The sequence below is a fragment of the Physcomitrium patens genome, chromosome 9, assembly GCF_059467195.1.
Source record: "Physcomitrium patens ecotype Gransden chromosome 9, ASM5946719v1, whole genome shotgun sequence".
Lineage (NCBI taxonomy): Eukaryota > Viridiplantae > Streptophyta > Bryopsida > Funariales > Funariaceae > Physcomitrium > Physcomitrium patens.
In genome coordinates this window covers 3,421,712-3,490,784 of record NC_143418.1, presented here as the reverse complement: position 1 = coordinate 3,490,784, position 69,073 = coordinate 3,421,712, and the positions used below count along the sequence as shown (strand labels likewise).

General features: G+C 37.1%; 8 protein-coding genes and 1 pseudogene across 28 annotated transcripts in view; 5 read left to right on the top strand and 4 right to left on the bottom strand.

The window, feature by feature from the left end:
* LOC112286542 (F-box/kelch-repeat protein At5g15710) overlaps positions 1-1,114 on the bottom strand; it is a 2,280-nt gene extending 1,166 nt beyond the window's left edge. The window contains exons 1-2 of one of the 2 annotated variants that reach the window (XM_024528497.3): positions 814-1,114; positions 1-461 (exon numbers count right to left, since the gene is read on the bottom strand). The exon at positions 1-461 is cut by the window's left edge and continues 1,166 nt beyond it. In XM_024528497.3, the coding sequence (XP_024384265.1) occupies positions 1-384 (384 nt within the window). In that variant the 5' untranslated portion in view covers positions 385-461; positions 814-1,114. Of the gene's footprint in view, positions 462-756 lie in introns of both variants that reach the window. The other variant, XM_024528496.3, reaches the window with a different exon arrangement.
* Positions 1,115-2,774: 1,660 nt separating this feature from the next.
* On the top strand, positions 2,775-5,577 carry LOC112286377 (chloroplastic lipocalin). 6 transcript variants are annotated; one of them, XM_024528229.3, is made up of 8 exons: positions 2,775-2,811; positions 3,028-3,118; positions 3,337-3,480; positions 3,612-3,735; positions 4,162-4,410; positions 4,550-4,588; positions 4,695-4,949; positions 5,203-5,577. In XM_024528229.3, the coding sequence occupies exons 3-8, from the start codon at positions 3,410-3,412 to the stop codon at positions 5,488-5,490; spliced, it is 1,026 nt and encodes a 341-aa protein (XP_024383997.1). In that variant the 5' UTR covers positions 2,775-2,811; positions 3,028-3,118; positions 3,337-3,409; the 3' UTR covers positions 5,491-5,577. The 6 variants fall into 6 exon arrangements, with proteins under 6 accessions (XP_024383997.1, XP_024383993.1, XP_024383998.1 ...); XM_024528225.3 differs by having other exon boundaries at positions 3,028-3,158; XM_024528230.3 differs by having other exon boundaries at positions 3,028-3,158; positions 3,330-3,480.
* A 3,145-nt stretch (positions 5,578-8,722) lies between these two features.
* Positions 8,723-11,411, top strand: LOC112286372 (mitochondrial uncoupling protein 3). Of its 8 annotated transcripts, none has more exons than XM_024528204.3 (5): positions 8,739-8,880; positions 9,407-9,513; positions 9,665-9,738; positions 9,923-10,326; positions 10,624-11,411. In XM_024528204.3, exons 4-5 carry the CDS (start codon positions 9,949-9,951, stop codon positions 11,155-11,157), a joined length of 912 nt encoding a protein of 303 aa, XP_024383972.1. In that variant the 5' UTR covers positions 8,739-8,880; positions 9,407-9,513; positions 9,665-9,738; positions 9,923-9,948; the 3' UTR covers positions 11,158-11,411. The 8 variants fall into 8 exon arrangements, with proteins under 8 accessions (XP_024383986.1, XP_024383972.1, XP_024383976.1 ...); XM_024528208.3 differs by having other exon boundaries at positions 9,633-9,738; XM_024528202.3 differs by having other exon boundaries at positions 9,633-9,738; positions 9,864-10,326.
* A 13,626-nt stretch (positions 11,412-25,037) lies between these two features.
* Positions 25,038-29,580, top strand: LOC112286530 (F-box only protein 6). The gene is made up of 5 exons (XM_024528478.3): positions 25,038-25,626; positions 25,956-27,503; positions 27,609-28,275; positions 28,462-28,701; positions 29,365-29,580. The coding sequence occupies exons 1-2, from the start codon at positions 25,450-25,452 to the stop codon at positions 26,964-26,966; spliced, it is 1,188 nt and encodes a 395-aa protein (XP_024384246.1). The 5' UTR covers positions 25,038-25,449; the 3' UTR covers positions 26,967-27,503; positions 27,609-28,275; positions 28,462-28,701; positions 29,365-29,580.
* LOC149988337 (5.8S ribosomal RNA) lies at positions 27,694-27,837 on the bottom strand (annotated as a pseudogene).
* An 11,127-nt stretch (positions 29,581-40,707) lies between the features above and the next one.
* Positions 40,708-43,625, bottom strand: LOC112286716 (uncharacterized). The gene is made up of 4 exons (XM_024528880.3): positions 42,973-43,625; positions 42,091-42,254; positions 41,508-41,904; positions 40,708-41,249 (listed from the first exon to the last, which is right to left on the bottom strand). Exons 1-4 carry the CDS (start codon positions 43,387-43,389, stop codon positions 41,049-41,051), a joined length of 1,179 nt encoding a protein of 392 aa, XP_024384648.1. The 5' UTR covers positions 43,390-43,625; the 3' UTR covers positions 40,708-41,048.
* A 738-nt stretch (positions 43,626-44,363) lies between these two features.
* On the bottom strand, positions 44,364-47,631 carry LOC112286714 (uncharacterized). 7 transcript variants are annotated; one of them, XM_024528879.1, is made up of 4 exons: positions 47,463-47,631; positions 45,321-46,388; positions 44,879-45,223; positions 44,364-44,754 (listed from the first exon to the last, which is right to left on the bottom strand). In XM_024528879.1, the coding sequence occupies exons 2-4, from the start codon at positions 46,138-46,140 to the stop codon at positions 44,501-44,503; spliced, it is 1,419 nt and encodes a 472-aa protein (XP_024384647.1). In that variant the 5' UTR covers positions 46,141-46,388; positions 47,463-47,631; the 3' UTR covers positions 44,364-44,500. The 7 variants fall into 7 exon arrangements, with proteins under 7 accessions (XP_024384647.1, XP_024384642.1, XP_024384645.1 ...); XM_024528874.3 differs by having other exon boundaries at positions 45,321-46,391; positions 46,975-47,621; XM_024528877.2 differs by having other exon boundaries at positions 45,321-46,391; positions 47,463-47,621.
* A 4,382-nt stretch (positions 47,632-52,013) lies between these two features.
* LOC112286753 (uncharacterized) lies at positions 52,014-57,095 on the top strand. Its single transcript, XM_024528990.3, has 16 exons — positions 52,014-52,250; positions 52,368-52,457; positions 52,632-52,743; positions 52,964-52,991; positions 53,174-53,272; positions 53,391-53,460; positions 53,719-53,828; positions 54,006-54,101; positions 54,328-54,391; positions 54,673-54,726; positions 54,846-54,931; positions 55,306-55,366; positions 55,658-55,722; positions 55,913-56,018; positions 56,111-56,199; positions 56,373-57,095. Exons 1-16 carry the CDS (start codon positions 52,185-52,187, stop codon positions 56,533-56,535), a joined length of 1,359 nt encoding a protein of 452 aa, XP_024384758.1. The 5' UTR covers positions 52,014-52,184; the 3' UTR covers positions 56,536-57,095.
* A 3,040-nt stretch (positions 57,096-60,135) lies between these two features.
* On the top strand, positions 60,136-64,842 carry LOC112286752 (uridine/cytidine kinase UKL1, chloroplastic). 2 transcript variants are annotated; one of them, XM_090252948.1, is made up of 13 exons: positions 60,136-60,295; positions 60,888-61,364; positions 61,458-61,619; positions 61,881-61,999; positions 62,117-62,213; positions 62,383-62,462; positions 62,714-62,908; positions 63,081-63,164; positions 63,316-63,356; positions 63,545-63,605; positions 64,039-64,111; positions 64,286-64,368; positions 64,459-64,842. In XM_090252948.1, exons 2-13 carry the CDS (start codon positions 61,223-61,225, stop codon positions 64,696-64,698), a joined length of 1,377 nt encoding a protein of 458 aa, XP_090109074.1. In that variant the 5' UTR covers positions 60,136-60,295; positions 60,888-61,222; the 3' UTR covers positions 64,699-64,842. The 2 variants fall into 2 exon arrangements, with proteins under 2 accessions (XP_090109074.1, XP_024384755.1); XM_024528987.3 differs by lacking the exon at positions 60,888-61,364 and having other exon boundaries at positions 60,155-60,295.
* The last annotated feature ends 4,231 nt before the right edge of the window (positions 64,843-69,073 follow it).

Sequence of the window (69,073 nt, the reverse complement as noted above, 5' to 3'; positions counted from 1 at the left end):
ATTAAACTTGCACCATTCCTGCGCTGGAGTATCAAAGACCCAGACCTCGTGCTGTTCCGAAGCGAGGTCTTGTCCGCCTCTCAAGAGAGCGAAGCGGCCCGTCTTCTTGCTGTTCACTCCATTAGAAAAAAAATCAGTTGACTTCCACAGCTTATTAAGGCTGCGAATGCGAGTGAGGTTCTTGAGAGACAGCTTCGAGAACACGGAGTGCAGGATGCTCTCAGGCAAGTTGCTCCAAATGGCAGGGTGAAGAACCGCGCCGCCGTCAAGCTGAGAGTCCGAGATCCGAGGTGGTTGAGCATCGGGATTGAGCAAAGGCTCTGATCCGCATCCAGAAAAAATGTTATGGAAATTCACACCCTGGTGCGCCAAACTCATCGGCATGACGATCGAGCTTCAAAAAGCCACACGAGCGCTGTCACATAAATCTTCAAACACACACGTCTTCTGAAACAAAACCTCTGCACAACCGAAACAATCAATACAAGCTTGAGCAACCCAAAACCATCCCCCGAAATTAAACACAGCAGCTGGACACAAGCTGTCCTCACCAATGTCGTCCCAAATATCACTCAAACCCGGGTATCGTCGACACAACCAATGCAACGCCCGCTGCACTTTCTCACAACAACTCCAATACTCTACCACGACACTGCAAACGCTCACCACTGATCATTGCCATCAACAGGACCATTCTCACAAACATACACACACACGTAAGGGCTAAAAGTCGGACATGGAGCTGAAAAAACACACCAACGGCAACGATGAGTCGAAAACTGCAGCAGCAGCAGCAGCAGTAGCAGCAATCACCTTGGCCGATCCACCGAAGCCCTTGACAGAGTTCCATCCCACCTCCACGTCGGTGCTTAAAACCAGTTAAGACACAGTCATAATCGTCGATAAATCTCGTCACTGAATCCGAATTTTCACCAGGGACAAGGCGAGGTGCCGCCTGATGAGACGCACCTCACCCGGTGGCATGAATTCCCAAGCAGTTGCCTACTCCAGGGTGCCGCCAATCTTGGCCCTTGGCCCATCTGTGAGGGGAGTTGGTCACACAGGAAGACGACACTCACTCCTCTGTGAGCATGAGTTGGTGTGCGTTTGCTGCCCCTCTCTACTTGAGATGCAAACTCCCAGTTTGCTTCTATGGGGCCCTACCCATCTTGCTGTACCTTCAAATACTCATGTGGGTTTTTACGCCCTTGGTTTTTTATTTTCTCACAGTGGAGTCTGTCCATGTGCTCAAACCCCAGTGTGATTGAACTTTTCATGGGTGCACAGCACTTTTTTGGGTGTGTTTTTTGGCCCCCCCATAGTTTTCATTGTGCATGAATGCATGTTTTGGATGAGCCCTTTTGACAACTACTACTGAAAAGAGTGGGGTCTGCAGATGATGGGTGCTTCCATGGCCGTTTTTGTGCTCTGGTTTCTGGTGAAATTGGCAAAGGAAAGGGCTTTGTGCTTGAAATGAGGAAGTACTATGTGACCATGTTAAATGTATGGTGTATTGTTGCAGGGCTCATGCTCACGTTTTGGTGTTTGATGAGGTGATTTTAGCATACAAAAGTCCATGTAGTTATAGAAGTTAATACTATGTTGTGAGTTCTGGATTCATTTACTGATGGCTATTGTACAAGTATAAACTTTCACTGTGACCACTCACTGGAGTGCAGATGTTGGGAGTAGCCCTGGTAATGGATTCCCAACTTTGGAGTTGGATTTTGTAGATCAAAGAAAATAAAAGAAAATGACATTCATATTTTGCATTTTCTTTCCACACAATAATTGTAGGTTGAAAACATTTTTCCCTTTTAATAATTAGATAGACTGATTTTTATTTTTTTTTATTTTTTTCAAAAGCACATGAATTATATATGTTTTTCATATGAATCAACTAAAAATGAAGTTACAAGTTTGCATAATTTCAAACTTTTTTTTGATCGATTCACCTTTAGCACTTTTTTTCCAAATTGTAATATGCTTGATTAAAAAATGAAAATATTAAATAATATAAAATAAACTCAAAACATGTTAATCAATATTTTGGAGCTATTAACAATATTTATAGTTAAATTATATTAACTAAAAAAAATCATTTAGTAGATGTCATTATCAATTTGAAGCTCAACATAATTTTATTTTATATATATACATACATACATACATAGTTCTTTAATAATCTTATTTTTAAGTTATCCAAACATTTTATTTATACAAGTGTAAATCTGACTAAGTTTATTCATTAATATTAACAATAATCAGATGCCAAGTGAATGGCAATCTTGGTTGGACCTGAGCTAAGGGTTAGATTTTAGTCTTAAGTATAAATATGAAGTAATAATTTTTTTTCTCACATTCAAATTCACTACGTTTACTCCAAACAAACTACGAAATTATTAATCATAGCTTTTATACACATACATATGATTCCTTTTTTTAATTCTAAAAAGATGTGATCATTTTAAATCTCTCATATTGAGGTGTTGAATTCCCCCAATAAATTGCATTATTAAACTCCCATGATATAGAAACACACTTCTTATATTGATTTACACCATTTGTTTTTGCAATTCTAACAGTCCACGTGTTCTTCCCTTCAGTGAGACAATGGTCTCACTTTCAATGGATTTACATACCCATGCGGGAATACGACCACTCGGAGACCCAGTTTCCTCACGGTCACCCGTCACCGTGGATCACGGAGGATGACGGCCACGGTTGGCGACATTTGAAGCTCGTCGTCGAATATTTTTGTCCTTCGATGCTGCCATGGCTAGCTTTGGCGATGCTTAATTTTCTCACTTGGTTGTCCTAGAAATCTGTTTTTGAATTCCCTTCTGCTTCAATTTCAAACGCGTGTTATATCGGTAGAGAACTTTCACAAAATGCAGTAGAATTGAAGCGATTAGTACCTGGAATTGTGCCACAATTTGAGAGGTTGATTGCAGTTTGATTGCAAATGTTGTGTGAGATGGATCGATGGAGTGCTTTATCAGCTGAATGAATTACCTCGTTTCGCAGGGTGAAGATTTGACAGCTGGAGAATCAAATACTGGCGATTCAAGTGCTCGAAATGCTCGAAACTTCACCGATTTCCCTGGTTCTCTTACCGGTATGAGTGGTGTGGTTTAAGCAGCTTCGTCTTTCACTAGGTATGAGACTTGTAAGGATCACGGAGTATCTCAAGTGTTGATTACGATCAGTTTTGGTGGTGTGCACTGTGGTGTTGTTTCTTCTGGCATTGATGAGTTGTTTAAGGACTTAATTCTATCTTTTTTGGCTGTTTAGTAATTGCTGTGGTATTTGATTCGTGTGCAATGGAGTTTGCAGAAGCAAGATCCGCCTCGCAACCAACGGCCTCCGCCTTACGGTCTTACAATCTCTGTAAGATCATTAGGTGGACATGGCTGTGGTATCATCATTAATGCTGGCGCCCTCCTTAACCAATGTACATCGGGCTCCAGCCCCTTTTAGGTATGGTCTTGCTTCTAGTGGTTTGCCAAGCTTAATTGCTGTAGAGATAGTTTCGGCAGCATCGTAGGCTGCCTGTTTGATGTATGGTACCATATAACACCAATTTTTTTGTTTCCTTGTTGAGCTTCTAGTTACGAGTATCATGGAACTAAGAAGGCATCGGTCGTGGTGCGATGCACGCTTCAAAATTCTGTACAATCCGCTGCAGTGGCGACGACGGCTGCTGCTTTGTTAATATTTGTTCCTATGGGCGAGGTGAGTACCGTAGCTTACCATGTTTAGCCTATTTTTTCTTGCTGTTTATCTACATTGCCGAGAACCTTTCCTATGCCAAACATATTAGTACTGAGAGACATTCCAGAAAAGAGATCTTATGACCCGTTTCTAATTTTCACATTTTATCGTATTTGACGAGAATTATAACTATTTAGTGCCCCTTTATCCTCGCCACTGTCCTGCAATTTTATCACATGTGCGTGCTTGCTGCTAAGTAGTGGCTCTTTTAGTTGAGAACTTATTGATGCTTTTACTTCACAAAAGCACAGTTTTTTCCTCGTGCACAATTGCACCCGTGAAACTCTCGCAGGATGAGAGAGTGGATGATGATTTTTTTTTTTTTTTTTTTTTTTTTCTGTTTTACTCTTTGTGTACAATCGTGTTCATTATGATCTCTTGCGACAGGTATCACTTGCACAGCCAAAACCGAACGGTGGAAGCATGTGTGAGATCGCGGCGGATCTCGATGCAAGCGGAATTCTGAATCTGAACGCAGGCTCTGAGGGCGATGATGCAGGCGGTCCTCTAATAATGTCGGCAGGAATGACTATGAAGAACTTCAACCCTGCTCGCTATTCTGGTCGTTGGTATGAAGTTGCGTCTCTGAAACTCGGGTTTGCTGGACAGGGTCAACAAGACTGTCATTGCACACAGGTATGGCGCTGATGCTAGTCTAGTAATCATGGCACAAGAACAGTACAATTGAACAGTGATACGTATGCGTTATTCCTTCTTATTTCTTTGGAAGTCGGACATTTATATTCTTAACCTCTTTTATTCGTATTACTGGCAGGGCATCTACAGCTATAATGACGCCAAACAGTCAATTGAGGTTAGTTTCTACTTCATCGAAATGTGAGTTGAACTGATTGCGACACTCTATACTACTGATCTTTAGTGTGAAACATTTTCCCTGATCCTGTTCTGGAGTATTGTAGGTGGAGACGTTCTGCGTTCATGGGAGTCCAACGGGCTACATCACGGGAATTCGTGGCAGAGTTCAGTGCGTGACAGATAGAGAGCTTGCCAAACTCAAGCTTAGTGAGTTTGAAAGAATGCAGATGCTGCAACAAAAGTGCTACTTGCGCTTCCCCAATCTTCCATTCATTCCCAGACAGCCCTACAATGTGCTCGACACTGACTATGACAGTTACGCCCTTGTGTCAGGGGCCAAGGATGCTAGCTTCATACAGGTACTGCATTTGATTGAGCTTATTTTATTCCTCTGGATTAATCTGCATTTTCCTTCAAATGCACTTTTATTACGGTTCCAGACAGCAGAAATAGTGGGAATAGCATGACCCCCCGTTTTTATTAAGTATGTTGGTAATGTTTGATCTGTGAGCTGAGGGTGTTTGGATTTGTCAATAATCTAAATACATTTTCTCGTAACCAAATTCTGTATGGTTTGGTATCTGACAAAGAATTTTGGATTTTCTACAACAGATTTATTCTCGCACACCCAACCCAGGGCGGGACTTTATCGACACACAGAAGGCAGCCCTAGCCAAGTTGGGCTATAGTGATGACATAGTAGACACTCCTCAGGACTGCGAAGAGCAATCAGTAGAACAGCTGGAAGCCATGATGGCCAGTCCTGGCATGGAGAGCGTGCTGAACAATACCTTCGAGCCACTCAGGCTTAGCAAGGGGGTCCAGCTCAATCCCTTCACTAGCAATCTGGAGACCATCAAGAAACTGATTCAGCTCTACTTGCCGAAGTTCGGCAAATGATGTGTGGTAGACCCTATGTAGAAAACCATTCACTTGTTTCTGTTGCATAATTTTACTTTGATTTAACTGCGCCTACATGGTCCTCAATATCTTCTCTCACCAAGTACGTTAATTTTACTTTCTAACTGACACTAAAATGAACCGCATATTGTGTAATAACAATAAAATGTGAGTAAGTATACACAGCTTTTTGCTAAAACGAATCAAAGCTTCTTCTTACATTGCCAAGACCAATTACTTCAAATTCTAGACGTTTAATAACACATGAATAAGTAGTCACAATTGGGTACTGAAGCAGTCAGGGAAAATTCGAAAGAATATTGGAACGGGGTGATTTCTAAGGTTCTTTGGAGGGTCGGGGAGACCTTTTGTAAACACAGACAACTTCAGCTTCGAATGTTTTCTGCTTTTGAACCCATTTCCAATGTGTATGATCAATCCTCTTCCATTTTTAAGAATGCAAGTCAAATAGTTGGTATTGAATGCAAAATTAGTATATGATAGATGCTCGGGATTTTATATTCTTTTTCTTTTTAAATTATATATAGGGATTGAAACTCATGTTAATAGTCTAATTACGTTTGTGGTATTCCTGGATTTCTTGTTTGTATGCATGTATGTATATATATATATACATATATTATGTGTGTATATGAGTGTTTTAAAATTCAACAAACAATATTTTATCATCATGATTTGAACTTCAAATATTTATAATTATGGCTATTATTCAAATAATGGACTTGTTATTGTTACTTAACTTCTCTACTGTTATATGAACTTATTACTTTGCTATTTATGTTGTTTGGATATCTTTGATTTGTCTTCTATTGTTTGGACCTCATTGGTCTAAATCTTTTTATTAGGTTGGTTTTTTTAAATTGCCTTTACTTAACTAGACATGTTAATAAGTGATAGGTCTACAAGGTAGATGTTGCTGTTAGCATAGTTTGATTGCAAAGTGCAATATAATATTGGAAAATATCACAAAAATGCTAATCATCTTTCAAGACTATATATAACATTAAGTATCCAAGATATAGATGATAAACTTCTTAACATTCAAATATTTCATATTATGGTGGCACCTATATGATATGAATATATTTCAGATTTTCAAGTACTCAATAACTATCTAATATTTTTTTAAAATAAAAAATAAAAAATTATAATGAAAATATCCATTTTGCATTTATAATCAAAAAAATTCATCTACTTATTCCATTTGAAAAATAGGATATAAACTATATTGGATCTATTCATTCTACATCTTATTGTAGAATGTAATTTATTCTTGTAGCTACAAAACAATTATCTAAATAGACAAAAACCAAAGCAATGAAGATAAAAAAAATGCTAAAAAGATGCTAAATTTTTTTTTATATTCTCATATGAAAACATTATTGCTTAGTATGGTGGTCTAAAAATATTTATAAATATTAATATCATATATTTCTTAAATAGAGCTATTAAAGAAATTACCACATTATTTATAATCAATTATAAGAAGACAAATTCTTATCATACAAAAAAAAATAGTCTTTTAAAAAGGCTCAACTAAAATTTAGTTTTTATATTTAGAAAAATTGTGATGGATCTCAATTATAATTAGAAACTTAAACTTACATCTACTCTTTAGGCATATCAAACTACTTATAAGGTTTTTACAAGGAATGCACTATTTTCCTTGGTATTAGAAGTAAAAGCCCTTTTATTAACAAATTTTAAGTTTCAATTTTTTATATTAAGATTAAAAAAATATTAGATATTTTTTTGTTATCAAACATATATATATATATATATATATTGAAGGATTAAGTGAAAAACAAATATCAGCAATCCAACATATAGAAACTATTCAAAGAAGAAAAAATAAATCTTTAGATAAAAAGATTTTAAAAATGACTTCTTACTCCAAAGATACAGATCATAATCCATGATGCTAAAAAATCAAAATTTATAATAAAAGTTGGTGCTCTTTGGATTAAAGGAATCTTTAATAATGATTTAGTTTATGTCAAAACATTAGATAAAGAAGAATTTCCTATTCAAACTAATAGAAGTTGTTGTAAGAAGTATAAAATGTAAATGTTGGATATAATTTCAATATATTTACATTACCTTTCAATTGGCTTTAAGCCAATTCTAAATGATACTTCTACTCTTAGTACATTGTAAATATTTAAGTTCAAGGCTTAGATGTTGAGTACTGTGAAGTAGTCTTTTTTTAAAATCATTTTTATTTCTAATCTTGTTAGTAGAATTGTGCAAAGTTATTAAGGCATTATACATCAATAAGTCTTTAGTTTAAACCTTAATAGAAGAAGAAAAAAATTGATATTAAATTAATTTAATAGACTAAATAAGAAGACATGTTAAGTCAAAATTTAAAATATTGAATCTTTTTTGTTTTATAAATCATAATCTTAGAATCATTTTTCTTTCACTCTACTTCTTCCAAAAGAATAGAATGTCTTTTCAGAAATAAATTTTTAATTTGTTTTTTACAAACCATGTGATAAGCAAGAATAGACTTTACTTTATGTTTACAAATAATCCAAAATGGTCCAAGAGTTGTGCTTGTCTTTTCTTTCTTCTTTTTTTTCTTATTGACTGCGTTTCTTATTTCACACCACTTATTACAAAAAATTCTTGATCAAGGCCATCTTCTAATTAGATTAAGGGGATCAATTTGATCCTTGCACCCCCAAAATATCAACCTTAAAAAAATTAGTTTCCTAATGTTGAATTATTCATAAAATACTAGGCTGCCTACTACTATGTATCTTTTAAAACTGGAGTGTTAGGACCATAATGTTAATTTTTAATTTTTAATTTTTCCACCCAAACACTAATCAATGCATTGGGCAAATCTGGCTGTGTCAAAATAATTTAATAAATAGTGATGGGAACGCCACGGAGGCCACCCGACGGACGAGAAACGGGAACCAGGGCCAGAGGTATCGTCCCAACTTCGTCCAATTAGAGGACGACATCCGACGGTCGAGAAACAGGGACCAGGGCCAGAAGTCTCGTCCCAACTTCGTCCAAGAAGAGGACGACATCCGTCAGACGTCAGTCGGGAGGTGGGGAGGAATCGGCACGGAGGAGGCAGAGGAAGAAGAAGATGCGGCTCCGCACCCCAGACGGTGGGGAAGCGGGGCCGCCCCACTCGCATTTTGGATTTAGTTATTGTCGTTTTGCAAGCCCCTTCATCGTCGTCGTCTCCACCAGAAGACGTCACAGATCGCCACCGTGGTTTTCCCGATGTGCAGGCACCTCTCACACTGTAAGCAAGTGCGGTGAAAACACTCTTCCTTCTCATGTGGTGGGTGGAGCCCTTTCAAGCCTCACGCATTCTGGATTCGCTCCCGGCTTCGAATGCTTGAGGTATGGCGAAGTGCTAATTGTTTGCCATGGATTCCCGAGATGGGTGTCTGTGATGGGTGTCATGGTCGAGGGTGCAAAGTCTTGTTTTCTTTCCAAGACTTGTGTGAATTGCAGCCCTGTTGAGAATGTCTCTTGCGGGTCGTGTTTTTTAGGTCCGCGATGGGTTATGAACGTCTTGGTTGATTCTAGTTGGTGTCGATTCGATTGTTTGTCGCCATGGATTTCCATCGTGTGGATCACGTGGTTTGGATTCGGGTGGGAGCTAGTTGAGTGCATTCGGCACCCTGTGTGTGTTTGCCGCCTTTGAGTGCCGAAACCTTTACTTGTCCTCTTCGCTTGTTTGGAAATGCTTGTCATGTGGTGGATTCGTGTCGCATTTAGAAGGTTCGTTCGGTCTGTTTTCACGCTTCAAGCAACTTAGCGAGGTGCGCATTGTCTGTCACCAGCTCCAAAACTTTGACCGTGTGCTGGCGCTCGTTCATTGAAAAGATGGACTACTTTTTCTTGATGATTAAGACTTTGACAGATTACACTATCGAATGGAGAGAAAATGCAGTGGTTCTAAGTGATGAGATAGCGCCGTCTAGGGAGAATTTCGAATTTGCGCTAGAACATGGGTGGTTATTCCATCAGGTGTGCAATTTTTACATATGCCTGGTCACTAAGCTGTAGGGTTGAATCCTTGTTCCCTTGCATCATAGGTATATGCTGAATACACGTGACATTCGTGCAAGTTGTCATGTCTATTTCAGTCTGATATGCGGAGTAGTATGATTGGGTGCAGTGTGGCAGCGCCCACAGATATTGCAGTGAAAGGTTGAACACAACGACCCAAGGACAACCTGCACCTTCCAACAGGTAGAGTATCAAGAATGGCCTTATTAATTGAGCATTTAACTGTAGAATGCCCCCTGGTTTTTTTTATTAGTTATGATTATTTTGTATCCTCTTACGATCCAGCTCTGTGATTATTGTCTCTGCAGTCAGCGTGAGGTGAAAAGATAGGCCAGTTTTCAGCTGCACATAACCTTCACTTCTGCAGGTGCAGAACACGTGCGGTACTGAGCAATGGGGTCCTCTAAGGCAGAAGAGAATTTGGCCTTACGGCTGGGCCTCACTGCAGCGTCAGCCATGGCGTCGGAGTCTGTGACCTTCCCAATCGATATCACGAAAACCCGCCTGCAGCTCCAAGGCGAAATGGGTGCCACAGCTGGCGCACCCAAGCGAGGAGCGATCAGCATGGCGATCTCTATAGGCAAGGAGGAGGGCATTGCCGGTCTTTATAGGGGCCTTTCTCCGGCACTTTTGCGTCATGTATTTTACACAAGCATTCGTATTGTTGCGTATGAAAATCTACGTACCGCCCTCAGTCATGGCGAACACCCGGAAAATCTGTCCGTTGCAAAAAAGGCTTTCATCGGTGGCACTTCCGGTATTATTGGGCAGGTCCGTGTTCTTTTTCTTGATTATGAGTTTCCACGAGTTCTCAATAAAGGGGTACCTTCGGGGAGTTGTATTCTTACGTATTATGGAAGGTACACCACTTCCTATGCATGGCTACGATTCACCATTTTGAGAATGTAATTGTCAGAGTCCAAGTATCAAGTTCGTCGAAGTGAGTTGAGTAACAGGACCGAAAAGATTGTAGAAAAACAACCAGGGTGCACGAGAATGCTTGCAAGTCCTCCTTCATGCAAGAGTAGCTGCAGTCTGACGAGGTTGGTTGCAATCCTACCTGCACAGGTGATAGCGAGTCCAGCGGATTTGGTGAAGGTGCGCATGCAAGCGGATGGGAGGCTGGTGAAGCTTGGGCAGCAGCCACGCTACACCGGAGTAGCTGACGCATTCACCAAGATTGCCCGAGCCGAGGGTGTGACAGGGCTGTGGCGTGGAGTGGGACCCAATGCTCAACGTGCCTTCCTCGTCAACATGGGGGAGCTTGCATGCTACGACCAGTCGAAGCAATGGATCATAGGACGCGGCATTGCTGCCGACAACATCGGAGCTCACACGCTTGCATCAGTGATGTCTGGGTTATCAGCTACTATTCTGAGCTGCCCTGCCGATGTGGTGAAGACCCGGATGATGAACCAAGGCGCTGCAGGTGCCGTGTACCGCAACTCTCTGGATTGTCTCACCAAAACCGTGAAGGCTGAAGGCGTGATGGCGCTGTGGAAGGGCTTCTTCCCGACGTGGACAAGGCTGGGCCCTTGGCAATTCGTGTTTTGGGTCTCATATGAGCAGCTCCGCCGCATCAGCGGTCTATCATCCTTCTAATAAGTAAAGCCTCGCAGTTGTTTTGGGTGTGAAACTTACATGGCATTCAGCTCTTACAAAGATTTCACATGCTTGAAGATTTTGAGGTGCTGTTTTTTTTATCATTTTTGTTCCTTCTCTTTTCTGCCTCAATTGGATGTCATAGCTGAGGCTATGAAGCTTAGTTTCATTGACAAATGTTTACATTTGTTAGCAAATGTGTAGTAAGTGCCACTTGCTTCCAAAATGTAAGTTTCAGTCTAATTTGCTTGTCATTGTTAGCCGCAGAGTATGTGGATGTGGACAAAGAATGTCAATGAATGAGAGTATATAGTTTGGGTTGTAATCAAAATATGAGTGAGATTGAATCCTCAAATGATTTGGAATTATTTTGAAGTTTTATAATCTAAATTAAGTACTGAGTGCAAAAAAGAAATACATCAAAAGTATATTTTAATGTTCATCAAACTATAATATAATGATATCTATTGACTAATTTACAATAAATTAGTTATGTGCTTATAATATGTGAAAGTTTTGTAATAAGATAAGTATACAAGAAGTAAATGTAAAATGAATGTAAGTATATTATTGTATCCAAAGTGTGAAGCATTTTATGTTTCACAAAGGAAAGCATTAATAAGTTCAATTTATGTAGAGTCATGATTCTTAAGTTAACTAAGAAGTATAATAGTTAAGTTTGTAATTAAACTATGATAACATGTATTGATACATTTCTTTTAGTTGCATAAGTGAGAATAGAGTTGTAATTCTTGAATTGTATTTGGTTAAAAGTCTTTGATTTGGAAGTTTGATGTAGTATGTTGATTAGAAAATGTAAAACTTCTAAGAGAAGAATTTTAAAATTTGTTTCTTTGTTGCAAATAAAAAGAAGCAAGATTATTGATTCATTGTAAGCATGTTTGGTATTTTAGTTTAAAAAGTGATTTTGTCTAAAGATCAATCCTAATAGATGTTGAAGTAAATTTGAGTTTAGGTATTTTATAATTCACTTTTTCATATCAAAAGTGATATAAAGTTTAATGTATTTTGAATGGTCATAGAACTTGGAATTTTTATTAAGAACAATACATGATTAATTGTCATACCATAAAATATTTAGAAGTAAAAGAAAAAATCCAAACTCAATAATGATAATTTGTAGCCAAATGAATTCTTCAATTGCAACAGATGTAATAATATATTTTTTTATGTTGAAAATAAAGCTACAACATATTGATTTTAACTTTCTAAATATAGTAGGCATGATAAATTGAGTTTAAAAATATATCCTAAATCTGATATGCATATATCAATATTACCAATCTAGTTTGCATTACTCCATCCACATATTTGATATAAGGAAGTTTTTGAGAAAAATGATATTACAATAGGTGAGTTCTTATTAAGTGCTACAAACATAACAAAATATTTTTTTGATGTTGTTGTATTATAACAATACCATATAGTGAAAAAATAGAGAATAATATTTTTTAATTGATTTTTTATGTTTTAATTTAATAAGAATTTAAGACATTTAAAATAGCTTTTTATAAAAACCTCTTACTTATTGTCTTAATAGCTAATTAAGGAACAAAATTGATTATTAATTTTTCCTTCTTGATTACAAAAACAATTTTGCCACCTTAAAGAGACTATAGATTAATGAAAAAAAAGTGGATTAGATGAATAATTGATATGATTGACTATAGGATAAAATTTAGAAAAGAATTGTACTAAAATATTTCTAAAATATGTTGGATTGATACCACAGAGACAATTATTTGTGAGGTAGGATTGAAATCAAATCACCAACTATTAAATGGTTGCTTAAGATATGACAAAGAGACATTTAAAGATCAGCAAGTAGGATTAAAGTATCACGAATTTAGAATACTGACTGGAAATTTAAACAAGAAGCTCAAGAAGAATCGACAAGAACTAGATTAATCAAATGAGTACAAGAACAATACTAGAGAGGTGAGCTAGAGCTCCAAGAGGTGTATTGTTGAGACTGAGGATCTCCTCAGTCTCGGCTCCTATATATACTACAAGCTAGGAAGCTTCTCAAGTAGCTTCCATAAACTAGGAAGCTTCTCAAGTAGCTTCCACAAGCTTGAAAACTTCTCAAGTAGCTTCCACAAGCTTGAAAACTTCTCAAGTAGCTTCTACAAACTACAAAGCTTCTCTAGAACCTTCTAAAATCTTCTACAACTTCCTAGTGTATGCCTTTGACATCACCTCCCCCCCCCCTTTAGCTTCGAGGTCTCCGAGAAGCACTCCTATTGCGAGTCAGTATCAATGTAAGAAGTAGAAAATTTGTCGCATAGTGTCTGTAATATACTCCAATTATTGTTTCTGTGGCAAGTAGTTCATTGGTCCTTGTAACCAATGATAGTATCTTATGCCTTCGATTTTTGACCAAGCATGAACTTCCGTGTCTTCATTGTGAAAATGCCCTGCAAACACTCCTTCGAGAAGATCACTATAAGTAGGTTCTACCTCAAACACAATCACTAGCGACCTGTTACTAGGTATCTTCCATCGTCTTTGTGGTACAGGCGGTTCTTCATCTCGAGGTCATCTTCGTGAGATACTCGATTGACGGGACATGATTGGTATGGTATCTATCTCTTGGTTATCCATATCAGACCGAAAAAATAAGCACTAAATATGGAAGAATGGGCTCAAGTTACAAATTTATAATCTCTGACTATGTCTTTTAGAGGTTCCTTCTCTCTCTTCTTTATAAGGCCGAGGATTAAGAGGCTTCAAAGAGAAGGGACTTCACTGAAAAACTTTCATCGAAAGGGCTTAGGTTTCTGAGGATGGTGTCGATGAAACTCTTATACTTTTTGCAATGCATTGATAAGATTTTTCATTGCTTCCCATGTGCGCTCATTGATATCATAGCCGCTCTAATGCACTAGGTACTCTAATTTTTTCCACTTAGGCTGCAAATCTAGTACCTTTTCCACCTCGTATTCCTCGTGGTTCTCAATTTTAATACTAAATGGCGGACATTATACTCTTCTAGAAAAAGACGACTCTCAATAAGGCTCCAACAAAGAAACATGAAAGTCTAGGTGTACCTTCATGGCAGCCGGTAATCCCAAACGGTATGCCACTGGATTGATTTGCTTCTAGATGACAAATGGTCCCAATCTCCGGTAGTCCAACTTATCACATCGTTGCTTGGTTTTGATATTCCGTCGATGCAGCCATACTTTAACTCCAATTTTGAAAATAGGTGTTTGATTTTGAAATTTTTTTGCGGATGCCTTGTAAGCTTTTTGGACGGTTTGCAATTGAAGCTTCAACGTAGTTTGAAGCTCCGATAGTTGTTTCACAAATTCTTCAACTACCGAGTTGTTATTAGTTGACGGACTCAACAAATCAAGCTTTGGATAATACCCATAGTTGACAAAGAATGGTGTTTGTTGAGGCGACGCATGAAGGGTGTTGTTATATGCAAACTCGACTAACGATAGATATGCAGTCGAATCATCTTACTGATAGTTGATGCTACATTGTAAATACTGTTCCAAAGTTTGATTCACCCATTCTGTTTGGCTATCAGTTTGAAGATGGAAATTCGAAGAAAGCTTGATATCGACCTTCAATATCTCAAAGAGAGATCTCTAGAACTTTGATACGAATTGGGTTCCTCAATCCGACATGATATCATTTGATAAACCATGATATCGATACACACTATCAAAGAAGAGCCTTGTTGTGTCTTTGATTGATGATGTGTTTTTGTAAGGGACTAAGTGTGCCATGTTTGTAAGCCGATCTAATACAACAAAGATACTGTCAAATGAATTTGATGGCAGCATGTCCGTAATGAAGTCCATAGAAACTGAAGACCATGGCCGATGTGGAATATGCAATGGCTCAAGAAGACTATAAAGACAATCCCGAGGATTCTTAAATCTTGGACAAATGTCACATGAGAGGACAAAATCCTTGACATCCTTTCACATTTGGAGCCACCAAAAATTTCAGGAAATAAGTTCCAAGGTCTTATTGAATCTAAAATGCCCCACAGTTAGAAAGTCGTGTCGAGATTGAAGAACTCGGAGTCGTGTTGGTCCCTTTGAAATATACAACTACTCTTCAAAGTATAAAAGATCTCATTCCACCTTGAACTTGTCATTATTGACATGCTGCGTGATATCGAGGGCTACAAAATCTCCAATAGTCACAGTACATACCTGATTGAGGAAGTCAGCATCAATTGGCACTATAGCAGAGCAAAGCCTGAATTGTTCCAACTTCAGCAATGTTGTACACTGTTGATCAAACGCTGCTTCTCCAACCTTTGGCACTAGATACGATCTCCTTGATAATGCATCGAATAGTCTTTGTTGCTTCCCAAGTCAATAAGTAATAACAAAGTCAAACTTGGATAGCAACATATTCCATCGAGCTTGACGACAATTCAAAACTTGAGCCGACATGAAGTACTCCAAATTCTTGTGATCTGTGTATATGATCATCAGATGCGCAGTTCTTTCAAAAAGAATCCACTATTGCAAAGAAGTTCTTTATTGTGGATTTCATAGTTGGTCTTGATAGCAAAAAACTTTTGAGAGTAGAACGCAACCGAATGAAACTTCTCGTCTGCGCCTATCTATGAAAGTATAGCTCTCATAGCAAAATTTGAAGCATTGATCTCCAAATAGAAGGCCTTTGTAAAGTCAAGATGTACCAAGTTTGGAGCCATATTAAATGTCGTCTTAAGATCTTAAAATGCTTTTTCTACTAGAAGTTCCCATTCGAGCTTGTCTTTACATGTCAATCGAATGAGCGGAGCAACAACTTGAGAATAATTTTTGATGAAGATCCTATAGAAGTTAGCAAAGCTAAGAAAGCATTGTACATCTCTAATCGTCTTTGGAACTTCCCATGATATGATTGCTTCTACTCTCTTAGGATCCATCTTCAAGCCTTCTGTAGTTGCAATGAATCCCAAAAATTCCATCTCAATTTGGTTAAATAAGTACTTCTCCAACTTGGCATAAAGTCCTCGCTTGCGGAGTTTTTCAAGGACCAGACAAACATGTTTCTCATGCTCTTCTACATTCTTAGAAAATATCAAAATATCATCTAGATAGATGACAACAAAATCGTCAAGGTGCTTCCAAAAGATGTCATTCATCATGTGTTGAAAGTCCGCCAAAGCATTAGTAAGACCAAAAGGCATGACATTATATTCAAAATGGCCATAACTTGTACTGAAAGCTGTCTTCCATTCATCTCCTTCCTTGATATGTACGAGGTTGTAAGCTCCCCTTAGATCAATCTTTGTAAAGATCCTTGCACGCCCAAGTTGCTCGAGAAGACTTAATATCAAGGGAAATGGATAATAATTCTTCTTTGTCACCTTCTTGAAATCTCGATAATCCACACACATCCGCAGCAAGCCATCTTTTTTCTTCACAAATAAGATTGGAGCTCCAGTTGGCGACTTCAAATGACAAATGAAGTTCTTGGCTAGATTCTCGTCAATGTACTTCCGTAACTCCACTAACTTCATCTGCGACAAATTGTAGATTGGGCCAAAAGGTAGTTGTGCTCCTTTTTATAAGTCTATGGTACAATCGTATGGTCAATGCTCTAGTAGCATGTCGGCATTCTTCTTTTGAAACACGTCTTCAAAATCTTTATATTGCTTCGATATATTTGCTGTCAAAAACTTCTCTCCGCTAGTTGGAGTCGCATAAATGATAAACGGTGTGCCTTCCTTAGACGATGTTACAAACGCACTTGCTCCAATAAATAAGGATTTTTTGATTTGGGATCTTTTAACAGGCTTACTCTCAAAATATTCTATAGGAAATATCATCCTTTGTAACCTCCAATCTATGGATGGGTTATGAATTTCTAACCAAGAAAGACCAAGAATAATAGGGTTTGATGGTGTTCTAATAATATTGAAAATAATATAACTACTATAGTCTTTAAATGTCACCTCTATAGGTTTTGATTCATGGATGATATTACCAAACAATAAAGGTCGTCCATCTATTATTTCTACGTGAACGGATTTAGATTTTTGTACTAAAAGAATCTTATGATGCTTAGCAAATTCTTCGTCTAAAAAGTAAGCAGATGCTCCTGAATCTAATAATGCTAAGGTTTTTAGTTTTTGAGAGCCAAAAGATAGAGGAGTTACAAAGCAATGGGCAGGCTGAGCGAAAAGAGAGGAACCTGATTATTGTTGTGGTATTGAATTGTCCACTTGCACAGTCCCTATTGTAGCTGGGCATCTTCGTTTTCTTGAACAAACGTGCCTTTGATCCTGATAATGAGTCAATTTTGCTTCTTGGGGCAATTTCTAGCTTTGTAGCCTTCTTCATCGCAATACAAGCATAGTCCTTCTTCCATATGTCACTTTTTTTCTTCTAGAGTTAAGAATTTGATACGTATTACATCAATTTACATATCTTCCACCTCTGAATGTGAATTGAAGCTGCTTGCTGACATAGTTGGAGCGTGGTGAGTCGTAAGTTGTCTTCAGCATTGGTCTTGGCGATGTTGGAATAGGCGGTTATTGTACTTCACAGCTTGACTAATGGCTTTGTTGAGCATTTGCTGATCGAGAAGAGATAATAACAAATCCTTCACGTCATTCCTTAAGCCCCAATAAAATTGATTCATTAATGCTTCTTCATCCCAGTTAATGTCGTATGTCAATTGTTTAAAATCTGATGCGTAGACTGACACGAAGCGTACTCCTTGTCGTAACGACCGGATCTTTGTTGTAGCCTAGCGTATCTTGTCATGTTTGCCAAATGTTTTTGCAAATGCCTCCAAAAAAGTTTCAAAGTTGTTCAAAATTGACGATCTTTTCTCAAATAAAAGAGCAAACCATCATAGAGCTTGTCCCGTGAGCAAAGTTCCAACCAGTCCAACACGTGACTCCTCCGTCGGATAGCGTTTGGGCTGTAAAGTTGCTATCAATCTAATTTGATTGAAAAAACCTTGAAACTTAGAACACGTACCATCGAACTTGTCTGAAAAGCTAATTTGGAGCTCCTTTCGTTGTAAGACCAATGGTCCTTATTGAACTAGAGGCAAAGCTGCTTCTCTTGGTGCTGAAGCTTGAGGCTGGTGAATCCTCAATTGTGCCATCTTAGATGCTCCATCATTATGAAGTCTTGCAGTGATTCCTTCAATTTCTACAGTTCTGTGTGATAACGTAGCAAGAGCATTCATAATGGTGTCCAACTTGGACTCCGAACTTTCAGTCATACTAATATCTTGACCTCCGGCCATTTTAAGAGAAGGAAAGAAATGACTCTACAAGAATGTAGTATTGATTTAGAGGAAGGTACTCCGCAACCTCTTAAATGCCTCAAAACCTTCAAAAAGAAAAGTAATCCACCCTCTCCAAGAAAGATAAGACTCCAATATTATAATAGAAGAAATATCAATTTAGAGAAAGGTAATCTGCAACCTCTAAAATGCCAGCACCTTCAAGTAAAGGGATAATCCATAGTCTAACAAGAAGGAACTAGCTTTGATATGAAAGATGAGTGTAGTCTCGAGAAACTGTCACGAATTTAGAATACTGACTGGAAATTTAAACAAGAAGCTCAAGAAGAATCGATAAGAACTAGATTAATCAGATGAATACAAGAACAACACTAGAGAGGTGAGCTAGAGCTCCAAGAGGTGTGTTGTTGAGACCGAGGATCCCCTCAATCTCGGCTCCTATATATACTACAAGCTAGGAAGCTTCTCAAGTAGATTCTATGAGTTAAGAAGCTTCTCAAGCAGCTTCCACAAGCTTCAAAACTTCTCAAGTAGCTTCTACAAACTACAAAGCTTCTCTAGAACCTTCTAGAATCTTCTACAACTTCCTAGTGTATATCCTTGACATAAAGAGTAAATTTTTAACTTATGTTAATTGCATAAGGCTAATTCTTTTATAATTTTTTGAGATAAAATTTAAAGGTATATTTAAACTTAAGGTTTTTATTGGCAACTTGAGATTTATGCAATAAAATTAGAGCTAGCATACTTTGTTGGTTTATACAAACTTTGCAATATCTACACCTAATTTTTTTTGAATGTATAATAAATTGTGCATAATAAATATATGTCAAACTTCATATCATTGTCACAATGAAAATATGAGATATCTAATTATTTATACAAGGAGATATTTGAAGTTAATAATTTGATGTTGGTTAAAGTTTTTGCAATATCTACTAGTTGGAAGGAAGTAGAATTTGGTATGTATTTAAAAGACTTAAAGATTAAGCTATACATCAATTTTGATTGGAAGTTACTAGTTAAAGAAAGAGAATTTCTTGCTAGAATTTCTCCATCAACTTTTAAGTTGGTAGTTGAAGGACATTAGAGGATTTTTTTTTTTTGTATTTCTTTGCAATTTGTAGATTAGATCAATTGCATATACTTTTTCACAAATTAAATAATTGAATTAGAAGTTTGAGCTTCTTAAAGCTTTTTGACTAAAATTGAAATTACAAAAAAAAATAAATTTACAAAAAGATAAAAGAAATAAATAAATTTATGTTTGTATATGCATTAAGTTATTAAAAGAATTTTTTGGTACTTGATATTAAAATTTAAAAAATTGATATTGAAATTGAGATTGGAATTGAAATTTGAATTATTCTTTTTTGGCCAAAATCTATTAGGATTCTTGATTAGTTATAGAATAATCAAATTGGCCATGAATTGTGCTAAATAGTAAATTAAAAAAGCCAAATCCTAATAAGATATTGTGACAAGATATTCTAAATTATTGAAATATTTTTTATAAGAAATTTTTTGTATGATTTTTTATTCTTTAAAAGTAAGTTCATTACTTTTTTTTTATAAATAGTAAATACAAGTTTATGAGGATGTAAAAACTAGATGTATAGATGCCATTTTAAATTTGATTAAAAGATTTAAGATATATTTATCTCAGAACAATACTATATCTTGTGGGATTGATCATGTCAAATTTGGATACCAAGTATATATGTAATTACTTAATTATTATTTATTAAAAAATATTGGATAAATAATGTTTTAGTAGTAGATGAATATTCCAGGTTGTTCCATATTTATATTATATTATTGATGTAAAAACCTAAAGTAAGATAGAATTGTGGGAGTTTTTATTATATACATTAGAATTAGATTCATATTTTGAGAATCCTTGGCTTTAAAAAAAATTATCAAAGAACTTGAAGCAAACTTGTAGAATTTGTTTGAGGCTTATTTTAGAAAGATTTTAAGAGTCTGCATACTTAATGCTCATATCCAGATTTCACATAGCCTTTGGATTGGTTGAAATAAACTTTTTCACAAAATATTTTATTTAAAAATACTGTAATTACATCCATTTAATAAATGTGATGATTGTAGAGTGTTATTAGGATCAAAAAAAGTTGGAGTAAAGTCAACTTCATTATTATAAAGAAAGTATTTGAACAATCTATGTCTTCATGCTATAAAAAACCATGAGCCTTAAAATGAGCTTTAAAACAAGAAAAAGATTTTTTGGAATTAAATTTTTACTAAAAAATCTATTTTTCTAATAATAGATCTATTGAATCTAGTATTAACTTATTTTTATTTTTTTGATAATTAATAATTGATATTCCATGTCTATTGTTGTTTTCTAATGTACTGTGTTGTATTTGGTTAAAGCTTCTTATACCAAGTCGAATTTACTAACTTGAGTATTGAAAGCATAGATGTAAAGATTTTATTCACAAAATTTTGTCAATTGCCAAATTTTATAATTTTTTTGTATAAAGACTCTTTAAAGAAAAGATTGTTGCTCTTAGCAATAATATGCTCATAAATAAAGTGACAAGGCTAAAATAGAATAATTTGCTAAGAAATTATGGCTAGAGTACTTAATAGGAAGTAGTGGAATCTTTTAAGGTATAACTTGAGGAAATACTTATGTTATTGTTAGTGTAATAGGCCATGTGATCTTATTTTCAAATTGAGTTTTTTTTAATATGGAATTTGTAGTTGAGTTGGATGATAGATTGATGTATTAGATCAAAAACATTATAAAATTTGTGTAAATTTGGATATTATAATATAATTAATTTTAAGAATAGAGATTTTTCTTAAATCATATTATCTATATTAAAGATGACAATATGGCTTGAAAACATTTGATGAATTTTGAGATCATATAAGTCATATTTTTTTACATCAATACAATTGTTGTGGCGACTGAAATTACATTTTAAACTTTTGAAATCAAACTTTATTCATTTTTATTTTTTTTAAGAAGATAAAAAAATGTTGAATAATCAAAGACCTTTAAATGTAAGAGATTTAGATAAGTACTAGTCTATAGCTGATAAGATATTATAGTTTTTAATTTTTTTTATAAAGCTAAGATTTTGTAGATATTATATAGTTGCAATTGTTTTATTTTTAAAATAGTTTTTTAAATTTGTAGTTTTTAGCATGCTCCAAGAAAATTCAACTACAATTTTATTCTTGTATCCAACAACCTTGTTTTCAGCTAGGTTGTAGGAATTGTTTACATAATATTCGATACTTGAATTAAAAAAACTTCTTGAAGTTCTTTGAGATAAAATCACAACTATTTTTAGAAAAAATAATGTCTTTTTATTTGATTGACTCCCAAGAAGAAATCTATATTGGATAAAATTTAATAGTACTTTTTATTTCTTTTGTAAAAAATATATACATGTATAACTTGAATAGTTGTAACTAATAAAATAAAATAAAAAACACTACTAAAGGAATATTTATTCATTGGAAAACATAAATATTTATATATTAATATTAAAACCTTAGTTGCATGTGTTATTGGATAAATATGATATTTTAATTTTGATTTTTTAATAAATATGTAACATTTACAAATGGAAAGGTTAAATTAAATTAAAGGTAAAATAGCCACTATGTGAATATTAAGCATGGTATTAAAATATCTAATATTAATATGTCCAAGGTGACAATGTCATTTTATAGTTTTGGTTGCTTACTTTGCTGAAATCATAGCTTTATAAGTCAAAGTAGAAGATTTGATTCCAATTCTTAAAGTATATAAACTTTCTTATCTTTTAAATATAATAGGTCATTAAAATTTGGAATAGAATGATGTGGGCGTAAAAATGCATTGATCATGTTTTAAAATAATAACATTGTTGCCTATTGTTGTGATTTGAGCCATAAAAAGAAGATTTTCATCCAAATCAAAAACATAAAAAATATCCTAAACTATAAGAGTCTAATTTATTGAGATTTAAATAAGAAAAAAATCAAATGTAAATGCTTCATGAGTAGTATTTATATCTCAAATGATCATTTTAGATATTTAAAAATATTAGAAATTATAAAATAATATCTTATTAGAAGTCATATACTGATTAGCTCCAAAGTCCAAGAATCAAAATAAAAAGTATTGAAACTTTTACTTATGGTGCTAAATATATATATATATATATATATATATATATATAAATGACAAAAAAATTGGTGTAAAGTTGGAAAGATAGACTTTTGTAATCACATTTTATTTTTTTATAGCTTGAGGCATTATGACTAGATATGCTACAATAGTAGTATATAATAGAAGTAAATTGAAAGTTGTATATTGACTTTAAAGTCAAATTATTCTAGTAAGAAGGATAATTGGTACTTAGATAAAGAATTCTAGGAATACTCAAAGATGATCTATGTGAAGTTAGTTTTATAACCTTACCTTAAAAATAAAAAGTAATTTTAGATTTTTATTAGAGAATTTATAAAAAGATAAAAGTATAACTAACTATGGTAGCTTCTTATTAAGTAGGTTGTTATAATTCTAAGAATTTGTTATCAATATCAACATTGGTATTAATACTTAAAGGGATAAGAAGAATTAGGTAGAAATAAAAGTAAAATAAATTAATATTATCTTACATATAAGCTTCTTATAAGCTTTGTAGTGAATATTTTGGCCATATGTCACATGTATTGGCTATTTATAGTAGAATTTGGCCATGTAGGATATATGTTGGAAACTTGCCTTATAAGTTAGACGTGTCTCTCACAAGTTAAATTTGTATCAGATGACCTATAGAACATTGCTATGTTGATCTTTAGTTAGACAGTATAAATAGAGGCAAGAGTAAGTTTTACCTCACTCTTGTCAATGCTATTCTTATATTCTTCTCTAAGCTCAAGAATCTTTAGTTTTATTATATTTGAAAATAATCATTTTAATTTTTATCTTATATCTATTTTTTATTTTTTTTTTATTTTTTGAGTATGACAAGAATGTATTTCTTCTATAGAGTTTTATTATAATTCACGTCCTTGATAAAATTAGATGATGTTGTCAGATGTAGATATTGTCATATAGCATAGTTTTTTGTGTAGGTGAATTTGACTATCTTTGTTGGATTTTCATAAATTGTTTTTGGTATAATTTCTTCTTTTTTTGAAGTATTGAAGAGATGTATGTCAATTGAGGTTTTTCTTTACAATAGAGAAGTACATCAAAGTAGGCTTTTGAATCCTTCAATTATCAAGTTGTAAGATCAATCATATAAAAAAATCAAGGCAAAACGTCTATGCCATTGACAAAAATCAATGGTTTAAACAAAATAAGCAACATCTTTGTTTAAAACATCTTTGTTTATTAAAATAGCTCAATTATTTTTAATTTTTTAATAAGCTATAAATTTTATAATATATTTGATAAATATATATTATATATTTAATTCTTAGATTATTATATAAATTTTTAAATAAAATTAGAATTATACAAATACCACTATAATTTTTGCTACAACCACCATAACTTGCCATCTATTACATGCTATCATAATTTTTGCTAATGTCACCACAAACTATTGTAAACTTATATTGTGCACCACAATGCACTTTATAGAATATTGATATTTTATGTTAACATTTGCATACATTTAATATTTCATAAAATACATTGTAGTGCATAATCCAACTTTAGGACAATTTGTAGTGTCATTATTAAAAACTACAATGAAATATAATGGATGGCAAGTTGTAGTGGCATTAGCAACAATCTAATTTTATTATAATTGATAATATATTATTATTTTTAGATTTTTTATTTGATTTTTTTAAATAATAAAAAATTTCCATTGCCTTTAAATATTCAAAATTTGAACAAAAAATTAAGCCTTCATGACATCTTTACTTTAAATAACTCTAATAATAACTCTAACAATAAAAAAACTTGTATGAAATATTTTATCATTGACATAATCAAGCACAAATCAGTTCACATATATGAAGCCTAATTAGCTAGGTTGAATAGGAAAAATATAGAATTACAAATTCAAAACTTTGATTTTTCACAGTGAATAGAGAGTAAATATTTAAAGGCAAAGAGTAAATGTATTTTTAAAATATCATTGGTCTTAACATTAAAAATAAAATAAATATGAATATAAAAATCTTTCTTTTTAAGTCCTCATTCCATTCCTAAAAACCTTCTTAAGTACTTCTAAATTGAAAAACTCTTGTGCAATCATTAGCCAATGTTCAACAATGTGCTATCTCAATAGAATTGACAAAATCCTGGAGGTAAAAAACCAATCTAACTTTTATGCTTTGGGAATAAATCCAATCGTCCCGGGCAATCGATTTCTAGTTCTATATCACCATGCGTTGAAATGAAGCAATATAAACATTTTCAGTTTATCCAATTTAGAAGCACCAGGCTTCTAAAACGACATGAACAGGGCCCTTCCAGACCAAGCTTCATTCCCCAAAACTAAAACTACTCACCCACACTTCGTGTGGAAATGCTGCCAGGTACACAACCAGTCAGTGTTTCAGTGGATCGTTTCGACCTCGGCTTGCAGCTTTTGAGACCATTTCTTCAAAGGCTTTCCTCCTTAAGGTACTGAGGGGTTCCCAAAGACTGCGTCTCTTCATCCTCCTCCTCACACATTTTCGAAGAGTCGAGGACCTCTGTTTTCAGTCACCATTCGCAACCAATTTTCACATTGTATTAATAGGTACACTCAACTGTCTAGGATCATTAGGAGCCCATCTGTAACGGAAACTCGTGGTTCCCACTCACAGGATGTGTGCTAGATTGAGTAACTTATGAGTGGTGTTCGTCATGCAAGCAAAGATTTGGAATTGTGTGATCGCTTATTGCAGTCACAAAACTACTCCATACTCTCGTTTCGATAGCTTTCCGAAAACCTGGTTGAAGGGGTTAGGTATCTCCAGAATGATACAATGCGAGATGTCACAACGGCAATGGTTTGGTCACCAGATAGAGGTTGAGGATTCTAGGAGCAAAGAAAGATGACATTGATGGAAATCATGGATCTCAGCTCGGAGGTTGCTATGGATGATTCTTACGGATTCTCGGTGGAGTGTGTTTCTGGTTTCAAGCACCAGGACACCTTACTTCCTGTCCACAATGAATGTGACTTAGACTCCGATTTGTGGAGCGACCTCCCTCGGCATTTGATAGAAAAGGTATGAAGAAAGAAAACCTTCAGCTGAATATGCCAATCACCTACCATGGCAAAGCAGAGATAAATACAACACCGGCTATCGTGGATCACTGGGGGTCAGCGAGAGCTCGAGTTTCGTTCGTAGTTGGCATCATATCGCTACGTCATATTTTTCTCCTTCTATCATACATATGTAAATTTTAGATTCTACTCTTCGAGATTGTAAAGTCACTCAAGAAACCTACGATTGAATTGGTTGGTCTACAAATTTTATGTTGTTCTTCAATTTGAGTAGTTCTGCAATCCGTTCGAGGCCTCTCCGACTCTGAAAAAGTGGATATGGATGCACAGATCTTAGCCTGGCTGCCCATCCCTAGCTACTTACGCTTTCGCAGGGTGTGCAAGACCTGGAACAAGTTGCTACAATCCCCAGGTTTCTTGCGAGAATGCCACGATGTGCCTTCACAGGGATCGTGGTTCCTCATGTTCAAGAATGACCACTACCGGGAGGCGGCCACATACAACCCCTCCCTTGATTGCTGGCATCCCATCCCGCTAGTGATCACCTCCGCGCCAGGTCAAATCAGTTTCCACGTCGCTGCATCGGAAGGGCTCCTGTGCTACTACGCTGCGGAATGCGACAACGTCGTGGTGTGCAATCCCCTCACTAGGTGTTGGCGAAAGCTACCGCCAACGCTGCGGGTTCAGTTCTTTCAACCAGTAGGCATGGTGAAGGAGCGCACCACAGAATCATACAAGGTCGTCGTCGCGGGTATTTGGGCCACATACGGCGCTTGCTACCCGATAGCGGAAGTATACGACTCCACAACAAATTCATGGAGCATAACATCCAACACGCCCCCGAATTTCCCCTTGCACCCACCCGGCATCCTCTGCAGCAACACCCTCTACTGGCGGTGTCACGAGCCCCACGGTCTTGTCACTTACGACTTGCAGGAACAGGCATGGAGCCAGATCCATGCGCCGCTGCCGCAGTCGTTCGAGAGCTACGGCCTGGTCGAATCTGGGGGCAACATCTTCGTCATCGGCCGGCAGGAAGAACCAACCGGGAAATGCGTCTGCATTTTCCAATTGCGGTCGACGCAACTGACATGGGAAGAGGTGGACCGCATGCCAGGAGCGCTGTTGGAAGAGTTTCTAAGGAACGCAGCGCAAGACGCGTATTTCCGGTGCATCGGGCATAGCGATCAGGTTCTGATCAGCATGTGTGGGCGCAACATGCCGCAACTGTTGTATGATGTAAGGAAGAAGCGCTGGCACCGGCTGCCGAGGTGCCCCATGCCGGAGCATCGCATGGTGGACGGGTTCTCCTTCGAACCGCGTCTGGGTGCTTCTGTGTGAGCTCCACGCTGCTAGCACCACAACTCCTGCCTTGATGTTGCCACAGTTCCTCGCCCCATCTCGCTCACTTTTGCCTGACCAGGCCACCTTTCCTTCACAAAACTTTATGAAGAAAATAAGATATTCAATATTTGACACTAAGGGGAACTTTATACTTAGAAGATCATTTTGATAGGTCATTGTTTAAAAAATTTATTTCTTGCTTAGTGAAGAATTCTCTTTATTTGGAAATTTTATTCTTTGGATAAAGGATAAAGTGAGAAAAGGACATAGAATAGACTTAATAATCTTGTCAAAGAATATAACCAAATCCAATCTATGCAGAAGTTGATATCAATTGTATTCTTGTCATTACAATTCTAAATCCATTCACAATTTTCAAACTAAATTCTTTTTGGTTTACTCACCATTACTACAAAAATCTTGCTTAGTTTCTTATCTTCTACTTAATAATATTCTTAAACTAAGCAGATAGTCTTTCTTCACTAAAGATTTGTTAAGGGATATTTTCTTCTTCTTCTTGCAACCTTCAAAAAGGTAACAAAAGAGAATGGATATGCTTTGGAATCTAAACTTAGAAAACATAATCATATACTTAAAATAAATTGAAGGCTCACAAAAGCTTAAATCACATGATTGCAGATTATGTCACTATGCTGATTAGATTTTCACCACTCCAATTGATCTTCTTCCAACAAAGAAATAGACTTTTTATTAGGATGGCCAATTTCACTCAACTTCCAAAGGATCCTTGAGCACAACTTGCATTCAAAAACTCAATGATTTGCAAAATTTTACAATTGACACTACAAATAGTATTTTATTGTTTTCTTCATTGTTGTAAGATCTAAGATATCTGATGATGATAGTTATATTTTATTATTTATAAAATCTCAACTCAAACCTCTTTTTTCTACTACTTCCAAATAAGAAGCAAAAGGAGAGGCTTAAGTAAGAGAAAATAACAAAACATAACATATAAAAAGGATTGTACAAACTTACAAACATGAACAATGATGTTCGAGGATATTAATACAACCGAGGTATCGTTCAGGACCAAGTATGTAGCCTGAATTCTAGAATCTCGGATTGTCTGCTACGACTATCATCTACATGGACAATGAGCTAGTGATGGATGTTCTAACACCCTCCCTAGCTACGAGATCATCCACTGGAAAAACTTAGAAGAAACAGGCTTCCTATCCTTCTTGAACTTGTCTATTTTTCTCATGTGCTTATAGTGGAGCTTCTGCGGTGTTCAGAAATGGAACTCATAGAATTTTTTATAGGGGTCCTTCCATTTGCTCTTGTAAGTGCCTTCCCTCAGTTCGCAAGTTTCTCTTCATACAATGTTGTGTGTTGGTTAATCTTGTCTGTGTTGGCATTAATAACCTTAGAACAAAGTCCAGTGCATTGTGAGCAGGATTGTTCACTGTTGAATGTAGACGAAAAGCCCTCAGATTGTGATGATGAGTTTTTTGAGATGGGGTCGCAGGAATCTTGTTCTGCTGCAAAATTTTCCTACTTGAGTTTCAAAGGGGAGGTTATAGATTGGTCTAAGAACATCGATATTTTGCCTGAAGAGGAGAATATCCAGAGTCGTGAGATTCTTTGGATTGATTCTAGCTGGATGTGTTTGTTGCTGCAAAACGATTTCGCGGAAGATGAAAGGATGCAGATTTTGAACAATGTCGTGCTTCGAGAAGATGGAGGAGCAGCTGATCGAATTTCAGTGGTAGTTGTTTTGATACATATTGTTAAAGATAATTTTTGGGATCTAGCAAGTATTGATTTTATAAAATATAAGATGTTGTAAAGAATTTTGTGTCTGAGGAAACAATTTGCCATGAAATTGTGGGAGATCTTAGAATTGCAGACTTGTATTTTTGTAATTTTTCAATTGCTGCAATCCATGAGAAAGTTATCACTTTGTTGGAACCGTTGGCTGTTCGAGGATAATAGTTTAGAAGAAAGAGAGGAGACTACTAATGTAACTACAGAATGGGGTTTAATGGTAGAGGCATACCGTTATGAGCACAGACAGAAGAAGTTGGTTGATGAGATTTTTCCATAAAATTTTAAATCTGAGCTTGTTTGATAGAGAGAATATTTAGACTGGATTTAATTTTTTCAAATAAGCCACATCTTAGTGGCTTGGTGAACATGTTAGCTACCAACTCCAATTAGGGCACATAAATCAATCTAATTTCTCCCATTTCTTTTTTCTCTCTTGTGAAATAATGATAGGTAGCTATGTGTTTTGTATGTGGATTAATATCAAGATTTGTTGTTATTTTGATACTTCCTTCATTGTCACAATAGATAGGTATTGGTTTTTGTATTTCTAGTCCAAAATCCTTTGTAAGCTTATTTAATTAGGCTAATTCTTTGGTTGTAGTGGACAAGCCCATGTACTAAGCTTCTAAAGAAGAAAGGGCTATTATAGGTTTTCTCTTTAAGAGCCAAGTTATTAGACTTCCCTCTAACATGAAGATAAATCCAATTGTTGATCTATCATTAGATAAGTCTCATGCTCAATCTATGTCAACATATTGTGAAAATGTTATTGTTAAATTTTTAGAATAAAAAATATCATAATCCAATGTTCTTACAATATATCTTAAAATATATTTTATTGTTGTTAGATGAAGGATTTGTAGTCTCATCATGAATCTATTCATTATTTTGAATGAATAAAATACATTTGGGCATAAATGATTAAATTTTATTAATTTCTCCACTATAGATCTATAATATATAGGGTCAACTATGTCTTCATACACATCAATTGTGAATTTCAGCTCCTCTACTATTGGTATAAAAACAGCTTGACATCCTTTAAGACCAAAGTATTAAGTGACTTGAAGAACATAGCTTCTTTGTATCATAAATAATCCTCATAGAACTATAGTGATTTTAGCCCTGTGGTAGAGAATAAGGTTATTTTTTCCTAGTTGTGACATTTCAAATCTTGACTCTAGCTGTGTTTTAAACCACTTGATTTATTTAATGTAATTTCCTATAAGAGAAGATCGTCTACATAAAAGACTAAAAAAAGGCTTTTGTACTCATGATATTATATATATATATATATATATATATATATATAATTTATAATTCTCTTTTCTTTTAATAAATCCATGATTGCATAAGAAGGAGTCAATTTTATCATACCATACTTTTAATACTTATCTTAAACCATAGAGAGCTTTATAAAGACAACATATTAGATGTTCTTATCCATATTTTTCAAATCCTTGTGGTTGTGTAATATATATATGTTTCTTGAGATCACCATGGAAAAATGCCATTTTTACATCTATGTGATAGAATTGCTATTTATTTTATGCAAAAAGAGCTAATAGCATTTTTATAGTGCATTATTGAACAATAAGAACAAAGGTTTTCTTATAATCTATATCTTCTTTCTATTAAAAATCTCATAGTACAAGTTGTGATTTCTTCTTTCATAATATTCTATTAGCCTTCATTTTAGCTTCATATATCTACTTGGTTAAAATTGCATGATGTCTAAGTAGAAGAGTTATAAGTATTTAGGTTTTATTTGCATGGATTGACTTGATTTCTTCGTATATAGATACTTGCCATCTTTCATCATGTATTGCATCTTGAAAGGTAGTTGGTTCAATAAGTAGATCCATTAGTCCACAAAAGTAATCATATAACCAAGTTGGTTTTTTTTATATACATCAGATAGATTGTATAGAGGTTTCATTGCTTGTGAATCCATGGGATTCAAATAATTGTATTAAGTTTTTATATTCAAAATCATAAGTAGAGCAATCATTAGGAACATCTTGAGTGGGCCAATCGTGAACAATAATAAAATCAATTATCAAAGATGAGAAGTTACCTTGGAAGATGATATAATTTTCTAAATTGTCAAGCTACTATAAAATAACAAAAGTATTGGTTGAGTCTTTATTTAATAGTGGCTCAAAGTCATTCGACATAAGTAGTACAATATCTAATTTATTATATGTTTGTCGTACTTTGATAGAGATGTTATATATGGATAAAAGTGTATTACTTGGTTTATCAAAATCAGATGTACTATTGAGTATAGTAACTAAGCCTATTGATAATTAATATAGACCATGATCTGCTTGCTTTAAAAAATTTAATCTAAGCTCTTCAAATCATTTAGTGTTTAAAATAGATGTATTATGATTTAGCTTGATGAGCCTCGTCTCATCAAAGAGGACATCTTTTGTGACAAGGACCTTCTTATGGTATAGCAAGTATATGTAGTAAGGTTTTGAATTGTTATCAAAACCAAGATATAGTCTAAGAATAGACTTGAATTTAAACTTATGCTACTGAGTATCATCTCATTTGACAAAGCTAAGGCAACCAAAGATTTTCATTTCATTAAAGTCGAATTTGTTGTCAGCAAACACTTTGTATAGTATTCTCTTATTATTTGTTTTTGTTGGGCTAACATTCATAAAGAAGGTCTTTGTGTAGAGAGCCTCTATTCATAAGAATAATGGAATGTTGCCTCCTAATAGCATAGTTTTTAGTTTATTCAATACTAATTAGTTTTTTTTCTTTGACACTCCATTTTGTTGGAGTGTGCGAGCTACACTTAGCTCCTTTATAACACCATGGGTGTCCAGATAAGCTATAAATTTTGTAAAGATGAATTTATTACCTCTAATAGATCTTAAGTAGAAAATTTGATGGAATATATGTTTTTTTGTCATAATATAAAATGTATTAAACATGTCTTGAGATTAATCCTTGGTTTTCATAAAATATATCCACAAGTATCTACTAAAATTATTAGTAAAAAGTATAAAATATCTAAAGTGTCCTAAAGATTCAATAGGAAGAGTCCACATACGTCAATGTGAATGAGAGTTAAAAGTTTGATTGCTTGTGTTAGTAAAATATTGGAAAACTTGAAACCAATTTGTTTTTCTTGATGACAAGTAGAACAATTATGATGTTTTACAAAAAAAGAGGATATGCTTATAACTAGCTTTTAAAAATTCATGAATGATAGACTTCTAAAATTTATATATCCTAATCTTTGTATTATAGTTATGATAAGTTTGTTATATTATTACTCAAGCTATTTAATTCTAGTGTTTTATTTTGTGGATGATTAGGTGTATTAAATAAGGTGAAATTTTAGTCAAGATATTTTAACTTATAGAGTCCATTGGCTTATTTACATGAGCCTTTGGCTACTTTTCTATGTGACTTTTGAATAGATATGATACTATATTTTGTAGGACTAAAGATGGCAAAGATTTCTTAAGTCAATGGTTTAACCAATTGACAGTATGTTTCTATACAGACCAAGAATGTGGCAAACATCTTTTAGGGATTTTATTTCTCCATTAGATAAGAATAAGTCAATTGATCATTATATGGTTGTTACATGGGAATGGCCTCCTATAGATGTTATTGTAGTGCTATTCAATTGATCTATTTCATTGAACACTAAATAATTTTCTAAAAAATGTCTAGAAGCTTTTAAGTCAAGAATCCATGGTTCTTGTAACGTGGAGATAGTTTTTTCGAACTGGATCTGTAAGACAATCTTATCAAAGCGCCGAGGCAGTCGATTTAGTATTTGGTGTGTTGTGACCTCATGAGACTTTCCCTGTTTGATAGCCTTAAGATTGTACAATATCTCGTTTACTTGTTGCATAAATGAAGCGATATCTTGCTGGTCACTCATACAAAGATTTTTCCAACGGTAAAGGACGACCATGATATTGGAGATTGTATTAGTCTAGATCATTGTGCTTAGAAATTTCCACGCTTCTCTGGGATCAGTGATTTTGATGATATTATGGGGGGATTCGAGGATGAGAGAAAGTTGAAGCATCGCCTTTGTGTGTCTCTTCCTTTGATGAGTAGAGATGGTGTCAACATTGATTTGATCCATGATTTCCTGCCTTGGCTAAAGAATTGGTCGGTAACAGATTGCCCTTCATAGATAATATATTGGACGTTGTAGCAGGTCATGAATGTTATTCGTTCTTAGATGGATTTTTTGAGTATAATTAGGTTGAAATTGCAACGGAAGACCAGCTCAAGATGACCTTTACTTCGGATTGGGGTACATTCGCTTATCATGTGATGCATTTTGGGTTATGTAACGCCCCAGCTACATTTCAGAGAGTGATGACTCAGGCCTTCTAAGACTATCTCCGGCTATTTATGGAGATCTTTTTAGATGACTTCTGTGCATTCCGTACAAAAGAAGATCATCTTAATTGTCTCAGCAAATGCTTGGCTCAGTGCGCTAAGTTTGGGATATCGTTGAACTCAGATAAGTGTCAATTCGGTGTTCTGTCAAGAAAATTATTGTGACATATCGTCTCTAGCCATGGTATTGCTATGGATCCAGACAAAGTGAGACATGTAATGAACTTGTCCAGACCAGAGACGGTCTCCGGTGTTCGAAGGTTCGTCGGCCATGTCAGTTATTATGGACGATTTATTCGATTGTTTGTAATTATTTGTCAACCTTTAACGAACTTACTGAAGAAACCTTCGTTAGATGGGACTAGTCCTATCTGGACCATGGAGTGTACCGTGGCCTTTGAAGCATTGAAGTCAAAATTGGTCTCTGCACCAATATTGGTGGCCCCTCGTTGAAGCAAGCCCTTTCATATGTATGTTGATGCATCCAATGTGGCTATTGGATCGGTACTAAGTCAGAAGGATGACCAGGGTCTAGATCATCCTATCTATTATGCTAGTCGGCAATTGGTGGCTGCCGAACGTAATTACACTACTACTGAATGAGAAGCGTTGGATATAATATACTCGATTTAGAAATTTTGGCACTATTTGCTTGTGTATCTCTTTGTCTTTTATGTAGATCATGATGCGTTCAAATACATGATTAATAAGCCTCAATTGAGTGGATGCATTGCTCGATGGGTGTTATTACTTCAAGAATTTAATTTTACTATCAATGTACGATTAGGAAAGAAACATGCCAATGCGGATCACTTGTCCCGATTGTCCAATATCTTGGGTAATGAGCCTATTAGTGATGCACTGCTTGACGTGCAATTATTTGCCGTCAAAGTGATTACAACCGACTGTAGTGAATTGATTCAATATCTAACATTTCAGACATTCCCACCTACATATAGTGAGAAACTCAAGAAACGACTGATTTTAAAAAGTGCACTATATACGATGATGGGAGACGCCTTGTATAAGCAAGGCTGAGATGGAATTCTACGTCGTTGCATCTTTTCCAGTGAAGTACAATTGATACTAGAGGGATGTCATTTGGATAGTTGTGGTGGACATTTTGTAGGAGACAGTACTGCTCCCAAGGCTTTAATGGCCAGATATTGGTGGCCCACAATGTTTTCTGATGCGCACCAATTTATTCGTCGTTGTGATCCCTGTCAACGAATTGGTCGACCCAAGGGTACTTCAGCGATGACGTTAGTACCAATCTTGGCATAGGCACCATTTGAGAAATGGAAAATTGATTTTGTTGGATCCATTGCACCAACATCGACACATGGACAAAAGCGGTATATTTTAGTCGCCACGGACTATGTAACCAAATGGGCAGAGGTTATTGTTACCCGTAATGATAATGCCAGTACGGTGGCCACTTTTCTATATGAGAATATTATTACTCGATTTGAGTGTCCAAAGGAATTGGTGAGCAATCACGGCACCCATTTCATAAATGCTACCATAGCAGCCTTGACGAACATATACGAAATCAAGCATAGGAAAACAACACCATATCATCCTCGGGCCAATGGATAGACGGAAAAGACCAATGGTATTCTATGTAAGATTTCAACTAAAAAAATTTCAAGCGTATGAACGGATTGGGATACTAAATTATTTGGGGCATTGTAGGCGTATCGTACTGCATATAAAGTGACTACCAATTCCTTACCATTCCAATTGGTGTATGGGCAAGAAGCAATATTATCAATTGAATTGGAATTTTAGAGTTTGAGCATTGCATTGGATGAACGTCTTGGAGATAAGGAATCATTTCAATATCAGTTGGCAGAGTTAGACAAATTGGATAAAATATGTGCTATAGCTCTCTTCAACATGGAAGCAACTGAAAAACAGCGGAAGAATTACTATGATAGTAAACTGCGTCCGAAGAGTTTTATGCCCAATGATTTGATATTGTTGTATGATAGCATGTTTAATCATTTTTCGGGCAAATTTCAAGTTCATTGGCATGGGCCATATCGTGTGATTGAAGGATTTTTCAATGGATCTGTTCAATTGGAGGATTTTATGGGTCATCATTTCAGTACCTCATTAACATGAACCAATTACGGTTATATCATACATAACACCCAGGACGGGTTTTCAATTTCTCGAGGAGGTCATGTCGAATGTACTTAGAATAGACCTAATTAAGTGCGTTAGGGTGTAGAGGCGGGTGAAAGGATAGTTAGTAATTACTAATGTGTCAGATGGGACGGAGGTGAGAAACTGACAGTAGGAGTAATATGTTGTTGTTATCACCACTAGGTAAAAGAATAGGAGTGGGGCACCCATTTACGATCATTCTCAGGTGTCGCATTCTATTATTGTTTCTTTTTGGTGTTACAATTTTGGATGTTTCGGAGTACTGGAGCGTAGTATTGACGGTTAGAGCTTGAAAGAGTGTGTGTCATGGCGATTGAGAGTACAAAAAGAGCTACGGACAGAGAGGAAAGTGGCCAAAATATGAAAGCTAAATACAATTTAGGACCACCATCCGTAGTAATCGTTACCAATATGGAGCCTATGAAGTTGGAGATTTGCTAGACGCCAAGGAAAATACGAGATTTTTGAAATGCGTAAATGTTTTAATTTTTACGAAGATCAGATAGTTTGCCTTCAATTAATGTGGCATTAGTGGAAGAATACATCTCGAACTATGACCCACAGGATGGATCGATTGTAGTACAAGGGCGCGTTATCGGTATTGATGAGAAGATTCTCAAAAAAATAATATTTCTTCCAATTGGAGAGATTGCGATGGGTGCTGAGGAGTCCAATGACTTTCGACTGTGAAGTTATTTCAAAGGTGGCATGTTATCATTGGAGAAGAACCAAGGTTGGCGGACAGCTGAGGCAATTACGCCAGAGCTCATGGAATGGTTGTGCTTCGTGTTGAGGCATCTAGGGTTGTATCGACACAACACATATATGTCAAGATAATTAATGTTTGCAGTAGTAGGGATGTTTGAAGGGATGGTGTTCAATTGGGCAGCTTATATAGCAACCCGTATTCATGTGGAAATAGGAGCCAAGCGCAAAATAGGGAAGTTTACAGTGTTGCTATGTTCCAATTATGTATATGTTGTCATCGCATACACATTGCAGCAAACATCGCCAGTAGAGGAAAGTTCTGAACTAGTGTCAGTGCCTCCGTAGCGAGAACGAAATTCGTTGGCACAGAATGTCAATACAACAGAGGTAATACATGAAATTGGGGAATCCAGTCATCTAGTGGCACTGGAAACGGATTCGATTCATTCGGTGGTGGAGGAAGAGAATGAAGTCTCGACGTTGTTAGATATCAATCAGTTAGCGTTTCTACAAGGCCGGCTACCGGAAGGTGTACATCTTAAAAATGCTCTATTGAAGTACATTTCGCAAATACATTGCATGATACAAGCATTGAATGTAGAGGGCAGTAGTAAACAGGAATTAGATGCAAGCAAAAAGATGATATCAGAGCAGACCTGAAGAATTGAAGAGCAAGAACGGATCATCCAAACGAATGCGGAATCCAAGCTGCTATTGGGGCAAAAAATTGGGGAACAACAAGAAACTTGGGACAAAGCAAGAGAACGCATGGTGGAGACCCACAAGCAAGAACTATTTTGGGCTTGCAGTAATTCAATTTTGGAACTGGAAAAAGTGAAGGGTCAGTTGGTAATGGAACGAGAAAAGGCCGAGTTATTGGCGCAAGAGAAATTGGTATTGAGTGACCAATACAGATGTAAAATGGAGCAATTAAGGGTTGAAATTGAGGCCTTGAACGCCAAGGTGAAAAGATTGGTAGAGAATTTAGTCAATATTCGTCAAGCACAAGTATCGACGTTGCCAGTTCTTGAAGTTCCAGAAGACAGGAGTCACTTTCAGCGCCAGTTGAAATTGAGAGATGCCCAGATCCTAAAATTGGAAGCTCAAGTCCGTGAACTGGGCGAGTACAATGAAGACCTTTCAGCTTAGTTGAGGCAAGAGCCAATAGAAGGATTGGAGGAGGACGAAGATTTGCAGTTGGCACCGGAATTGGTGGAACCAATAACAGATACTATGGCAATTGATTAATTAGATAGGCCAGAGGGATCACAATTTTTGTAGAGTTTTGTTAGATAATTTTTAGATAGGTATCAATTGAGTGTTTGCGATGACGTTGCACAGATAGGAGTGGGGCTATGTAGAATAGATATTAATTCGTTTTTGAAAGATATTGGTAAAATATATTAATAGTCCATATAATAGGAAATTCAGGAGGATGGATGAATGATTTAGTTATTAAAAGTGGTTAATTACAGAATTACGGTTAGAATCTAAAGAATCAAGGAAAAGTATATAGGAGTTGTAGAAGTTAATTAAGGTGCCATCGCTGTGATAGTGTGAGCCGGGGTAAGCTTGGCGCTATCTCTTTTCTTTTGTTTGTTATTTTCTTTGAATAAGAGGATTGAGAGTTTCTGAATATTGTGAAGTGAATTATAGAATGGAAATGTGATTGGTATTATTTGAGAAGAAGAAAGATTGAATGCTGAAATCTTATTGTAGTTCACCAAAGAGAATGAGTCTGTGTTTGTGTGAAACACTGTAATGTGAATGGCAATTTTGTGTGAAGAATTCCAGTGATTGGAATGAATGTAATTGTGTGCTGAAAGCTGTGAGGGTGCAGTATTACAGTTGGAGATTGTGAAGGTGAATATATTGGTGGAAATAGTAGTTATTGGTATGACTGAATTGTTATAAGGAAGAGACCGATAAGGTGAAGGAGGAGATTATAGTTTCCTTATGTGTTCAGATATTGGAAATAAAGACGATACATTCAGGAGGTAATTGATTGTGTGACCCTAACGTGAACGCTTAAGCAACTAGTCATTCTCCGTGTTCGAACCCCCCTATACGGATTTATTTTGGGAGGTTTCTTCCAGAATAAGTAAAACGAGCAATCACAGTCGAATTTGTTGTCAGCAAACACTTTGTATAGTATTCTCTTATTATTTGTTTTTGTTGGGCTAACATTCATAAAGAAGGTCTTTGTGTAGAGAGCCTCTATTCATAAGAATAATGGAATGTTGCCTCCTAATAGCATAGTTTTTAGTTTATTCAATACTAATTAGTTTTTTTTCTTTGACACTCCATTTTGTTGGAGTGTGCGAGCTACACTTAGCTCCTTTATAACACCATGGGTGTCCAGATAAGCTATAAATTTTGTAAAGATGAATTTATTACCTCTAATAGATCTTAAGTAGAAAATTTGATGGAATATATGTTTTTTTGTCATAATATAAAATGTATTAAACATGTCTTGAGATTAATCCTTAGTTTTCATAAAATATATCCACAAGTATCTACTAAAATTATTAGTAAAAAGTATAAAATATCTAAAGTGTCCTAAAGATTCAATAGGAAGAGTCCACATACGTCAATGTGAATGAGAGTTAAAAGTTTGATTGCTTGTGTTAGTAAAATATTGGAAAACTTGAAACCAATTTGTTTTTCTTGATGACAAGTAGAACAATTATGATGTTTTACAAAAAAAGAGGATATGCTTGTAACTAGCTTTTAAAAATTCATGAATGATAGACTTCTAAAATTTATATATCCTAATCTTTGTATTATAGTTATGATAAGTTTGTTATATTATTACTCAAGCTATTTAATTCTAGTGTTTTATTTTGTGGATGATTAGGTGTATTAAATAAGGTGAAATTTTAGTCAAGATATTTTAACTTATAGAGTCCATTGGCTTATTTACATGAGCCTTTGGCTACTTTTCTATGTGACTTTTGAATAGATATGATACTATATTTTGTAGGACTAAAGATGGCAAAGATTTCTTAAGTCAATGGTTTAACCAATTGACAGTATGTTTCTATACAGACCAAGAATGTGGCAAACATCTTTTAGGGATTTTATTTCTCCATTAGATAAGAATAAGTCAATTGATCATTATATGGTTGTTACATGGGAATGGCCTCCTATAGATGTTATTGTAGTGCTATTCAATTGATCTATTTCATTGAACACTAAATAATTTTCTAAAAAATGTCTAGAAGCTTTTAAGTCAAGAATCCATGGCTCTTGTAACGTGGAGATAGTTTTTTCAAACTGGATCTGTAAGACAATCTTATCAAAGCGCCGAGGCAGTCGATTTAGTATTTGGTGTGTTGTGACCTCATGAGACTTTCCCTGTTTGATAGCCTTAAGATTGTACAATATCTCGTTTACTTGTTGCATAAATGAAGCGATATCTTGCTGGTCACTCATACGAAGATTTTTCCAACGGTAAAGGACGACCATGATATTGGAGATTGTATTAGTCTAGATCATTGTGCTTAGAAATTTCCACGCTTCTCTGGGATCAGTGATTTTGATGATATTATGGGGGGATTCGAGGATGAGAGAAAGTTGAAGCATCGCCTTTGTGTGTCTCTTCCGTTGATGAGTAGTGTCGGTGTCAACATTGATTTGATCCATGATTTCCTGTCTTGGCTAAAGAATTGGTCGGTGACAGATTGGTCGATAGCGGTTCGACCACATCCTAGAGATCTTCCTTTTTAAGAATGCTTTGCATAATTATTGATCAGTGTTTGTAGTTGTGTGAGCCTGTCAACATTGTGTCCTTCGAGCAGATGCTCTCGAGATTACTCATTGTGCCCTGTAGAGATGTACTAGAAATCTGAAAAAGAAAAAGTGGTCTTGATTTGAGGATGAGGTGCATTAGAATCTCCAATACTCTGGTTAGAAACAAAGACAACTTAGAGAAGAAAACACGCAATAAAAAAACAAATGGTGAGCTTCCCGCTCTGATACCATGAGAGAAAATAACAAAACATAACATATAAAAAGGAGGGTACAAACTTACACACAGGAACAGTGATGTTCGCAGGTATAAATACAACCGATGTAAGGTTCAGGGTCGAGTATGTAGTCTGAATTCTAGGATCTCCAATTGCCTGCTACGCATATCATCTACGTGGATGATGAGCTAGCAATGGATGTTCTAACATTAAGGTCTTGATACAAATTCAGTCAAATTCATGTTTTCATAAATTTATTGGTGATTGCATCCAAAATGTACATCATGTGTGTATGAATGTATCTAAAAGAATATTAAGTTTGGTTAATTTACATTTAATTAGAATGAGAATAATTATTCATGCTTTCATTGAGTACAAAATTTAAAAGGATTATGAGGTAAATAAATGTTTTATGTGACATTCACTTCAATGTCCAAGAAGTTTACTTTTCAACCTAAAACATAACATGAAATTTTGCCACACAACCTGTATCTTTTACAGGTTAAGTTTGAGTACTTCCTTTGCACCTACTTCTGAAGCTCATTTTAACCCTCTGGTTTTAAAATTCTTTACTTTTGTGTAATTTGTGGATCTGGTCAGTTGTCGGCGTGACCCGAAATACCCAACCTTCGTGGTTGATCACATTCTTGCGGAAATCTCAAGAACAAGACAATCTCTGCATAAACCACTTCAAACTTCAAACGCTGTTGGGCTCAAATCAAAGAAAGCAGAAATTAAAACTGCAATTGTGCAGAATATGGTACACTGAAAAAGACAAAAGCCTCTACATCAACCTAAGAATCCTTAATTTAAACTGAAGTGTTCATTCTCTGTCGAAATGCATTTGGTAGCACTCTCAAACAAATATTATCTCATCAATGTCTTCTCGCTTTCGTGCCAATTCAGACACGTTTTTTAAAAAGACACATTTGAACCATGTATCCATGGTTTTCAGAAACAGGTACACTCTTTCAGCTGGAAATGTGGGTTCTCTTTCAGTAAGGGCCAGTAGAAGACCGAGTTGCTGGAGATGTCCCGCACAGGAAAATCATTGGGGCTCATCCAAGATCTCAGATCCATCTATGTTCCGCAGACGAGGAGATCCATTATTAACAGGAGACGACCTTCTGCGATCCAATTGCCGCCTATCTCCACGCTCTCCTTCAGTCTCGTCTGCACCGCCTTCACCAGGGCTAGGAGGGGAGCCCCACTGATCCACGGAACTATCAGGTAGTTTAAACTCTGGCTCCTGCACAAGGAACCAAAGAGCATTAGGTGGAAGAATAGAAATGATAATGCATGAGATAATCATGTATTGGAGAATTCGAGCCTTATCAATTTACAGCCTCGATTTTTTTAAAAGATGTAAAACATATAATGAAAGCCAAGTTGAAAGCTAGGCAATCCAAATCTGCAATGATACCTGAACTGATAGTAGGAGATAGATTTGAGATCACATGCGGAGGTTACAATTTACCACGAATGAATACCAACTGGAGACCCTTACCTTGCTTGCAGCTTCCATCATCTTCTTCCGAAGTGCTTCGTGCTCAGCTTTCAGCCGAGAAGGGACGCCCCTAACTTGCATTACGTTCTGCTGGGCCAAATCTTCATCGATATAGTTTGCAGTTGTTGCAAACGGGTGATTAGCTGGTATCCAACGGACTTCCTCAGGATCCACTCCTTCAGGAACAGGCTCGCCTTCACTCAAAAAAACAACGGGGCGCTTCCACCTGTAAGCTTGGACACGCCTGTTCTGGTGACTCAATCTTTTCTCATCAGTAAGTGTTGTGGGAGCTACCCTGAAGAGCCTACCGTACATTTTCACAACTGAATTCTCCTTTCCTCCCTTTCCACCAACAAAAGGGTTATTAAAGGGGTCCTCGTATTTCAGCGATTTTCCACTGCACCCAATCATAAACGAAATACAATCATAAGTACAATGCTGATCGTGCAGTTACCAAAGCAGTAGCTTGAAAAAGGAGGAATTAATTGACTAACTACTGCACACAAGCTTTGATCAAACTCTGCATGGTACTTTAAATAGAACAGCTTATACACGTCAACTTAAGCACAAGATTAAGACATACTCTCCCCTGTCAGATCTTAGTTGACCCCTCTTGATGAGATCTGAGACAGAGCCTCCACCATCGTCGTTCCGGGGCTTGGCCACAAACCCAAGAACTGTCATCATAATAACTGCTGCAGTGACACCTACACCAGCTGCTAGATTCATTGGGACGCCCCTCATGATCTGTAAACGACGATAAATATTATTCAATGCATTGCTATAGCAGATAGTAATTACAGAATTCGGAGGAGCAGAAATACTTGCAATGTAAAGATGTACAGCAGGGACTACACAGTTAAGACCCGAGATACACTCAAATTGTAGAATGATGCACTCCGTGTGTCACATGGCTTCCAAGAAGCACTTCGATAGGTTTCAAATGCAACAATGTGAGGCCTCAAGGTCAGACGTTTTTGACCTTCTTAAGATATGAAACAATAGCAAAGTAATCAGAAATCAGCAACCTGATAAGGCACCTTTCCCTTTTGCCGCTAACTTACAGATGATTAAATTGTTCCACAGACTTGAAAACCCTACAAGGGAAATATCAAAGATTGGAGATCGTGACGAGCATACAGTGATCTGTATACTCATAACACTTTCAGTATCAAATGCTGCGTACATGGGAAGATGAGAAGATATCCGGTTACTAAGAAGCCGACGATCACTATACCACTAGGAAGCTGTGACAATAAATGCGCAAGCAACAAAAAGTCCAAGTAAGAATACAAGGAGAACATGAAAAAGAAATACGCGACACTGTCTTTCAAACCTCTCATCCCTATTCCTCTTTCTTTTGCGTCCGGGAATAATCGAAAAAGGAGTCCAATTCTAATTGCACCAGATACTACGCAGTAGCATGTGCCGATACGTAAGAGCCACTGGGAGGGGGAGGCTCTACCTGCGGGGATTCGTCCACTATTGACGGCACCAGAAGCTCCTCTCGCAAACCTTCGCTTGTCTCATTATTCATAGTTCCAGTTCTCGTATTCTCTGCATCTTGACGCCCAGCCATCACAATCGACACATTCCAATGCCTGCTATGTAACTTCCTCGGGCCAATCTCACCCAATACTCTATTTCTGAATCCCAAAGACGGGCGAAGTTGATTACAAGGTATCTTCAAAGACGTATCCAGCGATGAGCAAACCATGGTCACGGCGCCAGAACACTTGCACAAACGATCAAAATTCCTCATTCTACAAATGCCAGTTCTTCGAGATGACAAGCGCCTAGCAATAATCTCATTGCGCGTTTCAACAGCATGTAAAGTGCTTGTCCAGGCTTCGGAACGTCGAACGTGCGAGCCCTGCAACATGACGACGAGCCTAAAACCCAGAACCTCGATCGCAATGCCCAACTAATTCTTGCACCTCACAATGCAACATGCAACATCTCTTTTCCCATCCCTGCGGTACCCAGAAGGCGATCCACCCAACACCGGCAGAGCTAAAGAAGCAGAGATTCTAATCCAAAAACCCATAAATGTTCAACTTCACCCCACTTCACATATTATCTTCAAGGCCGAGTTGCAAGACCAGCCCATTGAAAGCTTCCAAACCAATAACTCGAAGATTCATCCACATTTAAACACCAGGAGAAAGAGAGGCGCGAAACCCTAAAGATAAAGATAGAATAGGACCTCAAAAGGAAAGGCTATGCATGAGCCTTTTCACACATCACGAATGATAATCATCAATTTCAGTTTCACGGAGCTTTGTATTGAGATTGCATTGGGCTGCGCTGATCGGGGAGGAGGTTCGGCGCCAACCATCTGATCTTCAGCATATCTGGCTGCTCACAGAGTGTTTCCACTTTAAAAACACTTGGAACTGTTTTCTATTTTCCTCAAAAGATGTTGCCTTCTGAGGGGTACAACTCAAGTGCCATATTCATTTTCTGATCCGTATATAGCTAGATACAGACGTCACCAACTTTTGTGTCAGTCGAGATTTCTCAGAGGGGATGTTTGTTCTGTTGCGATTGGGATCACTGCTCGCCGTCAAACAAACATTACTCTTAGCCATGGAAGAGAATCTGTGCTTATCATGCAGGGGCAATTACTGGGTGCAGATTGTTTCCATGACACAACTCCGAGTACTTAGAATTCTCTTCAACTTAAGACAACTGGGAAGAAAAAGAAAAGAAGTGTGTTCAAATCTGGCAAACAACAGTCCAAATGCACATCCACGACATCATCGTGCTCGGTCTCCCATATTTTCTTAGATCTCTTGTGAGGAGCTCATGACAGTTAATGTTAAAATCATGTGCATCCACTTCACAAACAAAAACTAAATGAAGCAGGTCTGATTTCAACTTTATTGATTTGTGATGATGTTCAGTTACATGTCTTGGAATCATTCACATTCACAAGTGGAGGTTAAATTCTGGCTCGAATTCACGAATCCACAAGAATTTAGGATAATAGCTCAAAGAGGAAGATATTGCGAACGCCGCTTACTGCCACCTAGGTATCGAATAGATTTCTGCGACCGAAGCCGCCTGTCCCTCGCCCCTTGGCGACTGCGGCTTATGAGGTAGTTGTACAAGGGAGCAGCCCCAAACAGTGTCAGCAAAAGAAGTACAATAACAGCACATATAAGCATGATGTTACGGAATCCATGTATGTTCTTTGGATTGGTCTGCGTTGTCCACGGCACTCCACCCACGTTCATTCCAAACGCTGCAGAAGGGCAGAAAAGAGGAATTTTAGTGCGAAGGTACCTTCTGCACCTGATAATCAAATACTGTGAATGTATCTGAAAACCATTACACGTTGAAGCTCAAGATAAGGGTTAGACACTAACCTCCAGTAACGATCGAGAGCGGGAGAAACAACATGGACAAGAAGGACAGATAGTATAACTTGCGGTTAATCTGTTCTGCTTGCCAGCTATCGAGCCCTGCTTGAATGGCCGTGATGCGGCTCACAATGAAGCCCACATTCTCTTTCAGCTTTCTCAATCGCCCTACAAGTGCCTCCAGCGTAGTCAGATCTTCGGAGGAGCACCATGATTTCCCAGCACATTTATCCTTCACTCTGGGAAACACTTGGTCGCCGTGGGCTATCACTTGCAATAACCGCTGCAAGTTCAAGTGCATCTTAGGAAACCGTCGGTCGTCCAGCATCTGCTTCTTTGTCGCACCAACACCTGCAGCAGATAAGTTGAACAGACGCGTCATGACCTTGATCAAAACTAGAAGTAGAGTAAACCTATCATTGTAGTTGCAAGTAGGTGAAATGCTCACCTATATCCAAGTCTCGCTCGACCTCGTCCAATTCAGTCTCCAGCTGCAGCACAATCTCATGCAGTTGGTCCACATGGGTGTCAATGATGTGCACCAGTAAATTACCGACTCCTGTAGGAATAGCATTCTCAGCCTCTTCAAAGGTGTTCCTGCTCAACAAAAACTCCAGAACATGCTCTTGAATGACCACGCCCCGGGACTTCGTAGATCCGAGGTGGCTCATCCGTTCGCTATCTGTGTCATTGCTTTGCTCCTTGGCCTCAATCAATGGAACCTCAGACAACAGCGACCGAGTAGAAGCTGTTGAGAAATCCAGCCTCGACACACGACCGAGCGAGACGCTAATCACACGCCTGTCAGTGACTATGGCAGAGATTCTTTGCGTGAACTTACTTGCGCAAGGGCCGGCAGAGTTCACCCTAAATACCAAAGCGCCATCCACTGTCCCACAGAAGGGGCCACTACTGACAAGAGCGAGGATTTCTTGAAGCTTCAGGGGAGGGCACAGGACGTCTATGAGATACTCGGCGGACATGGACAACTTTTGACTTGACCTTGGAAGCTCCACATGATACCAGCAGAAGCCATCAGAAACCTCCCTCATCAAGTCCCATTCCTTCTTGACGAATTTGCCATAGCCGTCGAACCTGTACGCAAATTTCCTCACTGCTCCCGGAAAGTGAAATCGTACTTGCTCAGCTCCGAAGAAGTCAAACTTCGCAACCTGCTCACTGATACTGTCCATATCGGACTCCGATCCTGAGGACTGTTGACCCAGGACAGGAACAATTCGGGAAAGTGATCTTGAATTGAACGTCATGAGTAATCCTTCGTTCCTATCAACGTGGTTAGGGCTGCACTGGGCAGCGTGCACTCAAAAGAAATGGGATTTTCTTCAACTGAGTGATCAATCCACAGTCGGCACCAAAAGAGCTACATTGCTCACGAAGAGTCGAAAGATTGAAAGACAGGATTTGCGCTAAGCCTTCCTCAGCCTGGAGAATCATCCACTGCCACGTCGACTACAAAGCACATTGTGATGAGGGACTCCTCACGCTTGAAGCTCTCCTGCTACAAAAAATCCAGTTGAAAAAATATTCAGTGAATGTGAATGACTCACTCTTGGAAGTAGATCAAATTATCTGAACACAAATATGTGAGCGTCTTCGATCATACTATCTTGTGTATTTTGACGGAAAGATAACGAATGTCTAGTTCGGCACACAAGCACTTCAAAGGTATCGCAAAATCCAAACAAAGTATTCTTAGTGCACCATCTCCACAGAAAGAACAACTTCATCGCCATCTGCAGAACATTATGGGACTTCCACGGGATCCATGCTCACAAGCAATATTAACTAGCCAACAAGGTGTACCCCGCAAATGACGCCGCGAGATTTTTCCACAGTTTTCTCCGAAAATTTACGAGTGCTACAATCATCTGTAAGAAAAAAATGGGCAGGAGAGAACCACAAGCTAGCAATCCACGCAAGAGCGGGGAAGTGCAAGCACAGGCCATCGATTCTATTATCGCTGGTGTTTACAGACTACCTCTATGATCCCCGACTACCCTTTCGAGGCAGAATCACACTCGGAGAAAAAACGCAAAAAAACTCACTCTACCATCGAAATCCATCAACGCCAGATCACACACCTTCAGGCGTGTAATCCGCACAGAGAGCACACCCTCCGCGCAGACGAATGGAAGGACAGTCGGCAGCAGTCGCAGCGATCCGCCTCTCCAGCGCAAAACGACTCACAGTAGCATTGACAGCAACAGGACAAAAGGGCGGAGCAGGAGGAGGAAGAGTCGAAACCGAGCACGATTACGTTAGACAATGAAGAGTTCTCACTCACAAACGATGTTGCCATGCTAGAAGAAACAACCCACTGCCCTCATCAAACGCACCGAAACCGAACAACAAGCGCCACAGAAACCCAAGCACAAACAAACAACGCCGCCGCTGGAGTACGAATCTCAAGAGCAAGAAGAGCGGACAATTCTGAAGCGGAGAGTGGGGAGGAAGAAGCAGTGCGGAAGGTGGTGGTGACGATCAATTAGGAGGCTAGACCGATGGCGTTGCCCTCGATCCCAACCAATCCAGATAGAACACTGGATCACAGGCTTCATTCGTCACTCACACTAGCTCTGATGAGAGGTAGTTTCCGCGGGCGTCAGTGATCATGAGCCTTCGAGAACAAGCTGTGAGATTTTTTTCACCCCTCTTCTCGCTGACTATGGTATGCAAATCTTAGCTGCCGCAAAAGGGCGTCCGAAATCAACTTCCGGGATGATGGGGAGGTAATACTCATAATGTCGACCGGATTCGCGACGCCGATGAGGTACCTCCCTGCGGGTTTCGTCCCCCACGTCGATTGTGGCCAAGCAACTCATTCAACCGCCACGATTTGGTTGCGAGGCTGCTTCTTTCCAGTTCAATTCCTGTGCTGCACAACCAGCACTGCCAATCTCGCCACACTGGTCCCATCGTGCTCGGTTCCCACGCCGCATTTCATTGCTCGGTGGGGTCGCCAGCGACGCATGCACTTGCAACTCCGCTCATTCGACGATGTCGCCGAACTCCGAACGCGGGTTTCGAAGCCCGTGCCAGGCTTCGCAACGCACCGTTGGCTTGTTTAGGGCTTAGGGGTTCTTGTCATGGTCTATGCCAAAGAATAGCACATGCCATCTTTTATGTATGCATGTGTTTCCTCTTTTTCATTCTTGAATATTATTGTCGGGACGAACAATTTGATGCGACAACGTTTTTTTAGAGTCTCTAATGAAATTTGCATGTGATTGGATATAATGTATGAATTCATTAGATATGATTACATTGTTTTCTCAAATACCGAAAAAAGAATTTTGGCTACAAGCACAAAGTTCAAACAAAAGGATTTCTGGCATTAAATAATTGAATACAGAAGCTAAAAACCCATAACGATGTTTTTATTTCTCAATGCTCACGAGAGGAATAATCAATACAGTGGGTTGATAAAATGTATACATTCGTAAACAACGTAGACAGTAAATGTATTCTTTTGTTCTGGAGCAGAACTTACAAGTTTTTTTAATAAAAAAATACGTGCCCACTGTAAATGTGTTCAAGTCAAGGAGGTTATTGCGTGTGATTAGTCTACATGTCGTATAATGTACAATTTAATTTTCTTCGATTTGCCAGAAATTTCTAGATACTTGACCATACAAATGCAAACAGAATGAAAACTTGTCCGATTCGTTTGTACAGCCCAGGGTCTCCATTAAAGAGGGATCTAAGGAGGAGGAATGGAAAGGGCCTTTGTTTTCAATTTCCTCTACATAATCCAGAAGTCCTAATTCCCAGAAGGATCCTGGAAATTTCGAATAAATTGAGGGGGACAGACATAGTCAATGCGTGCTAATAATTGAAATTTCATACGTGTTTGCATGTCACTGGTGCTATGGGAACGTAAGTTCCCCTCACCCGTTCTCATCCTACGTGGCACAGAGAACGTGCACCCTCCCGAAGTGCTCCAGCGCCAGTTTGCTGCTTCCATTCAGCTCTGGGAGCTTTTCAGAAGCGCGGTGTTGGGTGGACTGGGCTGGGTCGGACCTGGTAGAGCGGGAGAAGGGGCGGTAGAGGGGGGACGGGAATGGGTCCGGTGACAGGATGGCATGTCCCCGTGCAAAGCATGAGCCTCTTCACACCACACTGCATTTTAATAATAATAATAAAAAGGGCACACCCTGTTGCCCGTGTCTAACAGAGAAGATGTGAGACACCCACTTGGAGTTTTAACTTATTTTTGCCGGTTTTATATGTTATGTTTACTATAACCATGATCAGTTGTCTCTTCCCATAATACCCATTTTTACATTACTAGTCTTGTAATATGTTCTTACACATGAGTGGAAAAAAATAAAAGCAAGAAAAAAAAAGTAAATAAGTATTACCAGGTGTATGTACTCCTACATGGAGAAGTTGATGAGAAGTAGGGAAAATATATGTGTGTGTATTTCTATACATATATAGCTGGAAGAGACATGTGTACCTCATGTATTATCCTTACAATGGATCGTGACATTGTACAAGGCTGGAAGGAACTGCCTTAGAGAGTGACGTAAAGTTGTGACATCTTCAAAGGCATTGTATCAAGGTTGTATGCTATGCATTGAGGATAGAAAGACAAACTTTTTTCCTTTGCATATTTAGCAAGGTTACTCAAAATGTGATGCATTGGGGTTCAGAGTGCAGCCAGCACAGATTTTGTACTAGTTTGTTGTTGTTCAGAATCATACGAGACAGATATTTAAAATGGAGTGATTTAAAATTTTGTGCAATCATACATTTGTTTATGATATGTTTAAAACTATTATTGGAAACTTTATTTGATTCATTAAAACAGATATAATCAAGTAAAAAGAAAAAATGACATTACAAAAATGAGAACAAAATTAGAAATAAAAAAATACAGTAGGTACTAATCTAAAATATAAGATGTTACAGATATCTATGCTAGAAGAGTATGCAAAAGTATGAAATATTTTAACTGTAAAGGTCTAAATAATAGAATAATTATATTTTCTTTTTACATAGATCCAAGTTATTGTCAATGGTTTTTTAAAAATATAGTTACTCTTATGCAAATCAAATCAAAAATTGTGAGTAATAACATTTAATAGATCTTTTGTCTTATTTGGATGTATATAAAAAGTTAAAATCTAAATGTTTTTTTTGTAAATTTCAATTGTAAAAGAAGAAGAATACAATAGTTGCCTATACTAAAAGAATACATATAAAAGAAAGTAAGATCAAGAAGAAGTAAGTAAAATATATATATAAACAGATTGACGAAACTTTTTTGTATTTGTGCAAGACTCACATGTGACCACATTAAAGTTTCCAACAATTTTTATACTTTGAGATGTTTTTTCATGAAAGCAACTTAGGAGTTCGTTGCATAGTTTGCAAGTCTTGTAGTTTTTAGCAAGTTTCTACATTACTTTTTTGCTACCTAATATCAATGAAGACAAGATTAAGACCATTTTGGTCCTATGAATATTATAATTGTATTATAAAGATTATTAAGATGCTCTTGTGCTTCCACTCAATAATATCTATTTAATATATTGTTATTTTTATAACTATACTTCTCTTGGATCTTCTATCTTTCTTTTTAGTTATGGACAAGTATGTTATTTTTTTCACAAATTTGTCATATCTGTGTTATTGACATAGAAATTAGAAATACACACACATATAAATATATATATATATATATATATATATATATGATCTCACTTGTTTAATCCAAGTACCAAGAACTTTGTAAAATAAGATTTTAAAACACCATAATGTTTGCACACAAAGTATTAAAATTGTATAATACTTTTAAAGTAGCTTTTAAGATGTTTGATACTTCTATAAAAATATTTAATATATACTTGGTATAACTAAGAACACCTCTAGATCCAATTTCCATGTGAAAAGCTTTTGTGATTTTTTTTTAGATGATATCATCTATCAACTTATTTTGATATGTTTTTATTTAAATTTTTTTACTTAAAATAATATATATTCGAAAATTGTATATATCTTAACTATTTTAATATATATATATATTTATTTATTTATTGCTAACAAAAATTATAACCAATTTATGTATTTTTTTATTTAATGTACTAAAATTACTTGTTTATGCCTAAAATTAATATCATAGATGTATGTATATATAAGATTAACTTTTATACATACAATGTATATTTTTAGAACAAACATCACTTTATTATGAACATTACTTTTGATTTGGAGACTTGCAAACTTGTTGAATATGAAATACTTACTTCTGTTATTTTTAATTTTTAATTTGATTTTTGTTGTTGATTTAATCCCAAGTAAAACTATTATTTTTTGTTATATTTTTGAATATGTGTATATGTATGTATGTGGGTATATATATATATATATATATATATCCACCTATATATGTATAGAGAGAGAGAAAGAGAAAGAGAGAGAGATATATACATGTATATCATGATTTAAGGATTTATTAGTATTACATAAATATAAGAATTACAATTATCAAACATATTAAGACTAATGAATGATGAAACCTTATATACATATATGTATATATATACACAAGGGAATTTTAAATAGACCCACTCTTCATAAAGAATATGGTAATCATGATGAATGTGGTTGGTTTTTATTGGTTGCAGATCCAATAATGGAGAAATGAATCTAGAGGCTATTTTTAATTTTTGATTTTTGATTTTTTTCTTTTCACAATGGTGAACATGGGTGGATCAATGTAGTAAAAGCTCGAGTCTATTTCAACATTTATATCTCTCTACATATACAAATTTTAATACACATTTATTTTTTAAAATTTGGATTTGAAGGATAAGTGTAATTGAGCACATTTACTTGTATCAAATTTTAATAGAAGGCACAAAGAAAAATGAATTCTGTTGACATAAATATTTTAGAGTTGAACTGAGAACTTTAATAAGGGAAGAAAATCGAGTGAAATGTCTGGAAAATCTTAACTTTGTACTATTTAAAATTCCACCACAGTTCTTAAACACAAAATATCTTTAACAAGGCATTATTTTTTCCATGTGCCTCAAAAATAGGGTTGGAAGGATGCTACCAAAGTTTCTGTTGAAGAGGGGCTGATATATTGAGAAACTATATCATTCACAATTGAATAGTTCAGTAATTCGTTCCGCTTCCGTGGATGAAGCGCGTCGGCCAGGTTCCGTTATCTAAACCCTAATTCCTGCCAGGGTTAGTCGGTCACGTTGTAATCTCACTCGCGCTTTGCTTGCAGAAGCATTGCGAAATTCAGGTGCAGGGATTCTGATATTCTGGAAAGATGAAGGTTAAGGTCATAGCTCGCTCCGAGGAGGAATTCACCAAAGAGCGGAGCCAGGATTTGCAGGTTTGTTTCAAGAAAGTTGAAATATTTCAGCTGGTTTTACACTTCTTGGTTATTGTTAGGGTTTCGTGGTGTTTGGTGGGAATTTGATGCCGATTTGGCTGGTTTTGGGAAGAGCAGAAGGTGTTTCGCAATTTGGATCCAGCTCTTCATCCGCAGGAAAGGGCGCATGAGTACGTTCGAGCTCTCAATGCTGCCAAATTGGACAAGGTAGCTCTCCTTGCTTCGCTTTGGAACTGGGAGTGTGGTCGCTGTACATGGTTTGGTATAGAATTGTTGATTATTGGAGTTATTGGACCAAACACAAGGGTTCTGGGTTTAGGGTTTAAGGAAGAATTGTAGTGGTCTTTGATTGAACAAGTTATTTTCATGGATGATGCGCAGGTTTTTGCAAAGCCCTTCGTTGGAGCTTTAAATGGACACGCAGATGGTGTCTCTTGTATGGTCAAGAATCCTCGTCGGCTGAATTGCCTCGTCTCAGCTTCCTTGGATGGAGGTAACCAGGCGTTTCTTTTGTTCTGATAAGTAAGAGCTTCTTTGCGTAATCTATATGTGATTCCTCGGAGCGCCAGTTTTGTGCTTCTTAAGAGACGATAATTACAGAGCTATGAAATGGGTAAGAAGATGGGTGTTATTCTTTTACCCGAACCATTTTGATCTCCAATTGTTCAGTATGAGAATGAAATAGACTTGTAACCTGGTTTTTCTTCTTGCAGACATTCGGTTGTGGGATGTAGCGTACAGGTACCACTCCTGGCTCTTTTGACCTAGTTATCAGCAATTCTTTATGCATAATTAACGGGTTCTACGTTTTACTTCGTACCTTTTTACAGTAGATTGTCCATCTTAAACGGATGTGAATTGTTGTTTATTATTATTATTTTTCCCCTTCATTTTAACACCTAAAATTTGGTCTGTGCGAACAGACGCACCGTGAGGCAGTTTCCAGGACATAAAGGGGCCGTGCGGGGATTGGCTATATCTTCTGATGGAGATCATTTGGTGTCCTGCGGGGACGATTGCACGTAAGTTTTATTCATTTCTTTAGTTTAAAAATAAAAATTTGAATCAAATTTGACAGCGCCTCTGGTGCGTGTTTACTTTAATCCGGCAATGGGAGGATTGATTTCTTGTGCGTTGCAGAGTGCGGTTGTGGGAAGTGCCATCCGCGTTTACTGGGGAATCTACTGGTGACGAGATCGATATCATAGAGGTGCAATTATTTGGCTTGGCAATCTTTTATACACATCTTCAAACGCTAGGGTTATGGATGTCGTGTTCCTTCTTATGGATACGTTGATCTAACGAAGTTGCAAGTTTATATGATGGTTTCCATTGATGCTGTGTTTTTGCTATTTAGGGTCAAGTGCTTTTGTTGGTGCAGTTTAATTATTTCTTTCAATTTTTTTGTAGCCGGTCACAGAAGTTTTTCCACCTTGCGGTAATATAGCTAACTCCTCTGTCCTCACAGCCTGTGGCAACATATCAAGGTAAAAATGCCTTTAGGACTGTGGATCATCGATGGGACAGCCAAGTATTTGCGACAGGTGGTGCTCAGGTTGACGTTTGGGATCACAACAGGTGTTATATCCTTTCTCTTTTGAACCCAACTTAACCCTTCAATAGGTGTAACATCATGTGATTACTTCTAAACTATCGTGTGTAAGTCTTAGGTAGATAATGCTCTGTTTAACTGTTATTAATTTTAAGTATAAGCACGGTTGTTAAACGAAGTGCTCTCGTGATCTGGTTTGGTAGGTCTGAGCCGATCAACACTTTCACATGGGGTGCAGACTCTATACTTTCGTTGAAATTCAATCCAGCTGAGCATGATGTGTTCGCTACCACTGCCAGGTTCATCACATTTCCCTCTTTTCTAAAAATACTTATACAAAGGATTCCTCGCTGATCGCACAAGTATTTGTCACTACTGGGTTACAGTTGTGAAGATCTACTTTAGTGACTCAATCCTCCTGTTTCTTGGTAAAATCTATTCAGTTAAAGTTAACCTAGTCTTTATGGGGAGCGTTGTTTTAACTTTCTGAAATTTGTTTCTAACTGTTGGATTGTGGGGGCGCAGCGATCGAAGTATTGCTTTGTATGACCTCCGAATGGGAACTCCACTGAGAAAAGTAATCATGCAGGTAAGTTTCTTACGGTAACAGACTCACGTGTTTAAGTTTTCACATTTTTGAGTTAAGCATTAGAATGAAGGAAGATGTTGAACCGTGACCTAACTACGCATAGACCTGTGTTAAGTGATTGACATTGTCTGTGACTTTTCAGGTCGTGATTTAATGTTATTGATTTTGATTAATTAGAGATTTTAGATTTGGAGATTTAGGTTTAGATTTAGATTTAGGTCTTGAAGATTGTTTTTGTTTTTGTTGGTAATGAGGGTGTTTTGGTGCTTGTTGTGCTGCAGACCAAAACCAATGCTGTCGCATGGAACCCTCGAGAACCAATGAATTTCACTGCTGTAAGTTTGCTGGAGAATATTGCTGCTTTTCTGTTATTGCTTGGTAAGCACCCTATTTTGTTCACGTTGTGACAATAATCTTTATCTTGATGGCAACAATTTATACCACATGTGCTCAGGCCAATGAGGATGGGAACTGCTACAGTTATGATATGCGCAAATTGAAGTATTCCATGTGTATACATAAAGATCACGTATCAGCTGTGTAAGATTTCTCTACCTTCATGACTTTCTAGGAACGTGCTCAAAGTACTTGATGTTGGTCGAAGCTCTGTGTGATGTCGTTCCGACTATAGCGTGTTCTTGATATTACTCTCTCAAGGTCGAAGAAAGTTAAAACTTACGTACTCCGAGTGCGTCTAATATAATTTTGTAACTCATGTTAAATAGTTCTACATGTGCCTTTATCCCGATAAGCAGGATTGCACAACCTCTCTTTTCAATATCAGCATTGGCGAGTTTGTTGTTTGGGTGTCCCCATCTAGCATCTTTGATGTGTGCTACTTATGCATTAGTGTATTTGCATCGTTATGACAGTTTTGATTGATTTGAAAGAAAAACCTTTTTGTATCCTTTCAGGATGGCTGTAGACTATTCGCCAACTGGACGAGAATTCGTGACAGGCTCATACGATAGGACGGTTGGTCTCCCTCATCGCCTTGGGTCCTTGTTCCCTTTCGCTTGTCTCGCCATCAGGCAGTTTTACCTGATATTTGTTGAATGTAGTGATTACTGTGGGAACTGCTGTCACCGTTATGCTAGTGATATGACATTTGAAGTCGCGACATAAATCTTCATCAGAAGTTCTCTTAAAAGTTTTTAGGTGTCTTAGTTACTGCTAGCACTGTCTCATGATGATTTTGGTTCGCTTAGATTCTGTGTTAACAACTAACGTGATTTAGTGTTATGTTCTCGATTGTGCTCCATGCAGATTAGGATTTTTGCATACAACGGAGGCCACAGTAAAGAAGTGTATCATACTAAACGGATGCAAAGGTGAACTGACTTTCTTGTTGAAGCAGTGCGAGTGCAGAGCTTATTTTCGTATTTTAATAGATTGATCCTTGTGGAGCGTATTATGGTCCCACTAGTAAATCCAGAATTCTTCACGCTATAATCGGCTTTGTAATTGGTGCATTGTTTTCGTCGTTTTTATCGCGTGCCTCATATCTATTACTTTTGGCAGGGTTTTCTCTGTGAGCTTCAGTGGCGACGCAACATACGTGCTTTCTGGTAGTGACGATACTAATATTCGGGTGTGGAAGGCGAAGGCTTCCGAGCAACTAGGAGTGGTACGTACCAATCTTAGTTGTGCACCTTGTTGCTGCTTCAAGTGTAGGGTGTTACCGGAATAACAAATTGACGCGTGTTTTCGGCATTGCAGTTAGTACCACGAGAAAAACAAAGGCATGCTTATCTGGACGCTGTCAAACAACGCTACAAGCATCTACCCGAAATCAATCGTATCAACAGGTACTACCTTCGGAATAGTCAAAGTATTTCAATTAACATTTTGAGATGCCCATATTGAAGGTCCTCGAGGACGAAACAATGAATTAAACAGTCTCTCGCTCTCTTCAGTTTTTTCAAAAATTGATCAATTTTTGTGTGCATATTTTCATACGTTTTTTATGGTGGTTTTGCAGGCATCGACACTTGCCGAAACCCATTTACAAGGCTAGCAAAATGCGACATGCCGTTGCGGACTCTGAAAGGAAGAAAGAAAGCCGGAAAAGAGCTCATAGTGCTCCTGGAGCTATTCCACTTACTTCTGCTCGAAAGAAACGGATTGTTACTGAGATTGAGTAATATCTCCGAAATGTGTGCAATCTTCTATTCATGAAGCGAGGTCCTCTTCAACATGCGCGTTGCTTTGCTTCTGCTCTTATTATTATCATGATTTATGGTATCGTGTACCGGCTTCACTTGCAACGTTGTTCCGGCTGTACTGGACGGAAGTGGACAAGAGGTCGAAGCGGAAGTGGACATGCGAGCAGCACCACAGTACTTTTTCATCTGCGTTCCTTTCAATTAGTTAAAATTGGATGAATCATTGTAATATTTACAGGATGCAGGATGTTACAATTAGCGTCCATTCTTGATTTCGACAGATTCTGTACGTGAATGTCTTCGGAATGGTCTATTAGCGTTGAAATGATAATCGCCTAGTTTTAGTGGAATGATTTGGTAGTCTTCGAAATTTAGCGATATTACATCTGAGGCTCCTGATCTGAGGATTCTGCTGCTTTTATATCGGAAGCATGGATTAGCATCGTCCTTTTCGGTGTTGGGCAAAAAATCATGATTGGTATCGAATTTGATCTAACCAGGACATCACTTCTCCAGAAAAGAAGCGAAGTTAATTTCAAGTTCTTGTGTCAGCTTTTTCTAGATTGTCCAGCATTAGACCACTCATACATGTGCAAGGCAAAGTTATCATTGTCAATTCTGGGGAGGTATAACCGTAAACTATCTGCTATTCGAAAGCAGAGCTCGTGAACTGCACGGTAACCACACAGCTCCTGTGGTGGACTGTGACAAAGGCGATCCATGCAGACCGCATTAGTGCTTACTCCGCTGCTTCTTCGTCTCATGAGGATGGAGCCCCCACACTATTCAAAGCTTTGACCTCGATGTTAGGGAAACTCTGAACGAAAGGATTTCATTGATCAGTGCCCATGAAAAGGTCAGATGTCACGTCTCACGTCATGGGATGGTCCGGAAACCCCTTGCTAGCTGACCACAAGTATAGACACGCCGCATCAGGAGTTGCACGTCCTGACGAATTTGAGAATGCAGAGTGTCACCCAAAGGTGAGCAGAATGGGCCACAAGGGTTCCGGCCCGCCAGGGCTCAATTGAATGGGGCCTGAATCGACACTTGCACTATCTGTAAGTCTGACAACGCTCTGCCTCCGCTCATCCCTCCTAAGCACCACTGCATAATCAAGTCCTTCAACCTTTACTCGAGGAGATCGGTCACTGACGCCATGGCCATTAATGCTTTGATGCTTGTGGGGCTGTTATCATGAGGCGCCACAACACCCACAACACCCATAAAACTGAATCTGGATGTGAATCCAAGTTTGCGTGAAAGCCCAGATTTATGCTCTCTGTTCTCACCAGATCTGCATCGCCATCGCCGAAACCCTAAAACCCTAAACCTAGAAGCAGGCTGCTAACAGATGAATCTTGGGATGGATGACGCTTTTCGATGAATGCTTGTTGGTTTCCATTGCTGTGGATGAATGTGGAGTGGTCATCTACAAATTCCTTTGCAAATGCTAAGGCTCTTGGCTCATCGAATGTTGTTGCCTTCAATGCCTTGGGTACACCATGCTTAGCACTATTCTTTGGAGGGTCTCAAATAATGGAAAACAATTATTTAACAATTTTGAGTATTTTTGGTGTAATTTGGTGCAAAACCACATGTAAAGATGACAGGAATAAGTAACTTGGCATTGTGGGTTGTGAAGGCCTATAATGTGTGGATGCCAATGCCAATTTAACATTGACTTTTCCTACATCTGAGTGGTGGTTTTTAATTGAATTTTGTGCTATTTTGGTTGAATTTGGATTTTTTCTTTCTTTTTGTTGCAATTTGAATATGTGATGGAACAAATACACGTGCAACCAAGGGTAGGAGAATTCAAACCATATATCATTTCCATGATATTTGATTGACCACATAATCAAATTATTGCATTTGCTTCTTCTCTTTTAATTTACTTTTATTCTTTCATTCAAAAATCAATAAAATTAAGAAAGTGATATAGAAAGTGGAGGAGAATGTGGGACCCATTTCAATCAAACTTGAACCTCTGCTTCCCTAATGCTGAGCATGGAAATCAACAGCATTACTTGAACTCATGAAAGGAATGAATGAAATGAGAGGAAAAAATAAAATAAAATAAAATGTATAAACCACTTTATTTTATCATGGAAAAATTTCTGTGCAAAATGACATCACTTTTGTGATGTGACATGCATCTATAGTATTATAGTATGTGCTTCACACCACAAAAGTATCTGAAGGCAAACATTATACACATGTATACACACACACACACATATATATATATATATATATATATATTAAAATATGGTTTTTACTCCTTTTGATATTATATATATATATATATATATTAAAATCTATTTTGATGTTAATTGGTAAGGACAATCTTTTTCAAAAACTTATTTTTTATCTCAAAGATTTTTCATTCAATTTTGGTTAAAATCTTGCTTTTTTAAAAAAAATTGATATTATAAAACCATAAAGTAACCATTATTATACATTTAATGTTATTCTCCACAAAGAGCAATACCCCATATCACACATGAATGTTTCTAACATTGACTTCCTTAACTTTCAAATATTTATAGAAATTATTTTGGGGAAGAAAAAAGAAGAAGAAGCATTATCAATTTATTATTATTTTGAAGGCTGACCTTTAGCAAGACCCTAACAAAATAGTACAAGAGTACCCTGAAGGGAGCGGAGTTGGGAGCTTCCAAGGGAACACGTTCACATAGTTCTCATGTTCCCTTCGCCCTAAAACGCGGAGAACCAAAAAGGTATAATCCAAAAAGTGATTTATCTGCCCGGAAAGCTGCCCTGCCAACGAGAGACCGAAAAAGCAGCAGAAGCAGGAAAAAGCTCCTTTTTGGTTTTCGTGAACCCTCAGACAACAACGTTCCGACAACACTCATTCCCAAGTAACCCAAAACCGTGACCCGGAACTGACATGCGCCTGTGACCGTGGACAGCACTTAGTGATCCTCACCATGGCTTCGATTCGAACGCGCATGGCAGGGCAGGGAACGCATGGGAACAATCACTCCTCAAATCATTGGCCCCTGGAAAAAAGTGCCGGGAAAAGTTAAAAGGTATAGTTACAGGGGTACTGGGTGATGGGGATCCTGACCAGGGCAATACGAATGACCCGGAGGCAAGGCACCAGGGATTCTAAATCGTACACGGGTATAGGGGCATTTTTCTTACGTACACCCGCCCATGATTGGAAGTGGAGGGAGGATTCTTATTCTGGCTGCCTAAGTTCTTGTTTCCCTCGTCCTACGTGGCGTGGATTAGTAGTATAAAACATCAGCATGCCACGTCGGAAGGACCCAAAACTAATTGCAGCTTCCCACGCTAAATCAGCAGTCGAGCTTTTCCGCGTATTCATGATTCAGGCTACGAAACGGACAAGCAATAATAGAAATTATTACTGGGTTGGGGTCCTTTTCGCGAAGGCGTGATGCAAATGCGATGTGAGGGAGGGAGAAGAAAGACCACAATAGAATGGAAGAAGAATAAGAATAAAATAATATAAAAAAAACGAAGAAAAAACCACAATAAAATTTGGGGTTTAAGTTTGTTTTCTGTGGAGCTTCGAATGTTCTTCGCAGTGGAAGCGCATTGGCACTTGCAAATCTGAAGCTTTGATGTGCGTGTGGTGTGCACTCCATCTCTCCGATCTGCGTTATCTCGGTGTGTCGATAGATATGGCGGAATCACGCCTTCTTCAACCGCAGCGCTTGGTTGTCCTGCGTAGTTTTTTCTTGCATTGGTGGGTTTCTTGCGAGCACTTGGGTTTCGATTTCGGTGTCGATTTTGGTCTCTCTGGTGAGGTGGCGGGCGTCGATGTCGCGGGATTGGGGCCTCATTGCAGTGGGTTGGGGAGAGAGTGGTCTGTATGCGTGGTTTTGAGCTGATTCCGTTTGTGGGTTTCGTGATCGGGGTATAGATGTGGTCGTGGACGAATTTTGTGTGGTGTTTGCGGTGGCTTGATTAAGGTGGTGGCGTGTATTGTTGTTGAGGTTGAGTGAGCTTGAGAGTTGGAGTTTCTTCACCCTTTTGTTTCTTTTCAGTAGAGTCTATGCGAATTTCGAATTGTGTGCGATGGGTGGACTGTAGTGTGGTTGTAACAGATCGCTACTGCTGCAGTTTTGTGGAAATTTGGCTCGCTGCGTCTTCTCGATGCAATAGGTCTGTTATGTGGTGCATGGTTGTTTCTATTAATGTGTTTAGATCTCTCGTCAACGACTACTAGTGTCATTGAACGGGTGGGTGAACTCTGTATGTCCTTGCGTGGTGTTGTTAATTTGAAGCGTTTGAAATTGCCTAACTTGATATCATTCTTTCATTTTTGTGGGCTGCAGATCGTTGAGGCGATTCATGCTGGCATAGGCAAATTATCTAAATGTGATAACGTACTTGTAGCGAGCAGGATGCATTTGGACAGAGATCGGACATTTTGTTAATCAGATTTCTGCTAATTATGGCTTTTAATCTTGAGTTCATTCTCATGCAATTTTTTTACTTTGCGATAGTCAGGGTGACCTCTACAGCAAGGTTTACGCTTTCCTAGCTGTAGATCCCGATTCACCATATTCAACTATTCCAAGACAATATTGATTGTTGAGTTGGTTCATATATATATATATATATATATATATATATAGAGAGAGAGAGAGAGAGAGAGAGAGAGAGAGAGATGCTGAGGGACAAGCTGTCGAAGCCGAAACCCGAACGAATCATGAAAACCACTAAGGATGGTCATTTAGTCAATGGGCTTTATAACGATGAATATCCGGTCACCAAACATAAAGGAGCCAACAGAGTTCCATTCATAATTGGTACGTTTCGATGTAGCTCACTGGTGAATGGTTTTGGGGCGAAAAACTTATCAAGAATGAGAATTGGTCCCAACTTGTTGCTTTCTTGAGCAGGAGTGGCTGGAGGCACTGCATCTGGGAAGACAACTGTATGTAATATGATCATTCAACAGCTTCATGATCATCGTGTAGTTCTTGTAAACCAAGACTCGTTTTATCGGGGCTTAACATCGGAAGAAAAAGCGAAAGTAGGGGATTACAATTTTGATCATCCAGGTTGGTTTACTGTTTTGACGATCACTGTTAAAATCTTTAATATATCTCTCACTAAGGATGTGTATGCTAAAAGAGAGATAATTTTTTTTCTCGAATGTTTCATTTTTTGGGGATTAGCTTAATTACATAGCTTGTTGGATGTTTCAGCAATCTAGCATGATTATCTTTTCATCTGGTGTCTTTCCTGCAGTTGTACTGCAGTCTTCAATTGTTATTTAGGACTTTCTTTCAGTACTTATTGAGGTTTGTTCACTTTGTTAGATGCGTTTGATACGGAGCAGCTACTTGAATGTTTGGAGACTTTGAAAGCTAACCAGCCAATTAATATACCTGAGTACGATTTCAAGAGGCATCAACGCTGCACTGACAAGTTCCGCAAGGTAATCTTAAATGTGGTCGAAGCTTAATTCTTCGGATTTCTCCTGTTTGCTAATTTTGAGTGACGTTGAGCATATCAATGTGTTTCTAACGAAATAATTTGGTGAACAATTATGTAGGTAAATGCGTCTGATGTCATTATCTTGGAGGGGATACTAATCTTTCACGATGTTCGAGTTCGTGAATTCATGAATATGAAGATCTTTGTTGACACAGGTCAGCATTGTAAATCATCACCTAACGCAATAACTCGTTTCTGTAAGGCCGCTGTGATTTTCTGCAGTAGTTATTAGTTCTTGGCCTACCATGCAACCCGCTGAAACCGGTAGTCATTGAGGCCAGTATCGCATCTCCATAGGGACTCATGTTGAACTGTGCAGTGCAGATGCTGATGTTAGGTTAGCAAGACGGATAAGGCGGGACACCCTGGAAAGGGGCAGGGATGTCAATGGTGTTATTGAGCAGGCAAGTTACCTTTGTATTGTTTCAAACTTGTCAATGGTTTCGAGGTTTAGTCTCTACAATTCTATACTGCTCAGCTGTGCGGCTTGCCATGAACTATCACGTACAAATGATTTATTGTGTTGATTCTAACATAGTGTAAAGTCACCAAGACTAGCCAAGGTGTATTTTTATTTGTTTTTTTTAAATTCTTAGGTCCTTCAACTTTTGTTCTGCTTAGTGTACTTAGTTTGCATCTCGGTGTCATTATGCAGTACGGGAAGTTTGTGAAACCCGCTTTTGATGATTTTGTGTTACCCACAAAGAAGTATGCGGATGTAATCTTGCCTCGTGGAGGAGACAATCACGTGGCTATCGATCTCATTGTGCAACATATACGCACCAAACTTGGTCAACACGATCTTCGCAAGATATACCCTAATGTTTTTGTGATTCAGTCTACCTTCCAGGTGAGTTGAATCTGCTCTCCTCTCCGCGCCTATGATATCATAGTTGGATTTATATCATTGGGTAAGGCCTTTTCTTACGTGAAAAGATAGCTGTTGCTCATATATGAAACAATTGTTTGAGGTTATTCACAGTTCCCCTCTTTTACTCGTTCTGTATGCCTTATCCTTTTAGGTTCGGGGGATGCATACATTGATTCGTGATCAAGATACAAAAAAACATGACTTCGTCTTCTATTCTGATCGTCTAATTCGATTGGTAAGTCCTTAGGTCACTGTGATTTCCTCCATCTTTTCTTCATCCCACTGCTGTCGCTCTAATCACTACACTCTATCTAGTGTGGAGCGCAAGGTTGAGAATGATTAGTCTAGGCGCATAAAGCTGAGATGGTAAACGTTGGTACCTGTAGGTAGTAGAGCATGGATTAGGTCATTTGCCATTTACGGAAAGGCAAGTTATCACGCCAACAGGTGCAACCCACACCGTTTTCCATGATGAACTTTATGACTAGCTCTGCGAAACCAAGTAGCTTAGTGCATTTCCACATGATCTGCAGCAATACTTTGTCGAACGACTGCTGCTGGAAACTCTTGAAATTTGCTGATTTTTCATCTTTTGCGAATTGGCAATTAATACAGGATCAATATATGTTGGAGTGGATTTTTGCAAACAACTTTGTGGTGTATCCATAATAAGGAGGTATTTTTCTCTATTGCAAGTTATCATCAACCACTATGTAAATCCTCTGCGTTGAACTCGTACTGCTAGTAGTTGCGAGAGCTTGGGTTCAATTCACTGTGTATCAAAAAGCTCCTTACATAGTACAAGTACCTAATTTGAATAGCTGAAATTATGTGATTGAGTGTCCCTGGAGCATTTAATGAGAATGTGGTCATCGTCCTCGCTCCTGCTTTAGTACTCTCTGTCTAGGTACAGAAGATCGGAAAGATTTTGATACATCGTGAAGGAGATAATGGGAAACAGGTATTGATTATGATGCGATTCTGTTCAGCTTGATGTTTGCCACTTAACCACAGTAATTTATTGGTAAGACTCCGTTTGTTCTGAATATCAGCAATGTTAAGAAATGTGTCTCTCTTCGAACTAGACTGATTCAACTTCTGTTTTGTAGTTGATCTACGAAAAATTGCCGCGTGACATAGCTGAACGACATGTACTACTAATGGACCCTATTCTGGGAACAGGTTAGACCCTCTTCGCCACCACTAAGTTCAGTCAGTTATTTATTAAAATTTTGTTACTCATTAGACAGACTCGTGAATCACTACCCAAATAGATCCTGACTCGTGTTGTAGTGAAATGTCATCCATTTTCTTCGGTCACATGTTCAACAACCATCACTGTGTTCCGTGTTTCAGGAAATTCTGCAATTCAAGCTATATTATTGCTTCTGCAAAAAGGAGTCCCAGAATCCCACATCATATTTTTGAATCTTATATCGGTAAGTTTCATTTCAATCTTGTTGTTTCAATGTAAAAGCTGAAGCTCAGTATGGGTTCCCTGATGAATGGCATGCAACTGTTTCCTGCAGGCTCCGGAAGGTATTCATGCTGTGTGCAAGAAGTTCCCTCTTTTGAAGATTGTTACTTCAGAGATTGATGCTGGGTTGAACGATGAATTTCGTGTAGTACCTGGTATGGGTGAATTTGGAGACCGCTACTTTGGTACAGATGATGATGGACCAGAGCAGATGTACATGTTTCCAATAGAAACGAAGTCCTCACAAGCACAGAGTCCGGCTCTGGAGATCCTAAGCAACGGCAAGAGGTAAAAAAGAAATAAAAAGTTGAAATACGTCTTCATGAATTTAGAGAATTATTTCTTAGTAAAATACAACAAATAGAAATATCGATTCATTTGGTGCAATTTTTAATTAATTTCATAATTGATTTCAACTATGTTTGATTTAACTCTACTTATATCATTATGATTGTAAATTGTATTTTGCAAGTGGTGATTTGACTCTAAATTTATTTTGATTTGAATCATTTCTTTGGAATGAATTGGATTGGATTAGGAAATTTTGTGCTAACAATGTCTTTGATATGTCTTTTTGATTATTTTAAATTTGGTATAGCAAGCATATTATAGTTGTATATCTATTCATATGTTTTGCACTCTACTTTGTAAACATCTATTAAAAACTTGATTTCAATTGCCCATTAATAGGCCAATTTTTACAATCATAATGATATAAGTAGAGTTAAATCTTAATATAACTTGTTGAAAGAATAAACAACTTTCTATTTACATAAATAAAAAATGATATTAAATAACAAATGTAAACAAATACTTATAAAACAATACTTTACTTTTTATTTTAAATATTTATATAATTTTTTGGAATTTTACTTTTTTTTTAAGATAGCTTATCCATTGTTGACCATCCCACCATTTCCAATCTATACGATATCTTATTTTGGCTAGCCCGGCCACCTATTGTCCACTAGGTTTGACATTTTGTGGTCAACAACAGGTCACTGGCCAAGTGTAAATGGATTGAACTCTGATCAGAATGGGTTTCTAGCCACTATCAATAACTAGTTTCTGCATTAATGGAGTTGGACGTATGAGGCGGCTAGTTATGGATCGGCAGTTGCTTTGTTTATGCTCATGCTGTGGTTGGTATGTGTGCTTTTGATCTTCAAAGTTGCATTGGCCACATCGCAAAAATCTTTACACAACTAGATGTAAATAAAATGAAGGTAAGTCATGTTGCTTCTCCACATTTGGGGTTTGCCACTAGGTCCATTGTTAGGCAAGTGCGGGGAAGTGGGTGAATTTCTATCTCTAGATGATTCTAGAGCTACGAGCTTGGAAGTCGGAGTGCCAAATTGCAAGGTGTGGAAAGGCGGCATCTTGCGACACAATTTGCATTGCATTGGGTGAGTGAGGGGAAGTGGGTGTCTTTTCTTTCTCCCGTGTTTGTACTTTGTTCCTTCAAAGTGTGTAGTGCTTTTGTGATGTGCATGGACTAGACATAATTTGAACATTGATTTCATTTAACAAACTCATGCACATTGTTTGCAAAGCTTCGGAAAGCACTTCAGGAGGAGTGTGTGTTCCATGACCATGCACCGCATATGCTAAAACAAAAACAAGGAAGTGGGTGCAGGGAGGAGGGGAATAATCTCAACAGTTAGGAATTTTCCTTTCAAATTGATTGCTTTACAAAGAATAGACTTGGTCAAGAAGAACATGCTTGTCACTCCCCTGAACTACACAATCTTGTGAACTCTCAATCAATTTCAATGTTATACTAGTTGTTTTCTATTCTTCTCTTCCTCTCTTGTGAAAATCTTGGGCAAGCATTGTTGAATTACATTTGAGTGTTGTTTTGTTTCTTGATGCCTTTGGCAGAGAAAGACAAATTTTGAAGGTCGCATAGCTTTTAGTTCTCACATTAGCGCTTGTTATTGAGTTAAGAAGCGATCACAAGCTCAGCAATAGCAAGGTGTTGGAATGCCTATTATTCTTTGCACATATGTTGAGCTCATCTCACTTCCATCTTTCTCCATCTGTTCTGAAAGCAGTAATTAAAAACCCGGAGATCAATGGAGCCAATGGTGCAGTCAGGAGCCTTAATCTTATCCCAAATTGCTTGCCGATTACTTCTTCGTCAATTAAACTGGGTTTTGTGTCCAAAGAATAGACGAGTGTCCATTGCTACTAATTTGATTACATGATTCGAATATCTTTCAAAACAATTTTTGAAGGTCAACTCTAGAATCTTGTATCAATTCTGCAACGCAATGCCATCTCAGACAGTATTGCGATGTTCTGTTGAAGGTGTGTACTCGGTCATGTTCTTTTACTGAATGTATAATATTGTTTTTTACTGTGCAATTCGACACAAGAATCGGCAAAGAGTAATTGTTACTAAATTGCGCACTATTGAATAACACTCCCACTTTGTCTATATTTACCTCAAGAGAGCACTGACTTGTTGTAATGTTCTTGTTGCTTGGACGTAATGGGACGATCTTCAAAGAAGGATTAGAGGGTGAAAGCAAGATATTAAGTCCCATTTTCTAGCTAATTTGTGGTCTGAATGATCACTGCAAAGAACAGTCCACACATTACAGAAGCTGCTCCTGGCATCAATGCAAATTGAGCATATTCTCGAAGAAAGTTTGAGTCATGTGTGAAGTTTAGCCTGAGGATTTATTGTCTCTAGTTTATCAGTTGGTACATCTTGCCTATCGTGGCCCCAAACTTCCTATCAATAATGGCATGAGAGAGGAGAATAGCAGAAAACTAAAAAGGTAGAATACCACGGAGGGAGGGAGGGAGGGAGGGAGGGTGATTGCGACGCAATGTGAGTGGGGTGATTAACTGCGAGCTATGTCACATAGCAAATGCTTTAAATTCAAATGGAAACAAATACTAATAATCTATAACAAAAATAATGATGGTTCGTAAACAGGAATGCTGGAAACATTGCCACGGTATTTTAGCGATGTACTATGCTAACAACCTGTAATTTTGGAAGAAATTATTAATTCACGAACATGGTGCAGGATTATGGGGGCACGTATTACATTTTATTTGAATGATAGATCGATACTCGGTGTCATGTGTGGACAACTCACTGGTTGGTACCTGGACACCTTAAAAAGACAGTTTACACATTCAGTCCAGAGCATCAATGTTTGAATAAATCTACACTTTGTTCATGGTAAAAATTCCTCGACAATTTGAGTGTGAATATATACAAGTTCCCGCCATTGAAAACATGTAAAGTTAGAAATTTTGCCGAATGTGAATCATTTTGAACTATTCCACTCGATTATATTCATTGTCTATGAAGTTTTGATTCATGTACAAAATGTCCATGGATTTCATTTCTTTATTTATTGTTTTTCTTTTAAAAATCGATTTGAACACTGTAAATGTGTGTGTGTGGTGTTCTTTTGCATAATGTGAATCAAGTTAGATCGGTGCTCACTGGCATGTTAAGTTCAAAGTGGGATTGAAATAAAAATTAATTTTTTTTTGAGCATATTCTCTAGATGACCAAAATTTAATATTGATTTGAATGAATTTTTTATGGACAACTATTAAAAACATTACTTCAGTTTTAATTATTATTATTTTTTTCATATTTATTGTTAATGTTAAATTTTAGTATAATTTTTATAGTAATTTTAATATTTAATTTGAATTTTAATTTTTTGAATACATTTAACGATATTATTTCAATTTCATTGTTAATTTAAATTTAAATTTAAATATAAATTTGAATGAATTGTTTTGGACTATTGTTAAAAATGTTATTTTAATTCTTTAATTTTTTAAATTTTTTTATATTATTTATTTATTTCATAATTATTTTATATTTTTAGATGATCATAATCTAGAATATATAGTTTTTATAAGTTGAAATCAATAATATGGCAAGCACAATTATCAAATTGCCAAGTCAAAGTGAGCCTTTAGAAATCGACTTCGATACTAGGAAACATGATCAATATAATAGTGTAAGTGAACCAAACTTTCCTACCAGCCTCAAGTTAATAATTATGAAGCTCTTGAAATTTTATATTCATAAACTAGAAGAGTTTTAAGAGATGGCCATTGAAACAAATATAGAGCCAACTCAAGTAGAGTTATGGACATAATAAGAGTAGGGATGGAGAGCAAGGTGTTACTCTTTAAGAACCTTGAGATAGAAGACATCATAGGCATTCAAACAACTTTGAGATATATCAACAATCAACATTTGCAACTACTATAATTAAGGCAATGTATGAATTACATTCTCAATCTAAAAAAAAATTCTTTATGGAGTAATTAGCAAATGAGAGTAGCATTAATAAAGTAAGAGAAGCAAAGAAGCATCATAAAAGCAGCAATAAACCATGATATTCTATACACAACTTTTAAGGAGTGGAATTATGAACTATGATCTTTTAAAGAAAAAAGAATCAAAAGAGGTTCTAACTACAGAGGAAGAAAGCAAGCTTGTAAAGTATATTTTAGCCATGTATGATAGGGGCTTAGATTTCTCGCCTACAACTTTGAAAATAATTTTTTTTTGAAATAACTAGGATTTGAAGCATCTTATTTAAAAATAAATTTTTTGGTGATAGATAGTTGAGATGGTTTAAAAACTATCAGCTAGAACTGATGTTGAGAGTAGTATA

Excerpts from the sequence above, each read along its gene's own strand:
- LOC112286377 (XM_024528229.3), top strand. The coding sequence starts at position 3,410 with ATGGCTGTGGTATCATCATTAATGCTGGCGCCCTCCTTAACCAATGTA. Across the intron at positions 4,589-4,694 it reads ACGCCAAACAGTCAATTGAG|GTGGAGACGTTCTGCGTTCA; the intron begins GTTAGTTTCTAC and ends GGAGTATTGTAG. Across the intron at positions 4,950-5,202 it reads AGGATGCTAGCTTCATACAG|ATTTATTCTCGCACACCCAA; the intron begins GTACTGCATTTG and ends TTTCTACAACAG.
- LOC112286372 (XM_024528218.3), top strand. The coding sequence starts at position 9,949 with ATGGGGTCCTCTAAGGCAGAAGAGAATTTGGCCTTACGGCTGGGCCTC. Across the intron at positions 10,327-10,623 it reads CTTCCGGTATTATTGGGCAG|GTGATAGCGAGTCCAGCGGA; the intron begins GTCCGTGTTCTT and ends CTACCTGCACAG.
- LOC112286530 (XM_024528478.3), top strand. The coding sequence starts at position 25,450 with ATGACATTGATGGAAATCATGGATCTCAGCTCGGAGGTTGCTATGGAT. Across the intron at positions 25,627-25,955 it reads CTCGGCATTTGATAGAAAAG|ATCTTAGCCTGGCTGCCCAT; the intron begins GTATGAAGAAAG and ends ATGGATGCACAG.
- LOC112286716 (XM_024528880.3), bottom strand. The coding sequence starts at position 43,389 with ATGTTGCAGGGCTCGCACGTTCGACGTTCCGAAGCCTGGACAAGCACT. Across the intron at positions 42,255-42,972 it reads TAGTGGACGAATCCCCGCAG|ATCATGAGGGGCGTCCCAAT; the intron begins GTAGAGCCTCCC and ends CGTCGTTTACAG. Across the intron at positions 41,250-41,507 it reads TGATGGAAGCTGCAAGCAAG|GAGCCAGAGTTTAAACTACC; the intron begins GTAAGGGTCTCC and ends TTCCTTGTGCAG.
- LOC112286714 (XM_024528879.1), bottom strand. The coding sequence starts at position 46,140 with ATGACGTTCAATTCAAGATCACTTTCCCGAATTGTTCCTGTCCTGGGT. Across the intron at positions 45,224-45,320 it reads CGAGCGAGACTTGGATATAG|GTGTTGGTGCGACAAAGAAG; the intron begins GTGAGCATTTCA and ends TATCTGCTGCAG. Across the intron at positions 44,755-44,878 it reads GCTCTCGATCGTTACTGGAG|CGTTTGGAATGAACGTGGGT; the intron begins GTTAGTGTCTAA and ends GCCCTTCTGCAG.
- LOC112286753 (XM_024528990.3), top strand. The coding sequence starts at position 52,185 with ATGAAGGTTAAGGTCATAGCTCGCTCCGAGGAGGAATTCACCAAAGAG. Across the intron at positions 52,458-52,631 it reads ATGCTGCCAAATTGGACAAG|GTTTTTGCAAAGCCCTTCGT; the intron begins GTAGCTCTCCTT and ends GATGATGCGCAG. Across the intron at positions 53,273-53,390 it reads TCCTGCGGGGACGATTGCAC|AGTGCGGTTGTGGGAAGTGC; the intron begins GTAAGTTTTATT and ends TGTGCGTTGCAG.
- LOC112286752 (XM_090252948.1), top strand. The coding sequence starts at position 61,223 with ATGCTGAGGGACAAGCTGTCGAAGCCGAAACCCGAACGAATCATGAAA. Across the intron at positions 63,606-64,038 it reads GGTGTATCCATAATAAGGAG|TTGATCTACGAAAAATTGCC; the intron begins GTATTTTTCTCT and ends TCTGTTTTGTAG. Across the intron at positions 64,369-64,458 it reads TATTTTTGAATCTTATATCG|GCTCCGGAAGGTATTCATGC; the intron begins GTAAGTTTCATT and ends TGTTTCCTGCAG.